Source organism: Ranitomeya imitator, chromosome 4 (assembly GCF_032444005.1).
Source record: "Ranitomeya imitator isolate aRanImi1 chromosome 4, aRanImi1.pri, whole genome shotgun sequence".
Classification (NCBI taxonomy): Eukaryota; Metazoa; Chordata; class Amphibia; order Anura; family Dendrobatidae; genus Ranitomeya; species Ranitomeya imitator.
In genome coordinates this window covers 589,462,232-589,534,320 of record NC_091285.1, presented here as the reverse complement: position 1 = coordinate 589,534,320, position 72,089 = coordinate 589,462,232, and the positions used below count along the sequence as shown (strand labels likewise).

General features: G+C 45.7%; 1 protein-coding gene across 3 annotated transcripts; it reads left to right on the top strand.

The window, feature by feature from the left end:
• The first annotated feature begins 19,402 nt into the window (after positions 1-19,402).
• Positions 19,403-71,050, top strand: ERLIN2 (ER lipid raft associated 2). 3 transcript variants are annotated; one of them, XR_011320830.1, is made up of 13 exons: positions 19,403-19,542; positions 26,016-26,133; positions 35,905-35,986; positions 36,563-36,609; positions 37,847-37,908; positions 40,033-40,158; positions 41,169-41,242; positions 43,450-43,508; positions 43,766-43,857; positions 45,440-45,529; positions 47,245-47,324; positions 66,795-68,193; positions 68,237-71,050. XR_011320830.1 is itself a non-coding variant. In XM_069766498.1 (12 exons), exons 2-12 carry the CDS (start codon positions 26,027-26,029, stop codon positions 66,993-66,995), a joined length of 1,020 nt encoding a protein of 339 aa, XP_069622599.1. In that variant the 5' UTR covers positions 19,403-19,542; positions 26,016-26,026; the 3' UTR covers positions 66,996-71,050. The 3 variants fall into 3 exon arrangements, 2 of the variants coding, with proteins under 2 accessions (XP_069622599.1, XP_069622600.1); XM_069766498.1 differs by having other exon boundaries at positions 66,795-71,050; XM_069766499.1 differs by having other exon boundaries at positions 19,457-19,533; positions 66,795-71,050.
• The last annotated feature ends 1,039 nt before the right edge of the window (positions 71,051-72,089 follow it).

The following is a 72,089-nucleotide window of genomic DNA, read 5'->3' as shown; positions in this document are numbered from 1 at the left end:
CGTTGCTCTGGAAATATATATATACATATGTATGCACAGCCCATTGGTCATGATATGTTTGCACTTTATTTAGAGCACGCTTTATATACCTCAGAGACTTTGCTCATTACTGGGGGGTGGGTGGCGCTTGTGATCTTGCACATCATCCTTTTTCTCTTTTACCTTTTGTATTGTATGTATGTCACCTGACTAGTTTATAATAAAGTACCCATTTTTAACCCTATATACTCAATTTTCCTCCAATTTTTCTATGTATATTTATGGAGTGGGTTAACATTTTTCTTCTCTTTAAAGTTTTGTTTAGCGCAATTTTACACATGGCATAAGTCACAATGTGGTTGTCTGGTATTCTGATTATACATATAAAAGCCTGCATAGAGTTTGCTAAAAAAAAACACATGAAGGAATCCCAGACTATGAGAAATAAGATTCTCTGGTCTGATGAGACGAAGATAGACCTTTTTGGTGATAATTCTAAGCGGTATGTGTGGAGAACACCAGGCACTGCTCATCACCTGCCTAATACAATCCCAACAGTGAAACATGGTGGTGGCAGCATCATGCTATGGGGGTGTTTTTCAGCTGTAGGGACAGGATGACTGGTTGTCAGGAGACATGAATGCGGCCAAGTTCAGAAATATCCTGGATGAAAACCTCTTCCAGAGTGCTCTGGACCTGAGACTTGGCCGAACGTTCACCTTCCAACAAGACAATGACCCTAAGCACACAGCTAAAATAACAAAAGGAGTGGTTTCAGAACAACTCTGTGACCATTCTTGACTGGCCCAGCCACAGCCTTGACCTAAACCCAATTAAGCATCTCTGGAGAGACCTAAAAATGTCTGTCCACCAACGTTCACCATCCAACCTGACGGAACTGGAAAGGATCTGCAAGGAAGAATGGCAGAGGATCCCCAAATCCAGGTGTGAAAAATTTGTTGCATCATTCCCAAGAAGACTCATAGCTGTACTAGCTCAATACTGAGCAAAGGGTCTGTATAGTTACGATCATGTGATATTTCAGTTTCTCTTTTTTAAATAAATTTGCAAAAATTTCTACATTTCTGTTTTTTTTTCAATCAAGATGGGGTGTAGAGTGTACATTAATGACAAAAAATTAACTTTTTTGAATTTACCAAATGGCTGCAATGAAACAGAGTGAAAAATTTAAAGGGGTCTGAATATTTTCCGTACCCAGTGTATAATACATAGGTTAGGTTTTAGGATATAAGGAAGTGACCACACGATAAGATAGACTTTGGTAAGCATTATAAGTGTAATGTGTGAAATGTATGCAAATCCTAATGTTTGTAAAAGTATATCTGTCATCTACAGACATAGGGACAAAGTTTGGGACTAGCCCGTACTTGGGGATGGGGAAATCCCAGTAAAAAGTGACTGTTTCCTGATAGATAGGGAAGTAATGTACAGTAACCAAGGTCAAGTTCAAGTGCAGTGGACTGCTAGAGTCTATCATTCGGGGCAGTGGGAGGCCTTACTGGAATCCCTTGCGGATATTCCTGCAACGTCCAGAGCTTAAGGCAGCGCGATACAGGTTTTATGAAGATAGTCTTATCCTTTTGCGTACAGGGGACGATGGATGTGGAACCGTGTGAAGGGAAGGAAACTAATCCTGGGTCCACTGCAGAACTGGATAGAACATCCCTGGGGCAAAGAAAGCCATTAAACATAGGGATAGTCCAGGAGGAAGGAGTAGTAATGCTGAAAATGTGCTGTATTAAGGAAACAAGGAATAAGAAGTGTTGTGCCCTATACGCCTATACTGCATGTTACAATCTGATGAGCTTTAACTGTCCAGTAAACTTATGTGTGTTTTTTTCCTCCTCACCTTCCAACAGCCATAATTGTATTTATGCTTCTGTTTACATAGATGTATGAGGGTTTTGTTTTTTGCAGGACAAGTTGTACCATAAATTTTACCATAATGTTCTGTAAGCAGAAAACAAACAAGAGGCAATGAAGCGGAAAAATAACAGCAATTCTGACATATTTTGGCAGTTTTGTCTCTACAAACATATTTTTTCGTAAAAATGTTGGTACGATGTTATTTTTGTTCTACAGTTCAGTACGGTTATGGTGAAATCAAATATACGGTATATACCGTAGATTTTTTTAAGCTTTACAATAAGTGTTAGTTTTTTTGCAGGACTAGCAGCAGTTTTTTGGGCACAAAAGGCATTCTAATTTATTTTTATTCCATCTTTTGGGAGGTCAAGTGACCCAAAAAACTGTGAACTTGCCATTTTGATTTTTCTTTTTTCCTTGAAGTGTTTCCAGTATGAGATAAAGGTTATATTTTATTAGTTTGGATAAATACACTACAACAATACCAAATAAGTACAGTAGTTGTTTTTAATTTTTAGGTTTTGTAGCTCACTCCAACCATGCAGTGCCACAACCACTATAAATGAACAATGGATGTCGCAAGGGAGTTCAATGTTTATGTGGAATTATACAAAACTGACCTTAAAACAGAGAAGGTTATAAAATAAAATACAAATAATAATTTACTTACCTGCTCAATGACCCACCATCCAGCACTGCCACTCTAGTGGTCTCCGCCGGTACCGGGAGTGATGATATCCTGTCCATAGGTCATGCAAGACTCAAGTGGTAAGTATTTGTTAACAAAACTAAGAATTACAAAAATTGAAAAATCCATGCATGAAATAATATGCATATTTTATTAACATTTCTTAGAAGAAAGTGTATAAAAAGTTACAATCTAAATGAATGCATTCTTTTAAAATCCAACCTGACTTTGGATATGTTATTTCCTTTGTTTATTACGAATTGTCCCTCTGACACGTGACAAATATAGCTCCAGGTACAAGCTGCTACAACCAGTTCTACGGCAAATAAAGACTTTAATAAACCAATAAGTTAATTGTAATATCTCCTAAAGGCAAAATTCTTGTAAAAAATAAATATTGATAACAGAGCTTTATAAGAATAGCACATCTATATCTATAATGGCCAATCATGGTAATAATAATAATAATCTTTATTTTTATATAGCGCTAACATATTCCGCAGCGCTTTACAGTTTTGCACACATTATCATCACTGTCCCCGATGGGGCTCACAATCTAAATTCCCTATCAGTATGTCTTTGGAATGTGGGAGGAAACCGGAGTACCCGGAGGAAACCCACGGAAACACGGAGAGAACATACTCTTTGCAGATGTTGTCCTGGGTGGGATTCGAACCCAGGACCCCAGCGCTGCAAGGCTACAGTGCTATCCACTGAGCCACCGTGCTGCCCCACGGGAGCACGGTGGTCAAGGGAGATATATATGCTGCATGTTGTGTGGCCCTCGTGGTTGGTCTATCGCCATGATTATACCATACTGGAGTGTGCTCTCTATGTATACACTGTGTGCAAAATTATTAGGCAAGTTGTATTTTAGAGGATTATTTTTATTATTAATCAACAACTATGTTCTCAATCAACCCAAAAGACTCATAAATACCAAAGCTTAATATTTTTGGAAGTTGGTGGGGTTTTTTTTAGATTTGGCTATCTTAGGAGGATAGAAACAAAAACTCAGGTCCGGAGACCATACTCATAGATTGGTCTTATCACAAATTGACAAAACTAAATGGAATGTTACTAAGAGATACTTCCCATTATATAGAGAACCACAAGAAAAACAAAGTACATTATCTCAAATAATCCGTAAAATTGTCAGTTTATTTCAAAAATTAAAAATCAACAAAGTATAATATAACAGAAACACCGTATTAATACAGAGATATTTGAATAATAGGAAACGGGTGCACCACAACACCCACTATCACATAACAGGAGGGGAGAAGGACATGAGTTGTCAAAGGAGTAGTAATGCGTCCCTGTACACATTTATTGAGACCTCAAGTGCCAGTACTCAGTATTTTAGCAGGGCATTAGAAACATCTCATGACGCTGCGGGAACATGTCAGGGAAAATATCCCAAGATCTAGTGACCCATAGTCCTATCTACTGCAGCAAGATCTATGTACCTCATGCAATGGTCTTACCCTTCTCCATCTCCACTAGAACACGCCCCAACGTTTCGCCCTCGGCTTCCTTGGTGGGCCCCCGAGGAAGCCGAGGGCGAAACGCGCGTTGGGGCGTGTTCTAGTGGAGATGGAGAAGGGTAAGACCATTGCATGAGGTACATAGATCTTGCTGCAGTAGATAGGACTATGGGTCACTAGATCTTGGGATATTTTCCCTGACATGTTCCCGCAGCGTCAGGAGATGTTTCTAATGCCCTGCTAAAATACTGAGTACTGGCACTTGAGGTCTCAATAAATGTGTACAGGGACGCATTACTACTCCTTTGACAACTCATGTCCTTCTCCCCTCCTGTTATGTGATAGTGGGTGTTGTGGTGCACCCGTTCCCTATTATTCAAATATCTCTGTATTAATACGGTGTTTCTGTTATATTATACTTTGTTCATTTTTAATTTTTGAAATAAACTGACAATTTTACGGATTATTTGAGATAATGTACTTCGTTTTTCTTGTGGTTCTCTATCTTAGGAGGATATCTGTTTGTGCAGGTAACTATTACTGTGCAGAATTATTAGGCAACTTAATAAAAATCAAATATATTCCCATCGCACGTGTTTATTTTCACCAGGTAAACCAATATCACTGCACAAAATTTAGAAGTAAACATTTCTGACATGCAAAAACAAAACCCCTAAAAATTAGTGACCAATATAGCCACCTTTCTTTATGATGACACTCAACAGCCTTCCATCCATAGATTCTGTCTGTTGCTTGATCTTTTTACGATCAACATTGCGTGCAGCAGCCACCACAGCCTCCCAGACACTGTTCCGAGAGGTGGACTGTTTTCCCTCCCTGTAGATCTCACATTTTATGAGGGACCACAGGTTCTCTATGGGGTTCAGATCAGGTGAACAAGGGGGCCATCTTTGAGACCTTTACTGGCCAGCCACGCTGTGGAATAGTTGGAGGCATGTGATGGAGCATTTTCCTGCATGAAAATTATGTTTTTCTTGAACGATACCGACTTGTTCCTGTACCACTGCTTGAAGAAGTTGTCTTCCAGAAACTGGCAGTAGGTCTGGGAGTTGAGCTTCACTCCCTGATGATACCAGCCCATACCAGTACCCAACCTCCACCTTGCTGGCGTCTGAGTCAGAGTGGAGCTCTCTACCCTTTACTGATCCAGCCTCTGGCCCATCCATCTGGCCCATCAAGAGTCACTCTCATTTCATCACTCCATAAAACCTTTGAAAAGTCAGTCTTAAGATATTTCTTGGCCCAGTCTTGACGTTTTATCTTATGTTTCTTGTTCAAAGGTGGTCGTTTTTCAGCCTTCCTTACCTTGGCCATGTCCCTGAGTATCGCACACCTTGTGCTTTTTGTTACTCCAGTAACGTTGCAGCTCTGAAATATGGCAAAACTTGTGGCAAATGGCATCTTGGCAGCTTCACGCTTGATTTTCCTCAATTCATGGTCAGTTATTTTGCGCCTTTTTTGCCCAACACGCTTCTTGCGACCCTGTTGGCTATTTGCCATGAAACGCTTGATTGTTCAGTGATCACGCTTCAAAAGTTTGGCAATTTCAAGACTGCTGCATCCCTCTACAAGACTTCTCACAATTTTGGTCTTTTCAGAGCCCGTCAAATCTCTCTTCTGACCCATTTTGCCAAGGGAAAGGAAGTTGCCTAATAATGAAGCACACCTTACATAGGGTTTTGATGTCATTAGACAACACCCCTCCTCATTATAGAGATGCACATCACCTGATTTACTTAATTGGTAGTTGGCTCTCAAGCCTGAACAGCTTGGAGTAGGACAACATGTATAAAAAGTATCATGTGATCAAAATACAACTTGCCTAATAATTCTGCACACAGTGTAGCATTTTGATAACTGACAAATCATCTCTGTAGATTACAAATTTGCACTTTCAAAGTTTTCCCAATTTTTCGGACTGACTGACCTTCATTTATTAAAGTAATGATGGCCACTCGTTTTTCTTTACTTAGCTGCTTTTTTCTTGCCATAATACAAATTCTAACAGTCTATTCAGTAGGACTATCAGCTGTGTATCCACCAGACTTCTGGTCAACACAACTGATGGTCCCAACCCCATTTATAAGGCAAGAAATCCCACTTATTAAACCTGACAGGGCAGACTTGTGAAGTGAAAACCATTTCCAGTGACTACCTCTTGAAGCTCATCAAGAGAATGCCAAGAGTGTGCAAAGCAGTCATCAAAGCAAAAGGTGGCTACTTTGAAGAATCTAGAATATAAGACATATTTTCAGTTGTTTCACACTTTTTTGTTAAGTATATAATTCCACATGTGTTAATTCATAGTTTTGATGCCTTCAGTGTGAATTTACAATTTTCATAGTCATGAAAATACAGAAAAATCTTTAAATGAGAAGGTGAGTCCAAATTTTTGGTCTGTACTGTAGGTCTTTATTCAACCTATGTAACTATGTAACAAATATCATGCTTAAATAAATTTAGGAAGGCGAGCAAAAACATGGAGAATATAACATCTGTTACACATTATTATACAGTTAATCTAGCAAGTTTCCCTTCCCATAATATTGGGCTGATGAGAACGCACATGGCATTGTCATGTAGCCACACGGGGTTCATATTTGTCCCCGTTACAGGCCACCACATGTGCATCCATGGGGAATTATATTCACACCATTTGTCTCTGGGAGACTAAGTCCCCATTTTTATAAGTAGGCTCACTGGGGTACAACTGAGACCAGTCGAGATTATGAGAGCTATATGCAACATGGAGCCGTAATGCAGGGAAGGCAATGAGCCAGAGCTCTGAGGCCAGGTGCACACAATCCAGAACTAGCAGCGCTTTGGACACAGCGCATGTTCACTGTATCCAAAGCGACGTCTTCTACTGAACAGGTGAATCCACATGTGGTTCACTGTACCATGCAGAATGTTCAATACATTCTATGGGTGAAATTTCTCTTGCGGAGATGCTAGTCACTCGGACAACGCATGTCCGTCTCCACGGGTGAGCCGTAATCATCTATGGACACATAGCGGACATGAGATTTCTTGAAATCCCATCCACGATGCTGTAACAGCTGGCCACTGCGGGTTTGACGCTACATAAGTGCCTGACGTCAAACCCGCAACAATCAAACCCTGAGGAGTTCTAGTAAATATAAAGCAGAGGTCTATGCAGGCCTTCTGGAATATTAGAGGTGGTGAGTTCTCCATCAATGGAAGTCTTCAAAAAGAGGCTGGACAGACATCTGTCTCAGATGGATTAATGAATCCCACATTGAGCAGGTGGTTGGACACGACCCTGGAGGTCTCTTCCAACCCTAAGGGTATATTTCCACGTTCTCTATATGCAGCGTTTTGGATGCAGCTCCGCCCAATGCACTGACGGCTTTTGTATGGGGGTGATTCCGCATGTGTTCATCGAACACATGCGGAATTACAGCATCCTATAGACTGTGTAATTTCGCTTGCGGAGACTAAGCGTCTCCGCAAGATAAATAAACATGCTGCAGTCTATAAAGACGCGTCGCATGTGCGTATATGCACTTTTGCCACCTGCCTCTTTGAACACATAGTGGAGATGGGATTTCATAAAATGCCATCCACTATGCTGTAACATCTGCAGTGTTTCCTGACTGTGGAAACATACCCTTACATCCTATTAATACCTATTAAATATTATCTTAAAGGGGTTCTCCACCTTATCTCTGCCTTGTATCTAATAATGAGTCATCCTTGAGCTGATGGCCAAAATATCATGAAACAGAACCAATGATGTGTCCGCTCCTGGTCCACAGGTTTACAGAGCTGCAGATTATGAAGCCACTATCTGGCATGGGTTGTTGATGGCACGGGCACCACATTTTAAAAAAAGACATTGAAAAACTGGTTCAGAGAAGAGCAACCAGGATGGTGAGCGGACTACAAAGTGTGTCCTACACCGAACGGTTAAAGGATATGGGAATATTTAGTTTGCAAAAAAGAAGGCCAAGAGGAGATTTAATAGCTGTCTACAAATATCTCATGGGCTGTCACACTGTAGAGGGATCATCCTTATCCTCATTTGCACATGGAAACACGAGAAGCAATGGGATGAAACTGAAAGGGAGAAGATACAGATTAGACATTAGAAACAACTTTTTGACAGTGAGGGTGATCAATGAGTGGAACAGGCCGCCATGAGAGGTGGTGAGTTCCCCTTCAATGGAAGTCTTCAAACAGAAGCTGGACACACATTTGTCTGTGATGGTTTAGTGAATCCTGCATTGAGCAGGGGGTTGGACAATATGACCCTTGAGGTCCCTTCCAACTCTACTATTCTATGATTCTTCTTCTACTATGAATTGTTATAGTTTGCTGATATGTGTAGTAGTTCTTCTATACTGTATTGTTGACCTCCCAGGTTTGTATTTGGCAGTGTATCCTTTAGTCCTTCATGTTGCGATGATAAAGATGATAATTATAGCTATTTGGCCAAGTGAAACAGTTGATTCTCCCACGATGAGTGATGACAATTCTGCTGAAAGCCAAAATCTGCAACGAGGTGTTGCATTTCTGTCACATACACTTGAATTATGGTTGAACTGTAATATCAGACACATGTGGGAAAGTTTAGATAAAACAAATCTAGATTTGCAGGATGCTGACAGCAGAGAGAGGTAAAAACCTGGCAGCAGCCACACAATGGTATTGACCATCTTGGTTTGCTTTATTAATTACATTTTTAGGAGGAAAACCACTTTGAAGTCATTCTGTATATGATTGTGTGACAAATTACTTGGGAGTTTGCCGAATGTGAGTAATTCTGGGTATTGAAATAGAAAATCTGATTCCAGAGCTGATATCTTCCCTTGTATAGTTGGATGCAGAAACAGATATTTACTGGTGATGCTAAACGGCACCGAGCGCTGGAGCTTAGTAGCCCTGCTAACACAACATCACACAGGGGATGTAAGTGATAGTGTTTGTCTATATTCATATACTCTTATCTATGCCGTATCCAACAACAGAGCAGACCCAACATGCCTTTGCTTGTGTTAATGATCTCTATCACTCCGAATGTGTCACATTAGTTCAGCGCCTTCAGTCACCTCACATTACTAATTGCTCCTGCCGGTTTGGGTGGCTGCGCTGAGAGACAGTTTGTAAGTGCAGAATGACATTTTATTTTAAATTAGACTGGTCTTTCAACATGACTTCTAATCTATTTTTTGAGAAGACTATTAGTCTCTGTCTGTACGTTATAAATTCCCTCTAAATTTAGGAGAACAGCTATGATAAATGGACCAAAGATGAAAAAAAAGGGTCTAGAAACTAATACAAAGCTATAAAGCTAACCATGCCTCTATAAATATAGGAAAATGGAAGAGGGATGGTGGTAAGGTTCTTATTACCCATTTCTGATAAAAGGTTATCCTCATCTTTAGATTGAACCCCCACTAATCCCGAGAATGGGCCTCTAGCCATACTTCATTCAGATAGAAAATTTCAGATACCAACGCCATTTTCTATGGGACTGCTGGTCAACGCTGAGTTCTGCATTCGGCCATATCCAGTAGTCCTATGGCGGATGATTGGATCAGTCATGCACGTTCTTCATTTATACAGAACATATCAAAACACTGTTGTCGGGTGTCCTGGGACCAGGGGCTCCTTCCCCGTCCCTAACGCTAGGGGGGTGCTAGCTCGTCCTGTTCCCCCCCGGATTAGTTCTGATGGTGAAGACGCTAGGGCCACGTACCTTGCCTTAGCTCCTGAATCTTCCCTCAGTCTGAGGAGGATGGGAGTAGTAGTGTACCGTAATACACCAACCAGACTAATAAGGTAATACAAACAGGGATACAGGAAAGGGAATTATCACACACTCAAAACCTAGCAAGAGTCATAGATAAATCCACCAAACGCCTTCTGCAATACCAACAACCTCCAGCCATGCAGCATAAGCTAGCTCTGACAATGAGTGCTAGCCAGGAGTCAGCTTATACAGGAGATGGGAGTGGCTAACAGTGCAGAGCTGAGAGCCTTAAGGCAGGAAAGCTTCCAGGAGCTCTCAACTGAGCAGATAAACCCACGCACTGCTAAAAGAACTTTACACTATTTAATAATATTATTATTATTTTTTATTTATATAGCGCCATTAATTCCATGGTGATGTACATGTGAAAAGGGGTTACATACAGGGTTATAGATATAATAGATATATAGATATAATATATAGATAAAGTTATAGATATAATATGAAGGTGAAGCGATTCTAATCAGCACAGGAGAAGGAAAAATCAGACGCTGCAGTCTTCTGGCTCCTCTCTGTTGCGGTAAACTCGTAACAGAGCATTTCAGAGCCCTTTTCTCGAAGTTCGTGGGGATCTCAGCTGTCAAACCACCACCGATCGATAAATTTAGAATTTATCCTATGAATAGTTGATAACTTCTAAACATGGGATAAACCCTTTAAGTTGTCATATAGGGTATATTTTCCGATGGCCAATGGGGAAATGTACTACTCCATGTCATCCATGGAAACAGATGCGTCCGGTCACTGAAGCGAGAAAAGGGCCCACTCTTTATAATATCTATATATTCTATGATGGGGTTATCATTCTGAAAAGAAAAAAAATCCTTTAAAATTTTAGAGGTCCCACATATTTGACAAAAGTTGAATGAAATTAGACAGAAGGGACAACTGTCTATTTTGTATGGGGCGTCCCATTTTGAGGAAACATAGATCAGACAAGTTGAATTTCAACATGCCAGATCTTTTGATCCTACAGGAGAGCAGCAGCTTACTCCTCTCTCAAGCTCCTGAATGTGCATTTATATGTGGGAGATAGGAGGAACAGATGTCGCCCAAGAGCTATCTAAAGAATGACGGCTGCATAAAGCAGATCAATATGCCATGCCACTGGTACATCTGTCGTGAATATATTGATCTGGAAGTAATGCTGTGATCACCACCGATTTTCCCACCTTTATCAATAACCAGAGATCGAAAGCCGTACTGATATTAAAGCAAAGTACGATAAGGTTGCTTTCAATTTTTTTTTTTACTTTTTCCTTTTTGTTTTTGTGATTTTTCGCCAACATTAGCAAACATTTCTTATACAAGTAGGTGCAGCACACAAGCATTTAAGGGGTCTTTTTCCACTAGAAAAGATCCATCATGTGGAGGTGAACACAGTTTAGCAATTGAGCCGTACACTTTCATAGGTAGTTTATAAGAGGGTTGAAAAACTGTCCATATTGACTAATCCACTTACAAGCAGAGACTGTCTACCTTGAATGGTGGGTATGAACTTCATCTTTGTAGTTTGTTATGCACTTATTAGCACTGTACACTTTCTGTAAAATTGCTTGTTGGGCGTCATGTCCGAATGCTTTCTCTGTCAATGTTTTAATGTATTATTTGACTGAAAATGGAGTGATGTGTTGTTGTGGCATGACTGGGAGAGAAGGAGAGAAAGCGCAGGGATTAGAGGAAAAACTGAGTCATTAGTTTAGGTGATATAGGCTCCAGACTTCTGCTGTTCAGGGTTAGTCGCAGAGGGATTGTGAACAGGTCAAAGTTAGCCACTCTTTAGGCCGTGTGCCCACGTTGCATTTTTTATGTGTCTCTGCCACGTTTTTTGCGTCAGCGGAAACGCTTAAAAAACGCATTCCAATGCAATCCTATGGGATTTCGCAGTTGCTGTGCCCATGCTGCGGATGATCCCGCTGCGGAATCGCATAGCGGTAAAATCCACAGCATGTTCATTAGTTCTGCGGAATCGCGGCAATTACACAGCCATAGGATTGCATTACACGCTCAATTTACGCACGTGGCTATGCCCACCATGTGTAAAATGAGCGCTTCATGTGCGGATGGCACCCGGGTCTGGAGGAGAGGAGACTCTCCTTCAGGCCCTGGGATCCATATTCATGTGAAAAAAAAGAATTAAAATAAAAAAAATAGGGATATACTTGCCTTCTGATGGCTCCCAGAGTCCTCCCGCCTCTCAGCGGTGCACGTGGCGGCTTCTGTTCCCAGGAATGAATTGCGCAAAGGACCTGGGATGACGTTGCGGTCACGCCACCGTGACGTCATAAAGGTCCTTTGCGCAAAGCATCCCTGGGAACGGAACGTATCGGGAGCGCCACTGAGGAGATCGGGGGCCGTCGGAAGGTGAGAATTACCATATTTTTTTATTATTATTTTTAACATTCTATATTTTACTATTGATGCTGCATAGGCAGCATCAATAGTAAAAAGTTGGTCACACTTGTCAAGCCCTATGCTTGACAAGTCTGACCAACCTGTTAATCAGTTTTCCAAGCGATGCTTCAAATCGCTTGGAAAACGCAAGCATTCTGCAAGCTAAAAACGCTTGTGCGAATTCTGCATGCATTTTACCCGCGGTAGGGAGTTGCGGAAAAGCTACGGACATTTCCGCAGCATTTCTGCCACGTGGGCACATAGCCTTAGCCCCTACGCCAGAGAAAGTGGGTGATGGGTGCAATCGAAAATGTTATACCACCTCATGTTATATTAAGTGTTTTGCCTCCATGATTGGTCCAGGGTGAAGGAATAGGAGAATGTGAAGAGAGGCTCTTCAGCTGAGGAGCTGCCTTCACAGCGACCCATAACACCATATCTTGGGAGGAAATAGAGGTTTGCCATGACGTTGGTTACAACTGGAAGATGGCAGAGACTTGTGTTGTGCCATCTGAGGGAGCAAAGGGAACAGAGGATGAAGCCTGATGATTAGCGCCAGAGTAGCTGTGGAGAACAGCAATCAAGCTCCGCCAACCAAGAAAGCTCAAGCAGATTCCACATAGTGAGGAGATTGTCACCGTACATTGGAGGACCGGATATTGCGTATGTAAAATCTTGGTGAACATAGTGAGAGAGTGAGAGAGAGCTTAACCCCCAGCAGACGAACCAACCGCGAGTGGGAGGTCTGAAGGATTAGACCATCCCCGTGTGCATGCAAGTCCTGCTACTGTAGAGTAACCAGGCGAGGACATTTTGAAATAAGTGTTTGACAAAAGACAATGGACAAAGTTGTTTTACCTGTAACATTCAGGCAAATGTTTCATCTGAGCAAAGACTTTTGTTGCCATGCAGTGGCACACTCATTCTTGTGTGACAAGCCAAGAGGAGATCAGGGCCGGCTCTGCAACAAATAAGGTTGTGGCCTACACCAGTCTTGTACCTTACTGTTATGGCTGGCAATCAGGCAACACAGCGTGCAGTAATCAGCGCACATACAGAGATCTGGCAATAACCAAAAACAATAGGACGAGCTCTGAGACGTGGAATCTCTGTAGACTGCAGTACCTGATCTATCCTCACACAACTATAAGCAGCAGTGGATTGCGCCTAACAACTACCTATGCAACTCGGCACTGCCTGAGGAGCTGACTAGCCTGAAGATAGAAATACAAGCCTGACTTACCTCAGAGAAATACCCCAAAGGAATAGGCAGCCCCCCACATATAATGACTGTTAGCAAGATGAAAAGACAAACGTAGGAATGAAATAGATTCAGCAAAGTGAGGCCCGATATTCTAGACAGAGCGAGGATAGCAAAGAGAACTATGCAGTCTACAAAAAACCCTAAAACGAAAACCACGCAAAGGGGCAAAAAGACCCACCGTGCCGAACTAACAGCACGGCGGTGCACCCCTCTGCTTCTCAGAGCTTCCAGCAAAAGACAATAGCAAGCTGGACAGAAAAAACAGAAAACAAACTAGAAGCACTTATCTAGCAGAGCAGCAGGCCCAAGGAAAGATGCAGTAGCTCAGATCCAACACTGGAACATTGACAAGGAGCAAGGAAGACAGACTCAGGTGGAGCTAAATAGCAAGGCAGCCAACGAGCTCACCAAAACACCTGAGGGAGGAAGCCCAGAGACTGCAATACCACTTGTGACCACAGAAGTGAACTCAGCCACAGAATTCACAACAGTACCCCCCCCTTGAGGAGGGGTCACCGAACCCTCACCAGAACCCCCAGGCCGACCAGGATGAGCCACATGAAAGGCACGAACAAGATCTGGGGCATGGACATCAGAGGCAAAAACCCAGGAATTATCTTCCTGAGCATAACCCTTCCATTTGACCAGATACTGGAGTTTCCGTCTAGAGACACGAGAATCCAAAATCTTCTCCACAATATACTCCAATTCCCCCTCCACCAAAACAGGGGCAGGAGGCTCCACAGATGGAACCATAGGTGCCACGTATCTCCTCAACAACGACCTATGGAATACATTATGTATGGAAAAGGAGTCTGGGAGGGTCAGACGAAAAGACACCGCATTGAGAATCTCAGAAATCCTATACGGACCAATAAAACGAGGTTTAAATTTAGGAGAGGAAACCTTCATAGGAATATGACGAGAAGATAACCAAACCAAATCCCCAACACGAAGTCGGGCACAAAACTCCTAGACAGAGCATCCGCCTTCACATCTTTAGAGCCCGGAAGGTATGAAATCACAAAATCAAAACGAGCAAAAAATAACGACCAACGGGCCTGTCTAGGATTCAAGCGCTTGGCAGACTCGAGATAAGTCAAGTTCTTATGATCAGTCAATACCACCACGCGATGCTTAGCACCCTCAAGCCAATGACGCCACTCCTCGAATGCCCACTTCATGGCCAGCAACTCTCGGTTGCCCACATCATAATTACGCTCAGCAGCAGAAAATTTCCTGGAAAAGAAAGCACATGGTTTGAACACTGAGCAACCAGAACCTCTCTGTGACAAAACCGCCCCTGCACCAATCTCAGAAGCATCAACCTCGACCTGGAACGGAAGAGAAACATCAGGTTGACACAACACAGGGGCACAGCAAAAGCGACGCTTCAACTCCTGAAAAGCTTCCACGGCAGCAGAAGATTGCGCCTAACAACTACCTATGCAACTCGGCACTGCCTGAGGAGCTGACTAGCCTGAAGATAGAAATACAAGCCTGACTTACCTCAGAGAAATACCCCAAAGGAATAGGCAGCCCCCCACATATAATGACTGTTAGCAAGATGAAAAGACAAACGTAGGAATGAAATAGATTCAGCAAAGTGAGGCCCGATATTCTAGACAGAGCGAGGATAGCAAAGAGAACTATGCAGTCTACAAAAACCCTAAAACGAAAACCACGCAAAGGGGCAAAAAGACCCACCGTGCCGAACTAACAGCACGGCGGTGCACCCCTCTGCTTCTCAGAGCTTCCAGCAAAAGACAATAGCAAGCTGGACAGAAAAAACAGAAAACAAACTAGAAGCACTTATCTAGCAGAGCAGCAGGCCCAAGGAAAGATGCAGTAGCTCAGATCCAACACTGGAACATTGACAAGGAGCAAGGAAGACAGACTCAGGTGGAGCTAAATAGCAAGGCAGCCAACGAGCTCACCAAAACACCTGAGGGAGGAAGCCCAGAGACTGCAATACCACTTGTGACCACAGAAGTGAACTCAGCCACAGAATTCACAACAGTAGTCCATCAGATTCAGGGCAGCGCCTGAATCCACAAACGCCATGACAGAATACGATGACAAAGAGCACATTAAGGTAATGGACAAAAGGAATTTGGATTGTACAGTACCAATAACGGCAGAGCTATCGAACCGCCTAGTGCGTTTAGGACAATTAGAAATAGCATGAGTAGAATCACCACAATAGAAACACAGTCTGTTCAGACGTCTGTGTTCTTGCCGTTCTACTTTAGTCATAGTCCTGTCGCACTGCATAGGCTCAGGTTTACTCTCAGGCAGTACCGCCAGATGGTGCACAGATTTACGCTCGCGCAAGCGACGACCGATCTGAATGGCCAAGGACATAGACTCATTCAAACCAGCAGGCATAGGAAATCCCACCATTACATCCTTAAGAGCTTCAGAGAGACCCTTTCTGAACAAAGCCGCTAGTGCAGATTCATTCCACAGAGTGAGTACTGACCATTTCCTAAATTTCTGACAATATACTTCTACATCATCCTGACCCTGGCATAAAGCCAGCAGATTTTTCTCAGCCTGATCCACTGAATTAGGCTCATCGTAAAGCAATCCGAGCGCCAGGAAAAATGCATCAACATTACTCAATGCAGAATCTCCTGGTGCAAGAGAAAACGCCCAGTCCTGTGGGTCGCCGCGCAAAAAAGAAATAATAATCAAAACCTGTTGAATAGGATTACCAGAAGAATGAGGTTTCAAGGCCAAAAATAGCTTACAATTATTTCTGAAGCTCAGGAACTTAGTTCTGTCACCAAAAAACAAATCAGGAATCGGAATTCTTGGTTCTAGCATCGATTTCTGATCAATAGTATCTTGAATCTTTTGTACATTTACAACGAGATTATCCATTGAGGAGCACAGAGCCTGAATATCCATGTCCACAGCTGTGTCCTGAAGCACTCTAATGTCTAGGGGAAAAAAAAGACTGAAGACAGAGCTAAGAAAAAAAAATGATGTCAGGATTTCTTTTTTCCCTCTATTGGGAATCATTGGTGTGGCTCCTTGTACTGTTATGGCTGGCAATCAGGCAACACAGCGTGCAGTAATCAGCGCACATACAGAGATCTGGCAATAACCAAAAACAATAGGACGAGCTCTGAGACGTGGAATCTCTGTAGACTGCAGTACCTGATCTATCCTCACACAACTATAAGCAGCAGTGGATTGCGCCTAACAACTACCTATGCAACTCGGCACTGCCTGAGGAGCTGACTAGCCTGAAGATAAAAATACAAGCCTGACTTACCTCAGAGAAATACCCCAAAGGAATAGGCAGCCCCCCACATATAATGACTGTTAGCAAGATGAAAAGACAAACGTAGGAATGAAATAGATTCAGCAAAGTGAGGCCCGATATTCTAGACAGAGCGAGGATAGCAAAGAGAACTATGCAGTCTACAAAAACCCTAAAACGAAAACCACGCAAAGGGGCAAAAAGACCCACCGTGCCGAACTAACAGCACGGCGGTGCACCCCTCTGCTTCTCAGAGCTTCCAGCAAAAGACAATAGCAAGCTGGACAGAAAAAACAGAAAACAAACTAGAAGCACTTATCTAGCAGAGCAGCAGGCCCAAGGAAAGATGCAGTAGCTCAGATCCAACACTGGAACATTGACAAGGAGCAAGGAAGACAGACTCAGGTGGAGCTAAATAGCAAGGCAGCCAACGAGCTCACCAAAACACCTGAGGGAGGAAGCCCAGAGACTGCAATACCACTTGTGACCACAGAAGTGAACTCAGCCACAGAATTCACAACACCTTACACCACCATTCTGGTACCCTTAGACCACCATTCTTGTAACTTTAAGGCTTTGTGCAGATGGAGGGCTATTTTCAGGCACTTAAAAACATGTTTTCTAGTGGAAACTGCTGCAGTTTCTTCCTTGTTGGAGGGCTTTTGGTTTCCTGAAGCAGTTTTTCCAGAAGTGTTATTTGCATCCTTTTGATTGCTGTATTTGGAGCAGATTTCATCAGAAGATGCTTCAAAGAAGTCAAATACATTTTACATTTCCCACCAGGCATTTCTCAAAACCGGAAGTGGAAGAAAAACACTCAGAAGACTGAACACAAAGTGGTTCTAGCAATAGTAATGAACATAAAGAGTCTTTCAAGTGGTTTGTGAGCAATTTTTCAGGTGTGGACCACCTCTAAAAGACTAAAAAAAACTCAGTGCGCCCATAGTCATACAAACATGTCATCCTGAGTAAACATACCCTCCTTCCTTTTAGATTAAAATTGGAAAAGCCTGTGGATTTGGGAGGCACGAACCAACCATCGAATGAAGTGTTTCCCATACTCCAGTCTTCAGGGTCCCTAAAAGATCACATTTTCAGGATTTCATTAGTATTGCACAGATGATGGCATTATCATCAAGGTATCAGAAATTGCCACAGGTTCTCACATGTGCAATATTAAGGAAATCCTGAAAACATGATCTGTTTGGGGCCCTGAGGACTGGAGTTAGGGAAACATTGATGTAATGTGTGGGGGTTCAGGCAGGTTTTCTGGCAGAGTGTTTGAAAACACATGAACCCTAAGCCGAATGTCTGTGTGTATGGGGGTGGTGGTCAAGGAGAGATATATCTACAGTGCACGGAAAAAGACTTCTACTGCATCCAATGTTAAAAATATAAAAATAAAAACCATTAAAAACTACGATTTTCACCATTTAAAGTATTTAAAACCATTTTATTCTGCACCAGCCATGGTGCATGGACGACCGGTGGTGCACCGAATTTATTAAGGGGGTTCAAAAATAAGCAACTTTGCAATTTACCTTTTCTAAAAAGTCCTCTGCTTTATCCTGAACAAATGGATTTTTAATTATATAGTTTACTGCTCGTTGCCTAGGTGACCAGCCAACTCTGGAGCGTATCAGTGTTTCCCAGTCTGGCAGGCAAGGCGTGCAGCACTTACAAGCTGTTGGGTTGCTAGCTTGCTCTGAAGCCGGGTATATCTCTGGACCCAGCCAGGTTCAGTCCGCCAGCGCTCCTCTGATGCTGCGGAGGCAGGATGTGAGAGCGCACAGTTCGGGCTTCTGGCGTGATGACACCGCTGGCCCAGACTATCATCAGGGGAGTACCCCCCCAAATAAGATGGGAGGTAGAGAAAGCCACTTTAAGGGGGGTGCCGCTGAGGTGTATGTTACTTAACTGGGGATTTAAGAGAATAAATAGGCAATTTTATCACTTCCCAAAGTTAAATAAAAGCAGCGCATCCCTCGATTGTAAGTGGCCGCCTATGATTCATTCTTATTTGCCCCCACTAGGCTTGCAGATGTAAAAAATGACAAACATACCAATACTCACCCTCCCTGCCGGCGTGGCCACAACTACAGCACACGGTGACCGCTGCAGACAGTCACTGAGCACACGCCGCCTCCCGCAGCATGCTGGGGAAAAGGGGTCAGGAAACTCCAAATGATGGATTTACTCTCCGAGTCACAAAGCGTCCTCTAATATTCCCTATGGGGAAAAAGCTGCAAATTTACCACCAAGTACAAATTTCTGGAAAAGCTTTTAATGATACAAAAGACTATTATATTATTATACTTTATTAATCATTATTACTATACATTCATATTATTATCCCAGCATTTTATCAGTTTCCAAACCAAGTGACACATTTTTGGCTTCTTCCAGGCTTACCTCCCATGACCTGCTCCATCGGCCGCCTGCAGTCACAGCCTGCATATATTAGGCATTTCAGTCACCTGTGACCTTATCTCATAAGAACAGATCACTCCGCCGCCGCGCCGCTCAATTTTGTGGAGGAGTCTTCAAACATATCCATTCTAATATGCAGCCAACGGCACCACCTGCTGGTGACGGGCCGGTACTGCAATCACCACACGGCTATCCATGCCCGGAACAAAGATGGCGGCTCTGTCGCAGAGACACAGGGTGATGACGTTCAGGAGAGCGACTCCAGGAAGAAGTTAAAGCAGGTGGAGGAGAAAGAAGCTTTGAGATTACACAGATAAGCAGTGTCCTGGCTGTGCGGTGAGAAAGGTCAGGCCCAAGGTTACTTAAGGGGCAACATTCTGGAGGGCGGAGGGATATTTCTGTTGTGTTTGGTGCGCCCCGCATCCTAGGGGTAAATATAGCTCCATATGGATGAGGTGTTGTGGGCACAGGACAGGGGTTTATGCTGCTCATGGCAGGTGGGCAGTCCTGTGGCTGCTTGTTCCCTGAGCTTCATGTTATGTGGGGAATTGTCTGCCTTAATATGTTTATTTCTTCATTGTTGAGGTCAATAAACGTCACATGACTTCTGTGGTTTTGTGCAAAATGGTAATTTGCATCTGGAATGTGGGTAAAAGTTTGTGACCCATATGGCCATGGTGAGACCATGGCAGATATGTGCAGGTGCTGACCCCATAGTGACCGCAGCATCGGTGTTCTCTTCTACCTCACAGATCAGGACCCCACTGTGACCCATGTGGCCATGGTGAGACCCGGGCAGGTGCTGACCCCTTAGTGACCACAGCACCGGTGTTCTCCTCTACCTCACAGATCAGGATCCCACTGTGACCCATATGGCCAGGATGAGACCCGGTCAGGTATGTGCAGGTGCTGACCCCTTAGTGACCGCAGCACCGGTGTTCTCCTCTACCTCACAGATCAGGACCCCACTGTGACCCATGGCCGTGGTGGGATCAGTGCAGGTGCTGACCCCATAGTGACCGCAGCGCCAGTGTTCTCCTCTACCTCATAGATCAGGACTCCACTGTGACCCATGGCCGTGGTGGGACCTGTGCAGGTGCTGACCCCATAGTGACCACAGCGCCTGTGTTCTCCTCTACCTCACAGATCAGGACCCCACTGTGACCCATGGCCGTGGTGGGACCTGTGCAGGTGCTGACCCCATAGTGACCACAGCACCGGTGTTCGCCACCTCACAGATCAGGACCCCACTGTGACCCAAGGCCGTGGTGGGATCAGTGCAAGTGCTGACCCCATAGTGACCGCAGCGCCAGTGTTCTCCTCTACCTCATAGATCAGGACCCCACTGTGACACATGTGGCCATGGTGGGACCTGTGCAGGTGCTGACCCCATAGTGACCACAGCACCGGTGTTCGCTACCTCACAGATCAGGACCCCACTGTGACCCAAGGCCATGGTGGGACCTGTGCAGGTGCTGACCCCATAGTGACCACAGCGCCTGTGTTCTCCTCTACCTCACAGATCAGGACCCCACTGTGACCCATGGCCGTGGTGGGACCTGTGCAGGTGCTGACCCCATAGTGACCACAGCACCGGTGTTCGCTACCTCACAGATCAGGACCCCACTGTGACCCAAGGCCGTGGTGGGATCAGTGCAAGTGCTGACCCCATAGTGACCGCAGCGCCGGTGTTCTCCTCTACCTCATAGATCAGGACCCCACTGTGACACATGTGGCCATGGTGGGACCTGTGCAGGTGCTGACCCCATAGTGACCACAGCACCGGTGTTCTCCTCTACCTCACAGATCAGGATCCCACTGTGACCCATATGGCCAGGATGAGACCCGGTCAGGTATGTGCAGGTGCTGACCCCATAGTGACCACAGCACCAGTGTTCTCTTCTACCTCACAGATCAGGACCCCACTGTGACCCATGGCCGTGGTGGGATCAGTGCAGGTGCTGACCCCATAGTGACCGCAGCGCCAGTGTTCTCCTCTACCTCATAGATCAGGACCCCACTGTGACACATGTGGCCATGGTGGGACCTGTGCGGGTGCTGACCCCATAGTGACCACAGCACCGGTGTTCGCCACCTCACAGATCAGGACCCCACTGTGACCCAAGGCCGTGGTGGGATCAGTGCAAGTGCTGACCCCATAGTGACCGCAGCGCCAGTGTTCTCCTCTACCTCATAGATCAGGACCCCACTGTGACACATGTGGCCATGGTGGGACCTGTGCGGGTGCTGACCCCATAGTGACCGCAGCGCCGGTGTTCTCCTCTACCTCATAGATCAGGACCCCACTGTGACACATGTGGCCATGGTGGGACCTGTGCAGGTGCTGACCCCATAGTGACCACAGCACCGGTGTTCTCCTCTACCTCACAGATCAGGATCCCACTGTGACCCATATGGCCAGGATGAGACCCGGTCAGGTATGTGCAGGTGCTGACCCCTTAGTGACCGCAGCACCGGTGTTCTCCTCTACCTCACAGATCAGGATCCCACTGTGACACATATGGCCAGGATGAGACCCGGTCAGGTATGTGCAGGTGCTGACCCCATAGTGACCACAGCACCGGTGTTCTCCTCTACCTCACAGATCAGGACCCCACTGTGACCCATGGCCGTGGTGGGATCAGTGCAGGTGCTGACCCCATAGTGACCGCAGCGCCAGTGTTCTCCTCTACCTCACAGATCAGGACCCCACTGTGACCCATGGCCGTGGTGGGACCTGTGCAGGTGCTGACCCCATAGTGACCACAGCACCGGTGTTTGCTACCTCACAGATCAGGACCCCACTGTGACCCAAGGCCGTGGTGGGATCAGTGCAGGTGCTGACCCCATAGTGACCGCAGCGCCGGTGTTCTCCTCTACCTCACAGATCAGGACCCCACTGTGACCCATGGCCGTGGTGGGACCTGTGCAGGTGCTGACCCCATAGTGACCACAGCACCGGTGTTCGCTACCTCACAGATCAGGACCCCACTGTGACCCAAGGCCGTGGTGGGATCAGTGCAAGTGCTGACCCCATAGTGACCGCAGCGCCGGTGTTCTCCTCTACCTCATAGATCAGGACCCCACTGTGACACATGTGGCCATGGTGGGACCTGTGCAGGTGCTGACCCCATAGTGACCACAGCACCGGTGTTCTCCTCTACCTCACAGATCAGGATCCCACTGTGACCCATATGGCCAGGATGAGACCCGGTCAGGTATGTGCAGGTGCTGACCCCATAGTGACCACAGCACCAGTGTTCTCTTCTACCTCACAGATCAGGACCCCACTGTGACCCATGGCCGTGGTGGGATCAGTGCAGGTGCTGACCCCATAGTGACCGCAGCGCCAGTGTTCTCCTCTACCTCACAGATCAGGACCCCACTGTGACCCATGGCCGTGGTGGGACCTGTGCAGGTGCTGACTCCATAGTGACCACAGCACCGGTGTTCGCCACCTCACAGATCAGGACCCCACTGTGACCCAAGGCCGTGGTGGGATAAGTGCAAGTGCTGACCCCATAGTGACCGCAGCGCCAGTGTTCTCCTCTACCTCATAGATCAGGACCCCACTGTGACACATGTGGCCATGGTGGGACCTGTGCAGGTGCTGACCCCATAGTGACCGCAGCGCCAGTGTTCTCCTCTACCTCATAGATCAGGACCCCACTGTGACACATGTGGCCATGGTGGGACCTGTGCAGGTGCTGACCCCATAGTGACCACAGCACCGGTGTTCTCCTCTACCTCACAGATCAGGATCCCACTGTGACCCATATGGCCAGGATGAGACCCGGTCAGGTATGTGCAGGTGCTGACCCCATAGTGACCACAGCACCAGTGTTCTCTTCTACCTCACAGATCAGGACCCCACGGTGACCCATGGCCGTGGTGGGACCTGTGCAGGTGCTGACCCCATAGTGACCACAGCGCCTGTGTTCTCTTCTACCTCACAGATCAGGACCCCACTGTGACCCATGGCCGTGGTGGGACCTGTGCAGGTGCTGACCCCATAGTGACCACAGCGCCTGTGTTCTCCTCTACCTCAGATCAGGACCCCACTGTGACACATGTGGCCATGGTAGGACCTGTGCAGGTGCTGACCCCATAGTGACCACAGCATCGGTGTTCTCCTCTACCTCACAGATTAGGACCCCACTGTGACCCATGGCCGTGGTGGGACCTGTGCAGGTGCTGACCCCATAGTGACCACAGCACCGGTGTTCTCCTCTACCTCACAGATCAGGACCCCACTGTGACCGATATGGCCATGGTGGCACCCGTGCAGGTGCTGACCCCATAGTGACTGCAGCTCCTGCGTTCTCTTCTACCTCACAGATCAGGATCCCACTGTAACCCATGTAGCCTTTGTGGGACCCATGCAGATATGTGCAGGTGCTGACCCTGTAGTGACCACAGCTCCCGTGTTCTCCTCTGCTTCATAGATCAAGACCACACTGTCACCCATGTGGCCATGATAGGACCTGTTTTGACCCCATAGTGACCGCACAGATCAGGTTCACACTGTGACCCCGGTTGCTTCTCATGATCCACACATGCCCTTGCACCCTCCCATATAGCTGTCGCTGAACATAGGATCCAGCTGCAAACAAACTTCAAAAAGTCACTGTGCAGCCTTACTAAGGGGTGAAAAAAGTCGCCTGACGTATTACAGGGGTTACCCCCTAATTTTACAGTAAAATTTAGTCAACGTGTCACCAGGTGAAAAGTGAGCCGATTTTACTCTTTTATTCTTCCTCCTACTGGGTATTCAGATGGAAAAAAAAATCTCCGCACGGTTCCAGAGATCTGAGCCTTTTTATTTAGTGCTAATTTTTATGATAACTCCCAAAGAGGCGGAGTTAATAGTAATTATGCAAATCAGATTGAATACGAGCCGCCAGAGTCCTGCAAGCACCACCCTATTCTGACTCCTTATTGGGCTGTGAGTGTTGGGCGCTTAAGATACCGTCTCTATGTACCAGTACTCACACACAGATAGTTTATCAGATAGCTCTACTCGACTGCAGAGACATGTATGAAGATTCCTGAAAGAGGTTTATGTTCAAGCTGAATTCTTGTAGTTCTGCCCAATTACAGAAGTATCAGCTGCAGTAGGTAAAAGACTTTTCTGAAGCAGAGATGCAAGATATGTGGATTCTTACTATGGCTGATACACGGACAATGAGGAAGGAGAAGGGAGGGCTTACTGACATCAGGGCTCCGGAGGTGGGAGAGCGGGAGGACAAACTTCTAAAAGGCAAACCTTATTGCACAACAATACAATACTGTATGATTCCCGAGGTGTAGGACATGACAGCTGCCCTGGACAAAGATCGGTGACAAATAAAAAGGCTCCAATCTATGGAATATTGTGATGGATTGTAAAAAAACAACTTGAATACTCAGTGGAGCAGGAGGAATAAAAGGAGACCAATCTACTGCCTTCTGAACTGGGGACAGAGCCTGTATAATGGGCCCAGGGTGGTATAAGGAATATATGGGAGCAACCCTCTGCTGGCCTCCCAGCCCTGCTCCTCTACCTGTGGGAGCTTGGTGAGACCATTGCACCCTCCCGTTTCGTCTGACCCGGATGAGACGTTTCGGATTGTCTGCAGCAGTCGCCCCTGCCAGATCCAGATGCCAAGAGACCTGCAAACTGTACAGCATAAAGCTGCACCTATCTGGGAATTTTATTTATTTATTTTTTTATAGTAGGCAACAATACCTTTAAGAAAAAAATACATTTTCTTAATAAAGTCGCACAGCCTTGTGTGGTATAATTCTGCGACGTGTTGATATGATGATGTAGGACTTCCCACTTTCTCCTCCTGCCATCGGGGGTGTAGATAACCAGTGCCCTCTGGGTGGCGCTCTGCCACAAGGCTGGACAGGCTCAGTGTGCCCCATGGTATCTCCGCAGCTGATGGCAGATCAGAGTTGGATGGGCTCTGTTCACACTCGTCCACATTGTTACAGTAGCAATGACAGATCGGGGGAATCTGTTCTGTAACCAGTCTGGAGGGATCTTGTCGCCCTATAGGACTAGGTGGACTGGGAAAAATATTTGTGGCGGATCTTCAGCCAAAATTGAACCGCTGACGATCTAGAAATCCAAGTTTAGATCAGTTTGTGCTGAAGTCGCATCCACACGCTCTGTAATCTGCTGTGGATTATCGGAGAACAAATCTGCATTAATAATCCCCAGCATTAGTTACTTGTAGATCCGAAATCTCTTAATCTTTTCCCGGACAGATAATGTCTCCGACTATTCCGCAGACAATGGTAATCTGGTGTAAGAGAACGGTGATGACCAGGACCAGACCTCCTATCTGATAATCCAGACTATGCCGGATAATCTGGTGCCGTTCCCATCCTTTATCTGGTCTCTATTATTAAATAAAGGAAGTGTTGATGGTGGCGCCCGTCCCCTCATTCATTCTCTGCGCGATCAATAGGGCCTGACGCCTTTCGCTATTGATTTCTGGGCTTTTTCTCGGCATGTGGGTGTAATAAAGTGAATCCGGCTGAGCGGGGACACGTGTGCTCGGTCCATGTGCTGCTGCCTCATATCTAATTATACCCTTTTATTTGAAGGCGTTTTCCTATTCCAAGAAGAGGTCATCAATATCTTATCTGCGGGGGTCCGCAGCCGGCGTCCCCACCAATCAGCTGTTTTCAGCTCCGGCAGTGGCTGGATGTGAGCCGAGCAGGGCTAGGGCATCAATATCCTAAACATGGAGAATCCCTTTACTGGTGTTTTCCAGGGCTGTAATGGGTCATTCTGTAGGGCAATGATCACTCCTTGTGTCTTCCAGATCTCAGGAGGATGTCCCACATCGGAGCTGTAGCCGCCATCACGGTGGCATTCACTGCGGCCGCCCTGCTGTCTGCCGTACACAAGATCGAGGAAGGACACATTGGGGTCTACTATAGGTACGTGCATCTGGGAGTCCATTTTTATATTTGTCATGTGTTGACGAGGAAGACTACAGTATTGGGGTTCATTTATCAATGCGACAGAATTCGGGGCAAATTTACAGCATTTTTTTTTGCTCCTTAGGAACGTGCCTGTGCTCTCCAGATGATTTGTGCCCTCTACTATCCTGCAAACAGAGGTAGATTTGCCTCTCCGCATCTGAGGAGCACAGGGGGGACTCAAGCTGCCCAGGCCTAATGATTTGTCAGCTTCAGCGCAGCACTTACAAGCTCCATGGCTGAGAGGTTGTAAGCGCTGCAGTTGGTAATCTCGTGGGGGGGGGGGGGAACCGATAACGAATGACATGAAAATTCGCTCCGATCTTGTTAATGGAGAGGATTTTTAATAAGAGGATGATGATTAAAATTACAAAGTGCCTATAAAACAAATGAAGACTCCTCAGTACACACAGGTCCAAAGCAAAGCTGTTGTGGATTTACCTCTCCTCTCCCTCTGTGCCTCCCCCACGCCCGGTGTGCGCCCACACGTGGCAATGACTCCCTGGTGTAATCATTACAGACGCTCCAGGCCGCACAGTGTAACCCGGATTACCTAGGACTTTGTAACACTGAATTCCTCCTAATTTGGACTGAGGCAAGAATGTCCAGTTTGTCAGATGATCTCCATGGGTCGCTGCGTGGTCAGCTGGAATTACTAGGGTAATCATTTCCCCCCTATAAATTATTGGTGGTCCATTTAATAAATGGACGGTCCGCCCCCACCAAGGCAAGAGCCGCTGATGCTATCTCCTACAGCGGAGCCCTGAGCAGGGGATTGCCTCTGCTTCTAGTAGGACATGACCATGATGCCGGACTGTGTAACTTCTGTTATATTAATGGGCCTACATCTGCATACACTTAAAGGGGTGGACCGCTCACTGTCAGGATTACCGGTGAGGGTGGGCGGTCATGTGACCATCAGCCACAATCTGATATCATGTTCTTGACCTCGCTCAATACAAGTGTATTGAGGGGCATCTATAGGGGTGTGATATAGGGACAATTAGGGCGTCTCTCTTGGGCATAGGGCATTATTGATCACTATCTTTGTCCCTGTGCCCCTTAAACATCCTTTTACCCCTCGCCACGACAGCACCCTACAGGAGAGGGGACTGTATTACATTCTATGGGGGGCTGTATTACATTCTATGGGGGCTACATTATATTCTATGGGGAGCTGCATTATACTATATGAGGAGGGCTGCATTGTATTCTATGGAGAGGCTACATTATATTCTATGGGGGGGGCTGCATTATGCTCTATGAGGGGGCTACCATATATTATATATGCAGGGGCCGCATTAAACTATAAGAGGGGGCTGCATTATATTCTCGGGGGGGTTACACTATACTCAGGGGGCTACAATATATACTCTGGGGTGGCATCATTATACTATATGTGGTCTGCATTATACTGTATTGAGGACTATGGGGAATACATTATACTATATGAAGAACTATGGGGTTCATTATACTATGGGAAGTGAATTGTACTACATGGATGACAATGGCGGGGCATTATACCAGGGGTGTCGGGCTGCATTCCTCGAGGGCCGCAGTCAGGTCGTGTTTTCCGGATTTCCTTGTATTGCACAGGTGATAATTTAATCACCTGCACAGAGAATGATTCGAGCACCTTGTGCAGTGCTAGGGAAATCTTGGGGACATGCACGGTTTGCGGCCCTCGAGGAATGCAGTTTGACACCCCTGCATTATACTATATGAAACACTGAGGCATGTATTATACTATATGAAACACTATGAGGCATGTATTATACTATTTGGAGGACTGAGGAGTGTATTATACTATATGGAGGACTGAGGAGTGTGTTATACTACATGAAGGACTATGAGGAGTATATTATACTATATGGAGGAGTGTATTATACTATATGGAGGACTGAGGTGCACATTATAATATATGGAGGACTATGAGGTGTATTATACTAAACAAGCAAAATGCTGCCTATTCATCGAGTGATTGGATTGTTTATGTGGGAACAGAAATCCTTGTTTTCAGCAGCACAACTGTTATGATCAGGCGGCCTTGGAACAACATGAAAAAACCCTCGCTGGAGTAGTGGTAACTATACAGACCGCTAACCCTGAACTTATCACAGACACTAGAAGTAGCCGTGGGGTGTGCCTATCCAGACCTAGACACCTCGACACAGCCGGAGGACTAATTATCCCTAAAGATAGAAAATAGGAAAACTGACTTGCCTCAGAGTAGACCCCAAAGGATAGGCAGCCCCCCACAAATAATAACGGTGAGCAGGAGAGGAAAAGACACACGCAGGCGGAAAACAGATTTAGCAAAGGAGGCCACTTCTACCTGGATAGGAAAGTATAGTACAGGATACTCAGCGGTCAGCACAAAATCTACAAAATATCCACAGCAGAAAAATACAAAAACTCCACCACCTAACTAAAGGTGTGGAGAGTACAATTATTAGGTTCTGTAGAAGGACGTAGATCTGGGTATTTATTATGATGGAATATAGGCTGAACTGGATGGACAAATGTCTTTTTTCGGCCTTACTAACTATGTTACTATGTTACTATGAGAGAGGGATCCGCCCCACAGGAACAGGAAACCTACAGAAAGATAAAAGGGGGCGGTCCGCCTTTCCTCCTCAGTTTAGGTTTCCTGTTCCTGCGGGAACGACAGGACTCTAAGAAGCTACGGAAGTACCTGGGCAAGCACGCCGCCTGTGCAGTCTCTTCGGAACGGCAGGGGCTGCAGCCTGGAAGCAGCGTCGGGGGAGTTCCGCTAGACGGCTCCCTCCTCGTCTGGGAGGCATACAGATGCCCGGGTCCGGAGAAAGCCGCCCGGCATCTGCGTTATGCGGCGGCTTCAGCCTGGGAGTTCCTCGCCCGGCAGAGGGGGTGAGTGAGAGGAGCTTCCTGCATGGAGGTCCGGGGACTAGAGGCCGCTCCACGCTCCTTTGCTCCTCCTTTCGCTCTCTTTCTCCTCCTCTCGCTATGTCTTATCTGGATCAGGCCAAAAAACGACAGAAAACCAAACATAAAGAATGCGCCTTATGTAGCCAGCCCCTACCAGACTCATACCCCAAAAAACTCTGCAAAGATTGTATAGCAGAAACCACACAAGGAGCGGCAGTGTCTATTACGGACTTACGCGCCATTATAAGAGAGGAGTTAAAGGCTGTCACAGGATAAACCACAAAAAAGTAAATCCAAAAAGCCAACACCTTTATCAGATTCTGATAGTGAGCAAGCCGTACTCTCAGATATCTCTATAGCCTCTTCATCATCATCATCATCATCATCATCATCTTCAGAAATTGAGGGACGTTCATGTTTCCCCTTAGATAGTGTGGATAATCTAGTGAAATCAATAAGAGACACTATGGGGTGTGAGGAAACAAAGGGCGCACAAACCACCTAAAATATAATGTTTGCGGGTTTGGCGGAGAGGAAAAGGAAATGCTTTCCAGTCATTCCAGCAGTGAAGGCATTAATAAAAAGAGAATGGGAGAAACAAGATCAGAGAAGTTTTTTGCCCTCAGCGTCAAAACGGAAATACCCGTTTAGTGATGATGAGTTACTTACGTGGACCAAAATCCCTAAGGTTGACGCAGCTGTTGCCTCTACCTCTAAACCGTCCACATTGCCTGTTGAAGACGCGGGGTTACTCTCAGACCCTCTAGATCGCAAAGCCGAGTCGTCCCTTAAAAGATCCTGGGAGGCAACTACAGGCATATTTAAGCCAGCAATAGCGAGCACTTGTACCGCCAGGTCAATGCTCATCTGCATTGACCAGCTAGCCCAAATCATTGAGAATAAAATGTCACGAGAAAAACTACGAGCTGCTATTCCCTTAATACGAGGTGCAGCAGCCTTTATGGCGGACGCGTCTGCAGATTCTCTCCACCTAGCAGCTAGATCCGCAGGTTTGGTAAACAATGCAAGACGGGCATTATGGATGAAAAGCTGGAGAGGGGACGCACAATCAAAATCTAAGATATGCGCAATCCCATGTGAGGGTGAGTTCCTCTTTGGAAAAACCTTAGACGACATACTCAAGAAGGCAAAAGACAGGAAAAAGGATTTTCCTGATACCTCTATTCCCTTTTATAGGAGAGCCTTTAAGAGAAGGCCATTCGGCAAGAGAAGGCAGACGGACAGGTCGTCAACATGGTTCCCTAAGGAAGATAAACAAAGAGGTACCATGTTCAGAAGATCCAACCCCCCAAAAGACAACAAATTCTGAGGATATAACCATTCCAGTAGGGGGCAGATTAAAATTTTTCACTCCCCAGTGGGAAAATATTACAACTAGTTCGTGGATTTTAAATATAATCAGAGATGGAATAAAATTACAATTCTCTCGCTTTCCCCACGAATCATACATTATAACATCTCTCAGCTCGCCTATACAACAGGAGGCCCTGGAGAGTGAAATCCAAACCCTATTATCAAAACGGGTTTTAGTCCAAGTTCCGGAAGGACAGGAGACTAGAGAATTCTATTCTCCTCTATTCTTAATTTCCAAACCCGATGGTTCATTCAGAACAATCCTAAACCTCAAAAAGCTTAATTCATTTATTAAAAATGATACATTTAAAATGGAGTCTATAAAATCCACCATAAAGTTACTTTTTCCAAACTGTATGATGGGGGGCATTGATCTAAAAGATGCTTATTACCATCTTCCTATTCATGACAGATACCAGAAGTTTTTCAGGGTAGCGGTGGCAATCAAAGGGAAGATTTGTCATTTCCAGTATGCAGCCATGCCCTTCGGCCTTTCTACAGCGCCAAGGATTTTCACCAAAGTGATTCTAGAGGTGATGGCTTATCTTCGCCAAAAAGAGACATTAATTGTGCCCTACTTAGATGACTTTTTAGTCATCGGAAATTCAGTTTCTCAGTGTGCTGACCGTTTAGCTCATGCAGTTTCATCTCTACAGGATCTAGGTTGGATAATCAATATTGACAAATCCAGACTGACTCCACTGTCACTTCAAGCGTTTCTGGGGTTCCATCTAGACTCCATAACTCAAAAATGTCTGCTCCCTCAGGTAAAAATCTCACTCATCAGACATAAAGTCACAACAGCAATAAATAATCCTCACATGACCCTAAGAAAAGCCATGTCATTACTGGGATCTCTTATTTCCTGTATACCTGCAGTCCAGTGTTCACAATACCATACCCGGACACTGCAGCACCAAATCCTCCAAGAGGAAAGACGACTACTTAGCTTAAATGCAAAGATAACGTTGTCCCAGGAAGTTTTATGTTCTTTAACGTGGTGGCTGGATTCTAACCATTTGATGAGTGGTGTTCCATGGGTAATAACACCATCTCATATTATAACCACTGACGCCAGTCCTCATGGATGGGGCGCTCATATGGGAAATGATTTTTGCCAAGGGTTATGGGACACTGAAGAAGGCCACAACTCATCTAATCAGAAAGAACTAAATGCAGTAAGATACGCCTTATGTCATTTTCTCCCACAGCTCTGGGGAAAAGACGTTCAAATCCTTTCAGACAACACCACCACAGTGGCTTATATAAACAGACAAGGAGGTACTCAATCAGAGACTCTGATGTCTTCCGCTGGGAAAATTCTGGATTTGGCAGAAGAACATCTATTATCCCTCACTGCAGTTCACATAAGGGGGAAAAACAACCAGCAGGCAGACTTCTTAAGTCGACATACCCTAAGGCAGGGAGAGTGGTGCCTAAACCATCATATCTTCCAACGGATAGTATCCCTATGGGGTTGTCCGCAAATAGACCTCTTTGCCACGAGAAAGAACAGGCAAGTCCAGAAATTTGCATCCCTATCGTTAGCAGATCATCCAGACATTCTAGACGCTTTCCAAACCCCTTGGCAATACAGTCTAGCGTACGCCTTCCCTCCCATAATATTGTTACCACAGGTTATTCGGAAGATCAGGGAGGATGGAGCGAGAGTTGTACTAATAGCACCATTCTGGCCCAAAAGGCCATGGTTCTCATGCCTACAAGCCATGTCGGTTTCGGACCCTTGGGTCCTCCCCTCGACACCCAACCTTCTCTTCCAGGGTCCGTTTCTCCACCCCCAGGTGGACAATCTCCATCTGACGGCCTGGAATTTGAGAGGCAGATGCTAAAATTAAGGGGATTTTCCGAGGGACTAATTGACACACTCCTCCAAAGTAGAAAACGCTCTACCACAAAAATGTATACAAAAATCTGGAAAAAATTCCTACAGTTCCATAAATCTCCCAACACATCAGAAATTCCGGTACAATCTATATTGGAATTCCTTCAAAAAGGGAGGGAACTAGGTTTAGCTGTAAATACGTTAAAAGTTCACGTATCAGCACTGGGAGCCCTCTATGGCCATAATATTGCAGGAAATAGATGGGTATCCCGATTTATCACGGCTTGTGAAAGGATAAATCCTGTTAATATACCTAGAATTCCACCCTGGGATCTAAATTTAGTTCTACAAGCCCTAACAGACTCTCCATTTGAACCAATAGATTCAGTATCCATTAAATATTTATCACTTAAAACTGTCCTCTTGGTAGCACTGACTTCAGCTAGGAGAATCAGTGACATCCAAGCTCTTTCTATAGATCCACCTTTCCTGCTAACTTTTCAGGATAAGTTGATTCTTAAATTAGACCCTTCCTATCTCCCCAAGGTAGCGAAGAAATTCCATAGGTCACAAGAAATAGTCCTACCCACCTTTTTCAGTAACCCTTCCACTCCTGAGGAATGTAAATATCACACTCTAGATGTTAAAAGAGTAGTTTTAAAATACATCGAAAGGACCAGTAGCTGGCGACAGTGTAGGGCTCTGTTTATATCCTTTCAGGGTCACAAGAAGGGTCATGCAGTCACAAAAAGCACCTTATCCCGGTGGATCAGGGAGTCTATCACACTGGCTTACTCCGCGAGGAAAGAAAACCCTCCGGAAGGCATAACGGCACACTCTACCAGAGCTATGGCATCCTCCTGGGCCGAAAGAGGAGACGTCCCAATAGAAACCATATGTAAGGCGGCAACTTGGTCAGATCCTTCTACTTTTTATAACCACTATAGGCTTGACCTATCGTCAACTTCTGACCTAGACTTTGGCAGGACTGTCCTCAGCACGGTGGTCCCCCCCCCCTAGGTGATGGTCTCTGAAAGATCTCCTGTAGGGTGCTGTCGTGGCGAGGGGTAAAAAGCCGGATTACTCACCGGTAATACTCTTTTAGTGAGTCCACGACAGCACCCTATTACATCCCTCCCTAGGTTAATATAGTACTTACTATTGAGTAAAATTCTTTTAATCATACATGAGCAAATAAGTTTGAAAATGAAATAAATTATATTTGCCTAATACTGGCGGTCCTCCGGGAACTCTGAAATCAAAACTGAGGAGGAAAGGCGGACCGCCCCCTTTTATCTTTCTGTAGGTTTCCTGTTCCTGTGGGGCGGATCCCTCTCTCCTGTAGGGTGCTGTCGTGGACTCACTAAAAGAGTATTACCGGTGAGTAATCCGGCTTTTTGTCACTGTCCCCATTGGGGCTTACAATCTACATTCCCTATCAGTATGTCTTTGGAGTGTGGGAGGAAACCCATACAAACTCCTTGGAGATGTTATTAGTGGGATTTGAGCCCAGCACCCTGCGGACACTGAGCCACCGTGCTGCCCACACCTCCTTTTTTTGGCCTTTTTCTGTATAATTATTTATTTTGTTTTGCCTATATCTGTGTGTTTTTAATGAATATATGCCGTAATAAATGATGTATTTTTAGGTATATTACTGTGAGCTGAGTTTAGAAAAGAGTGTGGACTTTTATCAGAAGACCGGAGAACCCCTCTAAGACAATTGGAGACCCCCCTCTTAAAATATCATTGGTTTCCTTCTTTTCCTGAAAGGGTTACCGATGTTGGCGCTAGCAGTCAGGTGTCATTAGCAGTGACTGGATGATTTACGGCTTAGATCCGGCAGGATATTGGCCGGAGTCCTGTACTTTCTGGCATGACATGTAACACATCCAAGAAGATGCTGTAATTATTTGCCTTCATTTGCATGTCCTCAAACAAAGCTAAACTCCGAGCGGAGTAATAAGAAATCTGCAGAAAGGCTATAAATCATGGCGGCCCTGCATCACTGCCGAAAACACATAAAGGCCTCCTTTATGGAGTGACGACCGCAAGCCGGGAATTACCTGGAACTTCAGAGTTTGTTTTTCATTGGAAGCGTTAGTTCCTGATACATTAGGGAACAACATGCGGAGTAACTCCCTGGCATCGCCATATTGTCGGGAACACTTCCTTTACCCGACAGCAACCACATAACGTAGATTGTGGTCATAGTGGGTTTATGGAGTAGGCTCAGGACTTGAGCCCACACCATATCTGGTGGATGACGGCTGTGTTATACAGCGAGCATGTGCCAGTAACATCAGTAGTCGGAGTTTGCCCCAATCACTGCTATTTAACCGTTTAAATGCTCCTGTCACTGACAGCAATATTTACACTTTGTCATTGTCTGTGTGCGCCCATTGTCCCTCCGCGATGAGATTGCGGGGAACCGATGGTTTTACCATTGCAGCTGGGAGCCTGCCGAAGGCTCCTATAACTACCATCATGGCCACTTCCTGAGCTTCATGGGAGACCTCAATTTCTCGATATCCTGTAACCCTGTGGTATTGCTGCACGAAGTATAGGTGAGTGGACGATCGCAGGTGCAAGTCCCCCATGGGACAGAAAAATAAAGTAAGTTTCAATCAGCCCCTTTTTCCCCATATAAAATAAATTAATATATTAGGTATTGCCATGGTCATTAAAATCTGATCTATATAAAGATATAAAATCATTATACCTGTACGTTAAATGCTGAACGCAAGAATAGTCATTGTGGGGGTTTTGTTTTGTTTTTGGTTTTTTTTTTGGGGGGGGGGTTGTCTGCTGCACTTCCTACAAAATACGTCATAAAAAGCGATTTCAAAATGTTGTATCTAAACCAAAATGGTATCAAAATGTAAAAAAAGGTTATGGGTGTCCGAAAATATAACAAATCCTTATACGACTATTTAGATGGGGAAAATAAAAAAAGGTACGGATGGGGAAGAAAAAAATGTGAACAATGACCGAGTCACGGTGGGGTTATATATTCATATCTTCTAGTGTTATGTCTTCTCACCTGGATATGCCATAATTCTGGCAATGATGAGGAAGGGGGTATCTTCACCTTATTCCTTGCACATCCGCTGTCCCTGGACAGGAGCACAGCTCTGCCATCATTTGGTTGGTTCGGTAATACACATGTAGGCCTGGGAGAACTTCACATTCCTATTGTGCCCTGCAGCTCCATCAGCAGAATGCAGGTTACTGATTACGGCAGCCTATATTATGTGTATGGTGCTGTGTCTTCAGGTCTCGGTGCTGTGTCTTCAGGTCTCGGTGCTGTCTGTACATTATCAGAATGCTTCATTTTCCAGTATAGGAATATATTGGGGAATTGCTATTCATCCATCTCCCTATATACTGGCAGAGGAGCATGAAGTAGCCTTATCCGACCACTTTTACAGTCCTAATAATGAAGCTGTCTAATGTGACACCAGGTAAAATGACCTGCAGCCTTTACTGTGTGATCAGTGTAAACCATCGGCAGCATTTATACTCCGTGTTTGGGGCGACTTCCTCTTCATCCATGATTTGCATGTGCTGTAAGACAAATGGACACCTCTTCCTTCCTCTTGCAGGGGCGGAGCGCTGCTCACTTCGACAAGTGGCCCTGGTTTCCATTTAATGCTGCCGTTCATAACCTCCTTCAAGTCTGTGCAGGTGCGTGTAGCTGCGCAGGTGCGTATAGGTGCGTGTAGCCGCGCAGGTGCGTATAGGTGCGTGTAGCCGCATAGGTGCGTGTAGCCGCGCAGGTGCGTATAGGTGCGCGTAGCCGCATAGGTGCGTGTAGCCGCGCAGGTGTGTATAGGTGCGCGTAGCCGCGCAGGTGCGTATAGGTGCGTGTAGCCGGGCAGGTGCGTGTAGCCGCGCAGGTGCGTATAGGTGCACGTAGCTAGGCAGGTGCGTGTAGCCGCGCAGGTGCATATAGGTGCGTGTAGCCGTATAGGTGCGTGTAGCCGCGCAGGTGCATATAGGTGCGTGTAGCCGCGCAGGTGCATATAGGTACGTGTAGCCGTGCAGGTGCGTGTAGCTTCGCTGTCTGCAGATGGAGCTTTCCAGACTTTCATGGGAATTGTAATGAAGCAAAGGTGCTCTGAGGCTTTTGCACGATGCTGCCTGCACGGGATAAAGCGACATAATGTTATTTCGAGAGCTCTTTCGTGGTGATTGTGTTACCATAGATTAGTGCGCACTCCTGTGTGATTGGATTACGCTAATGTCCCATTTATTCTTTAGAGCACGTTACAGACTGACGAAGTGAAGAACGTCCCATGCGGCACGAGGTAAGCTCAGCTTCATTAAACTTAAAGGGACACTGTCACCTGGATTTGGAGGGAACAATCTTCAGCCATGGAGGCGGGGTTTTGTGGTTTTTGATTCACCCTTTCCTTACCCGCTGGCTGCATGCTGGCTGCAATATTGGATTGAAGTTCATTCTCTGTCCTCCATAGTACACGCCTGCGCAAGGCAAGATTGATAACTGTGCAGGCATGTACTACGGAGGACAGAGAATGAACTTCAATCCAATATTGCAGCCAGCAGGTAAGGAAAGGGTGAATCAAAAACCCCCAAACCCCGCCTCCATGGCTGAAGATTGTTCCCTCCAAATTCAGGTGACAGTGTCCCTTTAAAGGGGTTTCAGATAAACCCTCTCCCCCAGCAACAACGTCTCCTACTCGTCCTGCGCCTAGTCTCCCCCACTGCCCCTACTGGCCCTCCCCAGGTCCTGCGCCGAGTCTCCCCCACTGCCCCTACTGGCCCTCCCCAGGTCCTGCGCCGAGTCTCCCCCACTGCCCCTACTGGCCCTCCCCAGGTCCTGCGCCGAGTCTCCCCCACTGCCCCTACTAGGCCCTCCCCAGGTCCTGCGCCTAGTCTCCCCCTACTTCTCCTACTCGGCCTCCCCAGGTCCTGCGCCTAGTCTCCCCCACTTCTCCTACTCGCCCTCCCCAGGTCCTGTGCCTAGTCTCCCCCATTGCTCCTAGTCGCCCTCCCCAGGGGGTTTTCAAAAGCTGGAAACCGGTTTTAATCTTTAATTTTTCATTTTATGGGCAACAGAAGGCGCCACAGCACGCCGGATTAATATTACTTGTCTCACCGCATCACTTATAATTACAAGGCCCTTTTTTAATGGAGGTTATCCAGGATTAGGGAAACATTTTTTTTTTTTTTTTGTTTTGTTTGTTTTTTAAGAGCAGTAATCCGCTGCCCAGGTTGTGTATGGGATTCGGTTTTGTCCCATGCGATTCATTGGGACTGAGCTCAGATAAAAGAGACAACAGTCGAGTACGGTGCTGATTCTGGAAATCAGTGAGCCAGGTCTTATGTCTCTCTGGGGTCATTGGTTAGTTGCTCTCCGTTATTCTGAGTGATGTTGAATATGCTGATCAGTGCACAATCCTGGGGCGCAGATGAGGTGCAGGACCCGCTCCAGCCTCCATGTTGTCCAGGCTTTGCTTTTTGTTGTGATCTTGTCCGTACTGTTTTGTATGAGTTCATCGTTCCCCATGTTTTATCTTTCAGTGGTGGCGTCATGATATACTTTGATCGAATAGAAGTGGTGAATTTCCTCATCTCTAGTGCCGGTGAGTAGCCTTCAGGTAGAGCTGACACTTTCTTTCCCTTCCTTAGTCTTATGGAGATTGACACATGTCATATTATGACTAGACTAAGGCAGGATTGGAAGGTTGTTTAAAGGGCTATTCCCATCTGATAAAGCAATTGCATATTTCTGACATGTACCATCCTGAAAAGATGATCTTTGCAGCCCCCACCGATCATGAGTGGAGCACCTCCTGTGCTGATGTGGAGCCATGTCTGATTATAGTAGTTTGCTTCTAAGCACGAGAAGATTAGAAAATAACAAATGAACCCTACAGTAAACTCACCGGTCTAATCGCCCATCGCTCCGTGTGCCTTTTTCAGTGCTGTCTGCCTGCACCAGAATTCCTGATGTCCCATTCTTCATTCACCTGTTGTCAGCAATTGATGACTGATGATCCTGAAGGCAGGGGTCCGACAACTGTTATATGGTTATATAAACTCCCTATATACGAGATAACCGTACACTGTAGCATCTGGCGTGTCCAGCAGCCACCCATGCGTACACTGTAGCATCTGGCGTGTCCAGCAGCCCCCATGCGTACACTGTGGCATGTGCAGCTCCCCATGCGTACACTGTGGCATGTGCAGCTCCCCATGCGTACACTGTGGCGTGTGCAGCTCCCCATGCGTACACTGTGGCGTGTGCAGCCCCCCATGCGTACACTGTGGCGTGTGCAGCTCCCCCTGCGTACACTGTGTCGTGTGCAGCCCCCCCTGCGTACACTGTGGCGTGTGCAGCCCCCCCATGCGTACTCTGTGGCGTGTGCAGCCCCCCATGCGTACACTGTGGCGTGTGCAGCCCCCCCTGCGTACACTGTGGCGTGTGCAGCCCCCCCTGCGTACACTGTGGCGTGTGCAGCCCCCCTGCGTACACTGTGGCGTGTGCAGCCCCCCCTGCGTACACTGTGGCGTGTGCAGCCCCCCCTGCGTACACTGTGGCGTGTGCAGCCCCCCCTGCGTACACTGTGGCGTGTGCAGCCCCCCCTGCGTACACTGTGGCGTGTGCAGCCCCCCCTGCGTACACTGTGGCGTGTGCAGCCCCCCCATGCGTACACTGTGGCGTGTGCAGCCCCCCATGCGTACACTGTGGCGTGTGCAGCCCCATCCCCCCCCCCATGCGTACACTGTGGCGTGTCCGGGACACCCCTGCGTACACTGTGGCTGGCGTGTCAGGCCGCCCCCCATATGCGTACACTGTGGCGTGTGCAGCCCCCCATGCGTACACTGTGGCGTGTGCAGCCCCATCCCCCCCCCCCCATGCATACACTGTGGCGTGTCCGGGACACCCCTGCGTACACTGTGGCTGGCGTGTCAGGCCGCCCCCCATATGCGTACACTGTGGCGTGTGCAGTTCCCCCCATGCGTACACTGTGGCGTGTCCGCCACACCCCTGCGTACACTGTGGCGTGTCCGGCACACCCCTGCGTACACTGTGGCATGTCCGGCACACCCCTGCGTACACTGTAGCGTACTGCGTGAAGGGGTTTGTGTGACGGTTGCCACTCCGATTGTCACCTAATTGGCTGCATAGGTCAGGTGATTCCCACCACCAATCGTGTGACGGCTGATTGGCTGTAGGGTCAGGTGACTGGTAATCAGGGCGTCGTCACTTCCAGTCTGGAGGTCAGAACCGCAGGGAATTCAAGTGGTAAATTTTGCTGCTTTTTCTCTTCATAATTATCCATAACAGTGAAAGGGAAATCCATTTAACCAGTTTTTTTCAAAAGTTGCATTTACATTGCACGATTATATCTGGAAGGGAGATTCTTGATAATAATCCAGTGGAAACCAGCTGCCGATCACCTGAAGAATGGGCAATGCTTTTTCTCCTAATGGTTTGCTTAAAAGATCATCCTTCCTGACAGCATACCATTATATGTAAGCAGGACCTGTGCTGCCGAGTAAATTGGCGACCTGCACGCACTGAACGGCCGATTACTGATTGCACATGGGAGCTGCGGTCGGCCCATGTAATCCGGCTATTAAATCATCTCTGATCATCTGATGTCACCAATCGGTGGTCGTTATACACAAGTCTGCCTGTGTACCCCCAAGTTAAGTGTTCACATTGCTTCCCCTGTATTAATCTCCCCTTCTTCCTGTAGTGTATGACATAGTGAAGAACTATACTGCAGATTATGATAAAGCGCTAATCTTCAACAAGATCCACCATGAGCTCAACCAGTTCTGCAGCGTCCACAACCTTCAGGAGGTCTACATAGAACTGTTTGGTAAGTAACCCCCATCTCATCCCTCTGCTATAACCCCTGGCAGATCTGTATTTAGTTGTATTTAATAAAATTAATTGCTTGTCTCTCCATTTTTTTTTTTTTTTTTTTTTTTTTTTTTTTTTTTTTAGAACACCTATTTTAAACTTGTTCCCCCTCCTTTTTAAGAATTTATTTTTATTTATCGTTCTGTTTTTTATTTTTCTATGGTCCAGGGCTAGTAACAGCAATATGGATTGACAATTTGTTTTTCCTTATAATGGGGCTGGTATATTGGCCCCAACTACTTGATAATTTCGGTTGCCTTCATAGCAGAGCTGATTGGATCTCTTAGGACCCAGTAGCTCCTCCTCCCTCCTGGCAGCTGGTGATCACATAAATGCTGGGTCCGGAGAAGGAAGCACTATCAGTGCTTTCTATAATGTAAACACCAAGCTATGCATACAGCAATTGGAAAAGCATAGACAAACCCTCTTCGTCTTCTCTATGGGGAGGCCATCTTCCCCACTCTGATATCATACACCTGCTCTCCTATGTAGTGATGTTTCATAACGTCACTGCAGAGTAAGACTTATCTTGGATGTTTATAGTCTATGGGTGGCCTGAAAATAAAGCTGTAGCTTTTGGCTCTAGATTTAAATTGAACCTATCCCCTTATCCCTGCTACTAAAACCAAAGGCAGCATGAATCGGACTCTGTCTGAACGGTTGTAGCCATGTATATCTTATATAAAGCTCCAGTGTTTCAAAGAAAATAAACTTTAAAGATCGTTCCAGCGCTTCAAGAGACCTGTCAATCACCTGCTGCAGCACTGTGGTCTTTAAAGTATAGTTCCTTTGAAACATCAGGGGGTTTCATAAGATATTCCTGTCCGCAATATCGCAACCAGACGCTGATCCACCGCTAATGGAAACGGATGACCAGTTCCCTTTAATGATATGTACTGCTTACAAATGAGGAATGAACATCTTACTCAATGAGGGAAGTGTGATCTCTTTCTGACCTCTCCACAGATCAAATAGATGAGAACCTCAAGCTGGCGCTCCAGCAGGACCTCAATGAGATGGCTCCAGGGTTAATTATCCAGGTATGGTCCGCTAGTGACTCGTGAGAACTGATCCCCAGGGTTTGTCCCACTCTGGTGTATTCTAGGAAGATGACCTAGCTTCAATGTGTGCTGACATATAGGTCATCAGTGTAATGTCACCATGTGGAACAGTCCCAGGTTTTATGATCGGCAGACTGGCGCCCATAAAGAAGCGCTGTAAATGAAGAACAATCAGGGTTTGTTGTTGGTGTGACTGTCCGATGAGGCTTCTGCGATTATTCCATATGAACCATGTGAAAGCTGTGTGTTTTATGCCACTCTGGTTCTATTATATAGGGAAACCTCGTATGTATTAAGCCTGGTAAAAAGTTTCACACCACCACAATATAGCTGTGCCTTTATTTCTGCCCTAGGTTTTTCAAGATTTATAAAACTTTTTTCCAAGAGCAAAGAATGGGTTAATGTGGTCTTACATTTCTCCAGTGCTCCATACTGATTTTACTTGCTTTTTGCAGCGGTCATGTGATGATGCTAACAAACAGCTAGTGATTGGCTGCAGTGGTCACATTACTCATGAACTGCACATGATCGCTGCAGAAATTAAATAAAACCAGTGTGGACCGCCGGACCGATGGTTATTAAGGAGTATGTGGGATTTTCTTTTGCCTTTTTTGTTTTTATTCAAAGGGGCTGTCAAGTGAAAATATGTTATCAGCTATTCACCGAAGTGATCGGTGGGGGTCCGACTGTCGGGATCCGCACAGATGGGCAGATTGAGGATTTTTTTAATTTCTGTTTTGAAATGGCGTGGCTGGGAAGCCTGAGCACCACTCCACTGATTCCCTGAGACTGCTGGAAAGCCTCTGCGCCCTGTAGGGCTGAGCAGGTGCGCGGACTTCCCCTATGAATGGGGTAAAAGTTCCCTGTTCTGATGATCATTTCGCGTCCCACCAGTCAGCCCCCCACCAATCAACAAATTATCACCTATCACGTGGATAGTTTTCATCAGACATACCCTGTAACTACTAAACCAAACTTGGAATACTACATATCCTGAACGTTTTAAAAGGTTGCGAATGCCAGAAAAACTCCACTTCACCAATAGAGCCTTCGCCCTTGTACACATTTGCATTTGCTGTGTTAACCTTGGGGATAGACTGTGGAGATGTCCATGTCATCTGAATATAATGGATCCATCCTGGATGACTGCTGCTGGCCTTCTTTTTGTCTGTGACCTGCACATTACATTCTGACAGTAGATGAGACATTATGGCTAGAAATGATCTCTAACAACCTAAATATCTGGATTGGAGCAGAGGAGAACATCATGACCATGACAGCTGTGCCAGATACAACATGCCCTGTAGCAGTGGCACTCGCCTGTGTCAGAGCCTAGGCGTAAAGACTTCTAGTCTCCATGGTTGAGGGGCTGACATAACCTGTATAGCTACTGTGCACATTATTTATAGTGGGCTTTTTATTAGTAAGTGTCATTATTCCCTTTAAAGTGAAGTTTCAGATTTGGCCAACAATTTCACTTAAAGGAGCACTCCTCCCATCAAAGGCTTTATCCTGTTAGTGCTGTATAATATGATGATTGCAATATACTATGTACTTACAATTGCTCATTTTGCCTTTCTACCCAGCAAATTTTTCTCTGCTCAATGTAGAACAGAAAGCCTCTTGTCCCTGCATGAATCATCCCCCCTCTTCATCTCCTGACCCAGCAGCTCTGGTTCTCACTTTGACAGGGAGTTTTGCAGGGACTTTATACAGGAAAAATTGACCTGCTGTTTCTACATGGAGCTTAGAAAGATTCAGCTTGTTGTTTTTAATCATGTGATGTCATAGACATAATGGAAAAGAGACTAATTACCTGGGTAGAAGGGCAAATGAGCAGTTGTGTGTACACAGTGCTACATAATATGATGACTGCAATATATTAAGAGGGTAAAAATGTTGAGTGGTGGAGGACGAGGTGCTTCTTTAAAAAAGGCCTTTTTAGTTCTGTCTGCATGTGTGTTGTGGCTGCTGACTAGTCCTCCTACCAGCCAACTAGAAGTGACTTTCCACACCACTCCTTGTGCCTGCTTGGTAGACTAAACGGCACAGGGCATACGTAATTCACGTCACAAGCCATCGTGACCTGACAAATGTAGGATGCCCATTTACTTGGTCACGTGGCAGGGCTTGTTTCAGAATGGATCTGACTATCGATCTTCTGCTTTTGTCTCCTCTCTGTCCAGGCTGTCCGAGTCACAAAGCCAAATATCCCTGAAAGTATACGCAGGAACTATGAGCTCATGTAAGTGCTGGCCACATTACCCACATGCCAAGTTATTACCTGTACGAATACCGGTCATGGGCAGCGGGTATTCTAGTGACCGTAGTGCAGCGTAGAGGGCAATGTGAGGTGATGGCAGTTTATTAAAAATATAAGAGTATTTGCAAAAGTGCATGTGACGTCCAAGTATGAAGCGGGGTGATGTTGGCAATGGAGAGCTTTCATATCCGTGGGTTATAAATGTCTCTCCTTTTTTTTTTTTTTTTTTTTTTTTTAAGGGAAAGTGAAAAAACCAAGCTCCTCATTGCTGCACAGAAGCAGAAGGTGGTGGAGAAGGAGGCTGAAACGGAGAGGAAAAAGGCCCTGATTGGTAGGCCCCCTAAATCCCATGGACGCGCAGACCGCAGTCCTATTCTGTGTGCTTGAGATAAAACCGAACGTTGCTGGGGTTTTCTTCTATTTGACACTTTATGTGTATTTTTTGGCTAAATTAACATATTTGCATTTTGGGTTCAATTAAAAATCTTTGTTTTCCTTCTACAGACGCCGTGTCAGGCCACGTTCACACGTTCAGTATTTGGTGAGTTTTTTTACCTCAGTATGTGTAAGCCAAAAGCAGGAGTGGGTGATGAATACAGAGGTGGTGACGTGTTTCTATACTTATTATACTTCTCTGATTGCTCCACTCCGGGTTTTGGCTTAAAAATACTGAGGTAAAAAACTCCCCAAATACTGAGCGTGTGACCGTGGTCTTATACTGTCTGTTGCTGGGTGATGAATGAGTTGGAGAATCTGTCCGTGAGCTCGCTATGTCGGTAGTGTTTGTAATTCTTAGGTCGAGTTCACACAACAAAATCTTCGGTTGGAGTGTTTTCCATGAAACAGACAGCAATCAGACCAGTGTTATTCAGTTGGGCGGTGCAGATGAGTGCAGTTTTTTTTTCACTGATATCTGTATATTAAAAAAATCGCAGCGTGCACGAGTTTCTTCCGTGTGTCGGATGAGACTCGCCCATTGAAGTCTACAGGTGCACAAAAAGAAGGATCCGATGCCGTACGGAGCCATAACATCCGATCTTCACAGATACATTGCAGTTTATTAACATCCAAAACTGTAACTGGTCTTATAAATGATTAATGGCTGCTGTAAAAAGACAGATTTTGTATGTCTGGCACATGGATCACAAGCAAAGAAAAAAAATTTGTCCCAGGATTTAGGATAAAACAGACAATTTTTTTTCACCGCTGTTGTGAACTTGGCCTCAGGGTGAGGGCAGTAGGGCAGGGTGGCCAAAACTGCGCCCTCCAATATGGCTGCATAACATTATTTCACAGTTTTGGACCTTTTGGCAGCATAGGAAAGATACAGTGTCACCACTGAGAAGTTAAATCACACAGGCGTTTTTTGTTTTTGTTTGTTTTTTAATCAGATCCTATTTTAAAATCCTCCTCAAAAGACTCCGCGTGACCCTCTTGTCTCCCTTCTTCTCGGCTCTTCTCATTATCTATGATCACATGAATGTCAAGCTGTCACTAACTTGCGCTCCATTGATCCTAAACTGTTCTCCATTTTGCTGAATTGAATGACTTTTTCCCCTTCTGTGCGCGCTCCGCAGGTCGAGATTTTAATTTTTTTTTTCTTATTTTATTTGGACACAATAATAGAAAACCTTTTAGAGAATGGTACAATATGAATATGCATGTATCACAGACCCCTTGGGGTAAATGGCCTCCAGAAGACATATATACATACTCACGTGGTAACAATTCACTTATTACAGTAATGACGATATGATCCAAATTACAAGAAGGAAAAAGGAACCAGCAACCACAGGATTCTTTCATTTCCTACCATAATGACCTGTACTTATGTAGTAATCTGCCTAGAAATGGTTGCAGTGTGTTCACACATCATTAATCTTGGCGCTTTTTTTTTTCTCTTTGCCAAACAGAGGCAGAGAAAGTGGCCCAAGTTGCGGAGATCAAATTTGGACAGAAGGTTATGGAGAAGGAAACGGAGAAGAAGATTTCTGAGATTGAAGGTAATTGTTAGATGAGATCGCGCTTGGTGTCGCCGTGTAATATGGTCCGTGTCCAGGGCCTTGTTTACTAGATCCATGACTTTGTTTAATCCAGACGCCCCTTCTAATAACATCCTGAGAAGGTCTGCTTATTCTCCCCTACAAACATGGCTATTGTGAGAGGAGAAAACATGCCTCATGGAGGCGGCCTACAGACTGCAGTGTAACAGAATACAAGAGATTTCATTGTGAGTCCTCTACATGTGTACGCCGCCAAATTATGCAGATTGGATTTAGGTGCCATACAGATGTCATTTTTTGTTTTTCACATAACCTCATGGATGGTATTGTGTGTCAGGTCTCTTTGGATCACTGAAATCAATCTCAAACACCTGTGATAATTAGTTTTCCCAATTAAAGGAAAACTACTTAAGAAGGACAGGTTTCAAGCAATATGGGAAAGAAAAAAGGATCTCTGCTGCCTAAAAGCATCAAATGGTGAAAAGCCTTGGACAAGGTATGGAAACATCAGATATTTCACGAAAACTGATACGTGATCTTTGTACTGTGAAGAGATTTGTGGCTGATGGAAGAAAAGAGGTTTGTGCAGATAAAGGCATAATGAGGAAGGTTTCTGATAGACCACTTCATCGGAATAAGAGAGCAGCTGTTAAAATACCATTACAAAGCAGCCAACAGATATTTGCAGCTGTCGGTGCCTCTTCAGGCCATGAACTTCAAGCTTCAGGACCCACCAGATACTTTTAGTTAGGCTACTACTCTGCCGAACTTAAACAGTGCTCACAAGCCCAAACTGCTGCAGTCCAGACATGCATGAAGAATTGTTTCAAAACAGAATTGTTCACCGATGAGTGCCGTGCAATTTTTGATGGTCTAGAATTAGATGGATGGAGAAGTAGATGGCCACCATGTCCCAACAAGGCTGTGGAGTCAACCATCTTTTGTACCGGAATCATGGGGAAGGAGCTGGTAGGCTCTCCTGGGGTCCCAGAAGATATGAAAATGACCTTAACAAATTATATAAAGATTCTGACAGACCACTTTCTTCCATGTTATAAAAAAGAACCGTGCCATCCATGGAAGAATCCTCTTCATGCTTCAATGTGCATCATCTCCTGCTGCAAAGAAAACATGCTGCTATGGGCATAAAATGAGAGAAACCCATGGTGTGTCCACCATCCTCCCCTGACCTCAACCCTATTGAGAACTTTTGGTGACCACGGTTTTTACTGATCATTTACTTATAACACTGACAACTAGCTGTCATTGTAGGGGTGGCTATCCTATATGCACCACGTGACTATGCACTTCTGTGTGAATGGCTGAATACAAGGTTTGCCAGAAACACGCGACACAGTAATGACTGTAACGAGTTACTGAAACTGAGAAAGGAAAGTAGAAGTTCCTTGAAAATAAACCAGTCCCTTGTAAAGCTTTTCAGCCTGTGGTACAACATAGGCACAGTGGCTCAGTGATTAGCACGTTGCTTTGCAGCACTGGGATCCTGAGTGCAAATGTGACCTAGAACAACATCTGCAAGGAGTTTGTATGTTCTCCTCCGTGTTTGCGTGGGTTTCCTCCTGGTTTTCTGGTTTCCTCCCACACTACAAAGGCATACTGATAGGGAATGTACATAGTGTCCGTAATGCACTGCCAGATATCGTGGCGCAATAGAAGCAAAAATAAATTGGTTTCTTAATGCTTTTACTCTGCAGATTCTGCCTTTCTAGCTAGAGAGAAGGCGAGGGCCGATGCCGAATTTTATACAGCTAAGAAATTAGCAGACTCCAATAAGGTAAAGTTACAAATTTATTTTTCTAGACTCAATTCTGGACACTGTTTAACCCCTTTCTACCATTGGACGTACTATTCCGTCCATGTTGGGTGGGCCCTACTTCCCAAGGATGGAATAGTACGTCCTGGGCGATAAGCCACGCTCACTGGGGGAGCGCGGCCGGGTGTCAGCTGACTATCGCAGCTGACATCCGACACTATGTGCCAGGAGCGGTCACGGACCGCCCCAGTCACATTAACCCCCAGCACACTGCGATCAAACATGATCGCAGTGCTTAGGCGGTATAGGGAATGGCCGCGGGGCTGCATCCGGGGCCTGCAGGGAGGTGGTTTCCCAGCGCCTGCTTAGAGCAGGCGCCGGGAAGCCTCCCTGCTGTGCATGTCAGATCGCTGATCTGACACAGTGCACATCAAGGTGTCAGATCAGCAATCTGTCACTTTACTGTGATGTCCCCCCTCGGGGCAAAGCAAAAAAAAAAAAAAAAAAAATGCATGTGTGGGGGGGGGGAATTCCTAAATAAATAATAATAATAAAAATATATATATATTGTTCCAATAAATACATTCCTTTATCTAAATTAAAAAAAAAAAAAACAATAAAAGTATACATTTAGTATCGCCGCGTCCGTAAGGACCCGATCTATAAAACTGTCCCACTAGTTAACCCCTTCTGTGAACACCGTAAAAAAAAAAGGCAAAAAACAACGCTTTATTATCATACCGCCGAACAAAAAGTGGAATAACACGCGATCAAAAAGACAGATATAAATAACCATGGTACCGCTGAAAACGTCATCTTGTCCCGCAAAAAACGAGCCACCATACAGCATCATCTGCAAAAAAAATAAAAAAGTTATAGTCCTCAGAATAAAGCGGTGCAAAAATAATTATTCTTTCTATAAAATAGTTTTCATCGTATAAAAGCGCCAAAACATAAAAAAATGATATAAATGAGGTGTCGCTGTAATCGTACTGACCCGAAGAATAAAACTGCTTTATCCATTTTACCAAACGCAGAACGGTATAAAGGCCCCCCCAAAAAAAAGAAATGAATGAATAGCTTGTTTTTGGTCATTCTGCCTCACAAAAATCGGATTAAAAAGCGATCAAAAAATGTCATGTGCCCAAAAATGTTACCAATAAAAGCGTCAATTCGTCCCGCAAAAAACAAGACCTCACATAACTCTGTGGACCAAAATATGGAAAAATTATAGCTCTCAAAATGTGGTAACTCAAAAAATATTTTTTGCAATAAAAAGCATCTTTTAGTGTATGACGGCGACGGCTGCCAATCATAAAAGTCCGCTAAAAATAGTAAATCAAACCCCCCTTCATCACCCCCTTAGTTAGGAAAAAATTAAAAAAAATGTATTTATTTCCATTTTCCCTTTAGGTTTGGGGCTACAGTTAAAGGGACTATGTCACCTGAATTTGGATTGCCTTGTGCAGGCATGTACTACGGAGGACAGAGAATGAACTTCAATCCAATATTGCAGCCAGCGGGTAAGGAAAGGGTGAATCAAACACCCGAAAACCCCGTCCCTATGGCTGAAAAGTGTTCCCTCCAAATTCAGGTGACTGAGTCCCTTTAAGGTTAGGGTTGGGGCTAAAGTTAGGATTAGGGTTTAGATTACATTTACAGTTGGGAATAGGGTTGGGATTAGGGTTAGGGGTGTGTCTGGGTTAGAGGTGTGGTTAGGGTTACCGTTGGGATTAGGGTTAGGGGTGTGTTTTGGATTAGGGTTTCCGTTATAATTGGGGGGTTTCCACGGTTTAGACACATCAGGGGCTCTCAAAATGCGACATGGCGTCCGATCTCAATTCCAGCCAATTCTGCGTTGAAAAAGTAAAACCGTGCTCCTTCCCTTCCGAGCTCTCCCATGTGCCCAAACAGTGGTTTACCCCCACATATGGGGCATCCGCGTACTCAGGACAAATTGGACAACAACTTTTGGGGTCCAATTTCTCCTGTTACCCTTGGGAAAATACAAAACTGAGGGCTAAAAAATAATTTTTGTGGGAAAAAAAAAAGGATTTTTCTCTATCGCCTCATTGGGGGACACAGGAACCATGGGTGTATGCTGCTGCCACTAGGAGGCTGACACTATGCAAATAAAAAAAGTTAGCTCCTCCTCTGCAGTGTACACCCCACCGACAGGAAGTAGGATATTCAGTTTAGCTTAGTGTCAGTAGGAGGTGGACATGGGTCTTTCATTAGACCCTTATCTACCTGAGTGTGCGTCGTTCCTTTTCAGGTACCACGGAGGGATACAGGGTGGTCAGTCACACCTGTAGTCCCACAAAGAGACTATGAGTACGGCGTGTACTGCCACCCCATATCCTCATACGTCTAGTCGGCAGGACCCCAGCCCCTAACACTGAAGCGTGTTGAGGTGATTCAGACCCGGGCCTGCCTCCGTCTCCCATCCACTCGCCCACCAGAGCCTGCGGTTTGAGGAGACACGGACGTCCCACTATGCTGGATTATCGGACGTCCGATCTTGGATGGGGAGGTACTCGCTCTCTCCCCCCAGGTACAGAGATAAGAAGATCACAGAAGAAAGAAGATCGGGAAGGAAAGAAAAGAAAAAAAAAAAAAATTCCTTTATTTTAATAGTGTGCCCCTTAATTCAGGTTACCTTTGCAGCAGTTTTAGGGCTTTCCTCAACACTTCCCCCGTGCTCCGGTGGTCATGTGATGTAATCTAGGTCCCGGCCTCTTCCAGGCCTAGCTGCAGAGTGGGGCATCGGGGGTCTTTTCCCCTTTAATTTTGCGGGTATTTGGGGCTGCAGGCATTGTTTTGCAGCATTTTTCAATCATCTGCGCTGCTCCCCCATACTCCGGCGGTCACCAGCTCTAATTTAGGTCCCGGCTTCACTCTCAGGCCTAGCTGCAGGGCTGGCTCCGCCCCTCTTCCTGCTTTTCGGGCGGGCTTTTTTCCCACCTAGCTCTTAGTCAGCTCCTTCCTGCCGGGACTTAGCTCCGCCCCCGGCACTTTGCTCCGCCCCCTGATCCGCGGTTTAGCTCCGCCCCCTTTTCCTGTCTTAGCGCAGGCTTTTCAGCATGTGTCCCTGCAGTGTGCGCTTTTTCACTCCTGGACCTGGACACCTCTTGTGACTGCCATTTTTCCTATTGATCCAGATTGTACTTGTTTCCTGTGGAGCCTTCTCTTCCTGGCACAGCAGCCCTGCAGTCTGGAGCTGAATACAGGATGACTGCACCTACTGTGAGTAGCAGCTCTGCAGCCCGACACTCTCCTCGGCTCTCCTATCCCCTAATGTTTTGGCATCAGTTAATGGGTCTGCTCATCATGAACCCACCGCCCAGGAGTTCCTACCCCGGGTGAGACCGAGGCCCCTATCCCTGGGTGGGCTTTCCTTCTGTCTCGGTCTGTGGTGGACCTCACCAGGATGTCACGTCCCTGGTGTCCGTGCTTGACAGATTGTCCCTCCCAGCCCCCTGCAGTTGCCAGTGGGTCACAGGGTCACAAGAGATCCAGACAGGATCTTTTCCCGATCCATCTCGCCCTCCGGTCTGGCACTGTGAGATCCCTCTTCCAGATCCTCCTCTCCCGAGTCAGACGGGCGTCCTTGGTCATGTTTTCAGAGGAAGATTCAGACTTTGTCTCACTACAGGCCTCTAGCATGAGTGATAGGGTGCAAAGCCTTATTGTTGCAGTCAACCAGACCTTAGGCATCATGGATACCTCTACGGAAACCGCACAAAGGGCGGTTTCGTTTAGACGGTCAAAACCAACTTCCAAGGTCTTTGCTCCACACACTGAATTTGTTGTGGTACTTGCCAGGGGAAAGGTGAACCATTACCAGATGCTTTCAGACAGGGAAGCGTCTCGGCATCCTATATCCGTTCTCCCCTGAGCTCATCGCTAACTGGACTGATTCCTCGGCAGCGGACTCGTCAGTCCCCAGACTGTCCGCCAACATGGTCCTTCCGCTTTCTAATGCAGCATCCCTCATGGATTCCAAGGATACAATTATAGAATCGCTGGAAAAATCAGCCTTTTGAAGTGGCTGCTTCTGCTTTGTGCCTCGGTCATTGCCTCTACCAGGGTCTCAAGGACCACAGCTAGATGGACCAAACAGCCTTGTAAGGGTACCACGGCTGGACCTCTTCCGGGGGTGCTGGCCGACCTGACGGACCAGATTTCCTATGCAGGGAAATATTTGGTAGCTGTCTCCCTAGATGCGCGTCTTGTGCAGCTCAGGTATCCAGCAATATGGTGACCATCTGGCGGAATATTTGGCTCAAGACATGGCAGGTGGACTTGTTTTCAAAGAAGTCCCTTACCAGCCTCCCTTTCCAGGGGGCCCGTCTTTGACTACATGCTGGAACAAATTATTAGGGACGCCACGGGAGGCACGAGCGTCGCTGGCCTCCCCTGATATGGCAGTTCAGCTCCCTTTTTGTCCTTTCGCTGGTTCGCGGCGTCAGAATATTCCTCTGGCTAGCACAGACCGCGGTCTCGCCTGGCTAGAGAAAAGGCTTCCTTCAAGCCTACCCCTTCCTGGCGTTCCCTCAATTCCCATGGTAGGTCCACCAGGCCCAGACCTGGCAGATCTTCCTTGGCATAACTCGTGCTAAGGGCCCAGCGTTCCTCCCAGTTTGGGCGGGCGTCTGTCTTGTTTTTTTTCTTTCTCTTTTTTGCAGGGACGTTTGGCTTGCCTCGGTCGAGGTCAGGGAGGTGGTATCCTCTGGATACAAGATGGGGTTCGCTTCGCGGCCCCGGAATCGCTTCTTCGAATCCCACCCTCTAAAAGATCCTAATCTGATCCCAGGTTTCTTTGCGTCCATTGCCTTTCTTCTTTGTTCGGAGGTTATCGTTTCCATCTCGGAGTAGGAACGCTTCACAGGTTTCTATTCAAACCTGCTTGTAGTGCCGAAGAACGGCGCAGTTCAACCCATCTGGTTCCTAAGTTAGTGAACAAAAGGTTCCGCCTGCGGCATTTCAGGATGGAGTCCCTCTGTTCAGTATTGGCTTGCATGGAACCACAGGAATTCCTGTGCTCCATAGATATCCAAGAAGCCTATCTCGATGTTCTGATTTTCCCAGCACACCTGTGTCTCCTGCGTTTCGTGGCGCAGAAGAGTCATTTCCAGTTCATCGCCCTGCCACTCGGTCTTGCGACCGCACCCAGTGTCTTCGTAAAGATCATGGCTACATTTATGGCCATTTTGAGGATCAGGGGCCTAGTGCTCATTCCGTACCTCGAAGTCATCAAGGCTCCGCCCCCCTCTCAGGCCCAGGAGAGTGACAATTGTCCTCGACTCCCTGTCCCGTTTCTGGTGGCTGGTCAGCAGAACAAAGTCTTGTCTTGTTCTGAGTCAGTGCCTCGTCTTCTAAGGCATGCTGTTCGACACCTGTCAGTCAAGGGTTTTTTGTTATTTTTTTCTTCTCAAGGAGAAACGGGCAATTCTCCAGGACGGAGTTCTCTGCAAGGCCCTCGGCTGCCTTCCTTCCGTTCAGCAATGAAGGTCCTGGGACGAATGGTGGCAGCATCGGAAGCGTTCCCTTTTGCGCTGTTCCACTTCAGCAGGCCATCCTTTCTCAGTGGGACAGGTCTGTGCTGTCTCTGGATTGTCCGATTCGGCCTTCCGTCCGATTCTAATGGTCTCTCAGGTGGTGGCTGTCATCCCCTCTCATTCCCCAGGTCCGGTCCTTCCTTGTCGCCCATGGCAGGTGGTGACGACGGTCGCCAGCCTTCCCGGCTGGGGCGCGGTTTCCCGCAATCCGTCAGTTAAAGGGGCGTTGGTCGGAGCAAGATTCTCCTCTGCCGATCGACATCCTTGAGATAGCTGCCATTCTTCTGTCCCTGAGTCACTGGGAAAAGGTTCTCAGAGGTCTGCCAGTCAGAACCCAGACGTCCAATGCCACGGCTGTGGCATATGTCAAACACCAGGGAGGGAATCAGTCTCTTGGAAATGGCGGAGGTATCCAAGATCCTCTTCTGGGCAGAGGCGACGGTTCGGCACTATCCGCAGTGCATATTCCAGGCATTGGCAACTAGGCCGCGGTGTTTTTCTCTGCCACGAGGGCCTTTCGGCAGGAGAGTGGTTCCTGCATCGGGGGGTCTTCCTTCAAATTTGCCTTTGATGGGGATCTCCGGACGCGGATCTCTTGGCGTCGCGACTGCTTAGGAAGGTTCCACCGTTTGTTTCCAGGTCAGTGATCCTCTTGTAGTGGAGACCGATGCTTTGGCCATTCCTGGGTCGCATTTTGTATTTCCCTATCTGTGTCCTCCCCTTCCCTTCTTCCCAGGCTGTTGAAGATCATTGCGGAGGGGGTGCCGGTCTTTCTGATCGCACCAGATTGGCCCAGAAGGTTCTGGTTCGCTGAGATCGTCAATCTCCTCGCGGACTTCCACTGAAGGCCCCAGACAGGCCAGATCTTCTGTCCCAAGGACCGATCTGCCACCAGAGTTCTTGGTTGCTCAATTTAACATTTTGGCTGTTAAATCCTTCCATTTGGCCTTTTCTCAAGGCGGGACTTGATGCTGGCCTTTCCCTTAGTCCTCTAAAGGGTCAGGTAGCAACGCTTTCCATTCTCTTTCTGAAGTCCCATTTCAGAAGTCCTTGACTTCCCGTTCTCAGGTCAGATATTTAGATCTGAGAGACCTCGGTGGTTGATACCTCTTAATGGCTAACTGAAAAGATGGTAGCAAATTGCAAACCTTCGAGACTTCTCAGGCCTCTTCATCAGGCACAGACAAATATTTGGAATTGAATTAGTCTATCTACTGGCTATCACGGTACAAGGATGTATATCCGTCCCGTTCTCAGGTCAGAACTTTTCTTCAAGGAGTGGTGCATGCAGCTCTCTTGTACCGGACTCTCATGGATCCCAAGGACCTTAATCTTGTTCTGGAGGCTCAGTGGGGTTCCCCCCCTTGAACCTCCCCATGAGGCCTCACTGTCTGTTCTGTCCTGCAAGGTGTCGTTTCTGGTGGCCATCACCTCCATTAGGCGCGTCTCGGAGTTGGTGGCACTCTCCTGTCGCCCCATTTCTTGGTTCTTCACCAAGATAAGGTAGTTTTACGGCCATCGTCGCCTTTTCTTCCCAGGGTGGTGTCCTCCTTGTTACTTCAATAAGATCGTCCTTCCCACCTTTTTGTTCTGCTTCGACCTATTCTCTGGAGCGTTCGCTGAACAGGCCAGACCTGGTCAGGGCGGTGAGGATCTATTTGTCTAGGACCACCTTCTTTAGGAAGACGGACCGTCTATTTGTCATTCCAGACGGTGCGCCAAGAGGCCTGCCAGCCTCCAAGGTTATGATTGTTCTCTGGATCAGACCTGCTATTCTGGAGGCTTACCGGGTCAGGAACAGAGTGACTCCTCCTGGGATTAAGACTCACTCTGCCCCGGGCAGTGGGCGCCTCCTGGGCGGTACACCATGGGGCATCCACCCTACAACTTTGCAAGGCAACCTGGTGTTCCATTCACTCATTTGCCAAATGTTATAAGCTCCATACCTACACTTTGGCAGTTGCCAGCCTAGGCGGAAGGATCTTGCAGGCGGCAGTGGTAAGTTCTCCGACCTGAATGGAGTTTTTTCCTGCTGTTCCTACCCCAGGGACTGCTTTGGGACGTCCCATGGTTCCTGTGTCCCCCAATGAGGCGATAGAGAAAATAGGATTTTTGGTTGCTTACCGTAAAATCTGTTTCTCGGAGCCTTCATTGGGGGACACAGCACCCTCCCAAGTTGAACAGCTCTGTTTTATTGTTATATTGTCACAGTTTGACTTTCTATCTTTAACATGTTGCTTCTCCTACTGCTTTCTCACTAACTGAATATCCTACTTCCTGTCGGTGGGGTGTACACTGCAGAGGAGGAGCTAACTTTTTTTTATTTGCATAGTGTCAGCCTCCTAGTGGCAGCAGCATACACCCATGGTTCCTGTGTCCCCCAATGAAGGCTTCGAGAAACAGATTTTACGGTAAGCAACCAAAAATCCTGTTTTTATTTTCACGGTTCTGCGTTATAAACTGTAAAGAAACACTTGTGGGCTCAAAGTTCTCACAACACATCTAGATAAGTTCCTTTGGGGGTCTAGTTTCCAATATGGGGTCACTTGTGGGGGGTTTCTACTGTTTAGTTACATGAGGGGCTCTGCAAATGCAACGTGACGCCTGCAGACCAATCCATCTAAGTCTGCATTCCAAATTGCGCTCCTTCCCTTCCGAGCTCTGCCATGCGCCCAAACGGTGGTTCTCCCCCACATATTGGGTATCAGTGTACTCAGGACAAATTGGACAACAACTTTTGGGTTTCAATTTCAACTGTTACTCTTGGAAAAATACAAAACTGGGGGCTAAAAAATAATTTTTGTGGAAAAAAAAAAAAAAAGATTTTTTATTTTCACGGCTCATGTTATAAACTGTAGTGAAACACCCGGGATTTAATTGCATAAAAATTCAAAGTTGGAAAATTGCGAAATTTTCAAAATTTTCGCCAAATTACCGTTTTTTTCACAAATAAACGCAGGTAATATCGAAGAAATTTTACCACTATCATGAAGTACAATATGTCTCGAGAAAACAATGTCAGAATCACCAGGATCCGTTGAAGCGTTCCAGAGTTATAACCTCATAAAGGGATGTGGCCAGAATTGTAAAAATTGGCCCCGTCATTAATGTGCAAACCACCCTTGGGGGTAAAGGCGTTAAGTGTACCCCTTAATTTATCCAAACTGCCCCATACCAGTGTATGAGGAGGACATTCTGATGTGTGCCTACACTGTGAGCACTGATTGGACAGTGCATGGACAACCCCACCAACTGGTAACACCCGCTTGTCAATTTATTCCTAAACTTCTACGAGGAATAACAGAGTAACAAAACAACTTACAGTTCTCCAGAACTGTTTATATGGAGGATACACGTACTTACTAACAGACTGCCCGGAGCGGTGATGAGCCATCTTTAACCCCTTCCCGACCTGTGACACAGCGTATTCGTCATGAAAGTCGGTGCCAATCCGACCTGTGACGCATATGCTGTGTCACAGAAAGATCGCGTCCCTGCAGGCCGGGTGAAAGGGTTAACTCCAATTTCACCCGGCCTGCAGGGACAGGGGGAGTGGTAGTTTAGCCCAGGGGGGGTGGCTTCACCCCCTCGTGGCTACGATCGCTCTGATTGGCTGTTGAAAGTGAAACTGCCAATCAGAGCGATTTGTAATATTTCACCTAAAAAACTGGTGAAATATTACAATCCAGCCATGGCCGATGCTGCAATATCATCGGCCATGGCTGGAAACACTTATGTGCACCCACCCCGCCCCCCGATCTGTGGTCCGCTCCCGTCCGGCCTGTGCTCCGCTCCCCCGTCCTCCTGTCCGCTCCCCCCGTGCTCCAATCAAACCCCCCCGCACTCCGATCACCCCCCCGCACAGCGATCCCCTCCCCCATGCTCCGATTCCCCCCCCCCGTGCTCCGATCCACCCCCCTGCACAGCGATCCCCCACCCCGTGCTCCAATCCACCCCCCCCCCCGTGTTCCGATCCACCTCCCCCCATGCTCCGATCCACACCCCACCCCCCCCCCCCCCCATGCTCCGATCCACACACCCCCCCCCCCCCCCGTGCTCCGACGCTCCCCCCGTGCCCTGATCTCCCCCCCTTATACTTACCTCCCGGGATCCGTCCGTCTTCTTTCCTGGGCGCCGCCATCTTCCAAAATGGCGGGCGCATGTGCAGTGCGCCCGCCGAATCTGCCGGCCGGCAGATTCGTTCCAAAGTGAGTTTTGATCACTGAGATAGGTTATATCTCAGTGATCAAAATAAAAAAAAATAGTAAATGACCCCCCCCCCCTTTGTTACCCCCATAGGTAGGGACAATAAAAAAATAAAGATTTTTTTTTTTTTTTTTTTTACACTAAGGTTAGAATAGGGGTAGGGTTAGGGCTAGGGTTAGGGTTAGGGTTTCGGTATGTGCACACGTATTCTGTTCCTCTGCGGATTTTTCCGCAGAGGATTTGATAAATCCGCAGTGCTAAACCGCTGCGGATTTATGGCGGATTTACCGCGGTTTTTCTGCGCATTTCACTGCGGTTTTACAACTGCGATTTTCTATTGGAGCAGTTGTAAAACCGCTGCGGAATCCGCAGAAAGAAGTGACATGCTGCGGAATGTAAACCGCTGCGTTTCCGTGCAGTTTTTCCGCAGCATGTGTACAGCGATTTTTGTTTCCCATAGGTTTACATTGAACTGTAAACTCATGGGAAACTGCTGCGGATCTGCAGCGTTTTCCGCAGCGTGTGCACATACCTTTAGAATTAGGCTATGTGCACACGGTGCGGATTTGGCTGCGGATCTGCAGCGGATTGGCCGCTGCGGATTCGCAGCAGTGTTCCATCAGGTTTACAGTACCATGTAAACCTATGGAAAACCAAATCCGCTGTGCCCATGGTGCGGAAAATACCACGCGGAAATGCTGCGTTGTATTTTCCGCAGCATGTCAATTCTTTGTGCGGATTCCGCAGCGTTTTACACCTGTTCCTCAATAGGAATCCACAGGTGAAATCCGCAGAAAAAACACTGGAAATCCACGGTAAATCCGCAGGTAAAACGCAGTGCCCTTTACCCGCGGATTTTTCAAAAATGATGCTGAAAAATCTCACACGAATCCGCAACGTGGGCACATAGCCTTAGGGTTGGAATTAGGGTTGTGGTTAGGGGTGTGATTAGGGTTATGGCTACAGTTGGGATTAGGGTTAGGGGTGTGTTGGGGTTAGTGTTGGAGTTAGAATTGAGGGGTTTCCACTGTTTAGGCACATCAGGGGTCTCCAAACGCAACATGGCGCCACCATTGATTCCAGCCAATCTTGTATTCATAAAGTCAAATGGTGCTCCCTCACTTCCGAGCCCCGACGTGTGCCCAAACAGTGGTTTGCCCCCACATATGGGGTACCAGCATACTCAGGACAAACTGCGCAACAATTACTGGGGTCCAATTTCTCCTGTTACCCTTGTGAAAATAAAAAAATGCTTGCTAAAACATAATTTTTGAGGAAAGAAAAATTTATTTTTTATTTTCACGGCTCTGCGTTGTAAACGTCTGTGAAACACTTGGGAGTTCAAAGTGCTCACCACATATCTAGATAAGTTCCTTGCGGGGTCTAGTTTCTAAAATGGGGTCACTTGTGGGGGGTTTCTACTGTTTAGGCACACCAGGGGCTCTGCAAACGCAACGTGACGTCCGCAGACCATTCCATCAAAGTCTGCATTTCAAAAGTCACTACTTCCCTTCGGAGCCCCGACGTGTGCCCAAACAGTGGTTTACCCCCACACATGGGGTATCAGCGTACTCAGGACAAACTGGACAACAACTTTTGTGGTCCAATTTCTCCTGTAACCCTTGGGAAAATAAAAAAATTCTGGGCTAAAAAATTATTTTTGAGGAAAGAAAACGTATTATTTTCACGGCTCTGTGTTATAAACTTCTGTAAAGCACTTGGGGGTTGAAAGTGCTCACCACATATCTAGATAAGTTCCTTTGGGGGTCTAGTTTCCAAAATGGGGTCATTTGTGGGGGGTTTCTACTGTTTAGGCACACCAGGGGCTCTGCAAACGCAACGTGACGCCCGCAGAGCATTCCATCAAAGTCTGCATTTCAAAACGTCACTACTTCACTTCCGAGCCCCAGCATGTGCCTAAACAGTGGTTTACCCCCACATATGGGGTATCAGCGTACTCAGGAGAAACTGGACAACAACTTTTGGGGTCAAATTTCTCCTGTTACCCTTGGGAAAATAAAAAATAGCGGGCTAAAAAATCATTTTTGAGAAAATAATTTTTTTTTTTAAATTTTCATGGCTCTGCGTTATAAACTTCTGTGAAGCACTTGAGGGTTCAAAGTGCTCACCACACATCTAGATTAGTTCCTTTGGGGGTCTAGTTTCCAAAATGGGGTCATTTGTGGGGGATCTCCAATGTTTAGGCACACAGGGGCTCTCCAAACGCGACATGGTGTTCGCTAATGATTGGAGCTAATTTTCCATTTAAAAAGCCAAATGGCGTGCCTTCCCTTCTGAGCCCTGCCGTGCGCCCAAACAGTGGTTTACCCCCACATATGGGGTATCTGCGTACTCAGGACAAACCGGACAACAACATTTGTGGTCCAATTTCTCCTATTACCATTGGCAAAATAGGAAATTCCAGGCTAAAAAATCATTTTTGAGAAAAGAAAAATTATTTTTTATTTTCATGGCTCTGCATTATAAACTTCTGTGAAGCACTTGAGGGTTCAAAGTGCTCACCACACATCTAGATTAGTTCCTTTGGGGGTCTAGTTTCCAAAATGGGGTCACTTGTGGGGGAGCTCCAATGCATAAGCACACAGGGGCTCTCCAAACGCGACATGGTGTCCGCTAACAATTGGAGCTAATTTTCCATTCAAAAAGTCAAAAGGCACGCCTTCCCTTCCGAGCCCTGCCGTGTGCCCAAACAGTGGTTTACCCCCACATATGAGGTATCGGCGTACTCGGGAGAAATTGCTCAACAAATTTTAGGATCCATTTTATCCTATTGCCCATGTGAAAATGAAAAAATTGAGGCGAAAATAAATTTTTTGTGAAAAAAAAATACTTTTTCATTTTTACGGATCAATTTGTGAAGCACCTGAGGGTTTAAAGTGCTCACTATGCATCTAGATAAGTTCCTTGGGGGGTCCAGTTTCCAAAATGGGGTCACTTGTGGGGGAGCTCCAATGTTTAGGCACACAGGGTCTCTCCAAATGCGACATGGTGTCCGCTAACGATGGAGATAATTTTTCATTCAAAAAGTCAAATGGCGCTCCTTCCCTTCCGAGCATTACCATGTGCCCAAACAGTGGTTTACCTCCACATGTGAGGTATCAATGTACTCAGGAGAAATTGCCCAACAAATTTTAGGATCCATTTTATCCTGTTGTCCATGTGAAAATGAAAAAATTGAGGGTAAAATAATTTTTTTGTGAAAACAAAAGTACTTTTTCATTTTTACGGATCAATTTGTGAAGCACCTGGGGGTTTAAAGGGCTCACTATGCATGTAGATAAGTTCCTTGGGGCGTCTAGTTTCCAAAATGGGGTCACTTGTGGGGGAGCTCCAATTTTTAGGCACACGGGGGCTCTCCAAACGTGACATGGTGTCCGCTAAAGAGTGCAGCCAATTTTTCATTCAAAAAGTCAAATGGCGTGCCTTCCCTTCCGAGCTCTCCCATGTGCCCAAACAGTGGTTTACCCCCACACATGGGGTATCAGCGTACTCAGGACAAACTGGACAACAACTTTTGTGGTCCAATTTCTCCTGTAACCCTTGGGAAAATAAAAAAATTCTGGGCTAAAAAATTATTTTTGAGGAAAGAAAACGTATTATTTTCACGGCTCTGTGTTATAAACTTCTGTAAAGCACTTGGGGGTTGAAAGTGCTCACCACATATCTAGATAAGTTCCTTTGGGGGTCTAGTTTCCAAAATGGGGTCATTTGTGGGGGGTTTCTACTGTTTAGGCACACCAGGGGCTCTGCAAACGCAACGTGACGCCCGCAGAGCATTCCATCAAAGTCTGCATTTCAAAACGTCACTACTTCACTTCCGAGCCCCAGCATGTGCCTAAACAGTGGTTTACCCCCACATATGGGGTATCAGCGTACTCAGGAGAAACTGGACAACAACTTTTGGGGTCAAATTTCTCCTGTTACCCTTGGGAAAATAAAAAATAGCGGGCTAAAAAATCATTTTTGAGAAAATAATTTTTTTTTTTAAATTTTCATGGCTCTGCGTTATAAACTTCTGTGAAGCACTTGAGGGTTCAAAGTGCTCACCACACATCTAGATTAGTTCCTTTGGGGGTCTAGTTTCCAAAATGGGGTCATTTGTGGGGGATCTCCAATGTTTAGGCACACAGGGGCTCTCCAAACGCGACATGGTGTTCGCTAATGATTGGAGCTAATTTTCCATTTAAAAAGCCAAATGGCGTGCCTTCCCTTCTGAGCCCTGCCGTGCGCCCAAACAGTGGTTTACCCCCACATATGGGGTATCTGCGTACTCAGGACAAACCGGACAACAACATTTGTGGTCCAATTTCTCCTATTACCATTGGCAAAATAGGAAATTCCAGGCTAAAAAATAATTTTTGAGAAAAGAAAAATTATTTTTTATTTTCATGGCTCTGCATTATAAACTTCTGTGAAGCACTTGAGGGTTCAAAGTGCTCACCACACATCTAGATTAGTTCCTTTGGGGGTCTAGTTTCCAAAATGGGGTCACTTGTGGGGGAGCTCCAATGCATAGGCACACAGGGGCTCTCCAAACGCGACATGGTGTCCGCTAACAATTGGAGCTAATTTTCCATTCAAAAAGTCAAAAGGCACGCCTTCCCTTCCGAGCCCTGCCGTGTGCCCAAACAGTGGTTTACCCCCACATGTGAGGTATCAATGTACTCAGGAGAAATTGCCCAACAAATTTTAGGATCCATTTTATCCTGTTGTCCATGTGAAAATGAAAAAATTGAGGGTAAAATAATTTTTTTTGTGAAAACAAAAGTACTTTTTCATTTTTACGGATCAATTTGTGAAGCACCTGGGGGTTTAAAGGGCTCACTATGCATGTAGATAAGTTCCTTGGGGCGTCTAGTTTCCAAAATGGGGTCACTTGTGGGGGAGCTCCAATTTTTAGGCACACGGGGGCTCTCCAAACGTGACATGGTGTCCGCTAAAGAGTGCAGCCAATTTTTCATTCAAAAAGTCAAATGGCGCTCCTTCCCTTCCAAGCCCTGCCGTGCGCCCAAACAGTGGTTTACCCCCAAATATGAGGTATCAGCGTACTCAGGACAAATTGGACAACAACTTTCGTGGTTCAGTTTCTCCTTTTACCATTGGGAAAATAAAAAAATTGTTGCTGAAAAATCATTTTTGTGACTAAAAAGTTAAATGTTCATTTTTTCCTTCCATTTTGCTTCTGCTGCTGTGAAGCACCTGAAGGGTTAATAAACTTCTTGAATGTGGTTTTGTGCACCTTGAGGGGTTGCAGTTTTTAGAATGGTGTCACTTTTGGGTATTTTCAGCCATATAGACCCCTCAAACTGACTTCAAATGTGAGGTGGTCCCTAAAAAAAATGGTTTTGTAAATTTTGTTGTAAAAATGAGAAATCGCTGGTCAAATTTTAACCCTTATAACTTCCTAGCAGAAAAAAAATTTGTTTCCAAAATTGTGCTGATGTAAAGTAGACATGTGGGAAATGTTATTTATTAACTATTTTGTGTCACATAACTCTCTGGTTTAACAGAATAAAAATTCAAAATGTGAAAATTGCGAAATTTTCAAAATTTTCGCCAAATTTCCGTTTTTATCACAAATAAACACAGAATTTATTGACCTAAATTTACCACTAACATGAAGCCCAATATGTCACGAAAAAACAGTCTCAGAACCGCTAGGATCCATTGAAGCGTTCCTGAGTTATTACCTCATAAAGGGACACTGGTCAGAATTGCAAAAAACGGCAAGGTCTTTAAGGTCAAAATAGGCTGGGTCATGAAGGAGTTAAAGGGGTTATCTAAGTCTTTTTGTCCCCTACTATTTGGCTGAGCACTTTTTGGGAGGCGATTGCTGACTACCTGACTGTTGTGCTGTGCGCCGATCTCTCCCAGCTCAGAGCAGTCACAGACCCACACATGGCGGTGACCTCACGTCTACAGAGCAGTTCCTTCCACTCTGCTCTGTTGATGGGCATCACTGCTGACATCATGTTGATTGACAACCAAATAAATAAGGCAGCACACTGTAGCGCCCAAACTTGCAAATATGAAAATTGAATTGCACTACTGTACTAGAAATATGAAAAATTTAGAAAGTTTATTGCATAAATTGGCCAATTCATGTGTACCTGGTAGCCACAATAAGGCATTTCTCGTTTACAAGGACCTATCAATGCCATCCTCTCTGAGAATAAAGTCTTCATCTGAATGGGAACCTAATGTGAGTCCTCTGTTAGACTAAAATCTCTGAATTGGTCAATTTATGCGCTAAACTTTCTAAATTTTTGACATTTCTAGTACAGTAATGCAGTTCAATTTTCATATTTCATGTTCCCAAGTTTTGGCGCTACAGTGTGCTGCCCTTTTATTTGATTGTATAGGAGTTGGTGACTCTAGGTTCAGCACCTGTCCACACTTAGTCTATGTTTGGATGTGACGATCAGTTTTTTTAAAAAAGTTGATTGACAACCGACTCCTAATCTACATGATTGCATTGACGCCCTGTCGTCAGCAGAAGAGAAGGAATTCCTCAGTCCATGTGACGTCGCAAAAAAGTGGGAGATCGGACGTGAGGAGCGGTTGTTTGCCCGCTGCGAGCCAGGAGAGAATGGTACACGGCATTACAAGCATGTAGTTGTCACTTATCGGCAGGTAAACGCTTAGCCCCACAGAAGAAGAGATACAAGTCCTGGATAACCCTTTAGATATCTTAGGACAAGCAGTTTAACTAATAAACTATATTCATTCTTCAGCAGGGTACCATTACCGGGTCTTGTTTAGGACTAGGGCACTTCCAATGATTGGCGGGGCAGTTGGCCAGAATAGTGCGCTCCCAAGATTGCGAGCAGAGGCAGCTTTGTGTCTTTAGCTTCAGGGTAGCACGAGACCTGCAACTGGATGAATCCAAATATTCCTGGCCCTATTCAGATCAGGGCTTACAAGCTCAATACCATCAGTATGTAATCACTGCACCCCTTGGCTAGGAGACCAGCCACCTCTGGTAGACTGCAGTGGTGGCCTGTTACCTAGGCAATGAACAGTAAACAAAACCTAAAATCCCATTATTAAGATTGACGTTGATGTTTAACCCCGTAGTGAAGGAGCCAATTTGCAGCCTAATGACCGGGCCAATTTTTACAATTCTGACCACTGTCACTTTGAGGTTATAACTCTGGAACGCTTTATCGGATCCCAGTGATTCTGAATTTTTTTTTTCCGTGATCAATTGTACTTCATGATAGTGGTAAAATTTCTTCAATATTACTTGTGGTTATTTATGAAAAAAAACGGAAATATGGCGAAAATTTGTAAAATTTTTACAATTTTCAAACTTTTAATTTTTATGCCCTTAAATCACAGAGTCATGTCACACAAAATAGTTAATAAATAACATTTCCCACATGTCTATTTTCAACAGCACAATTTTGGGAACAAATTTTTTTTTTTTGTTAGGAGGGTTAAAATTTGACCAGCGATTTCTTATTTTTACATCAAAATTTACAAAACCATTTTTTTAGGGACCAACTCACATTTAAAGTCACTTTGACATGACAGAAAATACCCAAAGTGACACCATTCTAAAAACTGCACCCCTCAAGGTGCTCAAAACCACATTCAAGAAGTTTATTAACCCTTTACGTGCTTCACAGGAACTGAAGCAATGCAGAAGGAAAAAATGAACGTTTAACTTTTTTTTTTTTTTTTTTTTTTACAAACATTTTACTTCAGAACCAATTTTTTTTTTTATTTTCACAAGTGTAAAAAGATAAAACATTTCTCCTTCCTGAATACGCCGATACCACATATGTGGGGGTAAACCACTGTTTGGGCGCACGGCAGAGCTTGGAACAGAACGAGTGCCGTTTGACTTTTCAATGCAGAATTGGCTGGAATTGAGATGAGACGCCATGTCGCATTTGGAGAGCCCCTGATGTGCCTAAACAGTGGAATCTCCCCACAAGTGACACCATTTTGGAAACTAAACCCCCCATGGAACTTATCTAGATGTGTGGTGAGTAGTGATGAGCGAGTGTACTCGTTGCTCGGGTTTTCCTGAGCACGCTCGGGTGACCTACGAGTATTTATTGCTCGGAGATAGTTTTCATTGCCTCAGCTGCATGATTTACGGCTTCCAGATACACTGAATACATGTGAGGAATGCCTGTTTGTTAGGGAATTCCCACATGTATTCAGCTTATCTGGAAGCCGTAAATCATGCAGCTGAGGCAATGAAAACTTATCTCCGAGCAATAACAAATACTCGGAGGTCACCCGAGCATGCTCAGGAATACCCGAGCAACGAGTATACTTGCTCATCACTAGTGGTGAGCACTTTGAACCCCTAAGTGTTTCACAGAAGTTTATAACGCAATGCTGTGAAAATAAAAAAATCCTTTTTTCCCTCAAATTATTTTTTAGCCCCCAGTTTTGTATTTTCCCAAGGGCAACAGGAGAAATTGGACCCCAAAAGTTGTTGTCCAGTTGTCCTCAGTACGTCGATACCTCATATGTGGGGGGAAACCACTGTTTGGGCGAATGGCAGAGCTCGCAAGGGAGAGAGCGCCATTTGACTTTTTGAACGCAAAATTGGCTGGAATCAATGGTGGCACCATATCGCGTTTGGAGACCCTCTTATGTACCTAAGTGGAAACCCCCAATTCTAGCTCCAACTCTAACCCCAACACACCCCTAATCCCAACCATAACCCTAATCCCAACACCCTCCTAACCCGAACTACAAACCTAACCTTAATCCCAACCCTAACCGTAACTTTAACCCAACTCACTCTAGCCCAATTGTAACCCTAATGGGAAAATGGAAATAAATACATTTTCTTTATTTTATTATTTTTCCCTTACTAAGGGGGTGATAACGGAGGGGGGTTCATTTACTATTTTTTTTATTTTGATCGCTGTGATAGACCCAATCACAGTATAAGACAATAAAGATGGAAGAGCGCAGCATGAGAAGATAAAAGGTTTGTTTACAACTAATCTCTTGTAGTGTGCTCTGTAGCCATAGCGCTCCTTAAATTGACCATTTTTTCCAAAAAATAAAAGGGTTTATTACAGTGACCAAAATGAACCAATAGGAAAAATCTTCCTATAGTTGCCGGGTGCCGGCCAGCAGATATCGGCGGGCGCACTGCACATGCGCCCGCCATTTTCTTACCGGAAGAAGACTCCAGCGGCCGTGGGGGGAAGCAGGAGGACCCAGGGACACCTGGAGACACTGGTAAGTATCGGGAACCCTATTTTTCTCTTCTCTTATGTGCGATCACATCGGAGGACAGAGAAATTAAATGGCAAATCGCACTTTTTTTTTTTTTTTTTTTTTCCCAGTCGCCTTTATACTGTTTAATAAAGGCGATCACAACCCGGGGGTCATTTAAAAACCGACCCGAATCATGTTCTCTGGGGTCTCGGCAGCCGAGACCCCAGAGAAAATCCAACTCTGGGGGGCGCTATACACATTTTCCATCGCGCCGCTAATTAACGGAGCTGTGATTTAAGTACCCTTAACTACCGCCGTGAAAAGGCGTATCGGCGGTCGTCAAGGGGTTAATAAGTAAATTGCACGGTTGTCTGTTTTTTTTACAAGCCCCCTTCAATTTTCCCCATTAAGATGATGTGAGGAGCACTGCAATTCCCCTAGTTTTCTTTGTGCCATCTGTTACCTTTCTTACAGTCTAACCTGGTTGCTTTTTGTCTTCCTCTTGCAGCTAAAATTAACCCCTGAGTACCTGCAACTTATGAAATACCAAGCCATCGCTGCCAACAGTAAGATCTATTTTGGGAATGACATCCCAAACATGTTTATGGACAGCACCACAAGCGCCAGCGCCCCTCTGGGCGACCAACCTCCGGGAGACGCCTTTTCCTTCAAAGACTCCACTTTACCTTCTGATGAATCAAATTCCTGAGGATAAAAGGGGGAAAATCCACTGGTTTTACAAGAAAAGGAAAATAATGAAAAATATATAAAAATTGCAAAACCAAATGATATTTTTTTTTCTAGAGATTTGCAGCCTCAGAAAGAAGTATTGGCCCTCTGTAGATTAATTTTTTTTATTTTATATGTTCACAAAATGAATGTTTGTTTGTGTTGTAACGGAAGTATTTGGATTCTCAGGACGCTCTGGTGGTTTTTCTACTGCGGCGGCTATAAAACACTGACACATGCATCCTATGGCAGCTCGGGAAGGCTTTTTACAGCGTTTTGATATCTTTTTGCAGAATGCTGTATGTTACTAGGGACCAATATTTGTCTTTTTTTTTCTATGTGGAGTCCAAATGTGCTACTGAGAACGCTAAGATGTGAGTACAATGTCTGTCATGGTACTCACAAGGACCAAGATGTCTTACAAGATCTGCAAGTATAATACATCCACATATTAAAGCAGATCTTGTCACCACTTTTCAATTGCATTTGCAATTTGCATTGCATCCACTTTATTAAATAGATTTAAGACCTGGTGAGGCTAGTGTACTCACTTTATACATCCATACTGACATGGATTTTCAATCTGATTAGAATGTTTCCCCGCCTGATGATGATAAAATGAGCATTTTTATAAAGGGTACAGTATCAGTATTTGTACACCGTATATATGGTGCAAGTTTGCATAGAGCAGTTATCTGGGCCTATGTGTATGTGGCTTTGGTCAGATGACCTGTAATTTAGTTGGGGATGCGGTAACCATACCCTACACTACATAGACTGAGGCCTCATACAGAATTCTGTGTTGTTTTTTTTTTGCATATGAGAGACAGATCAGTTTTTCTGTGGTGGCATATTTTTGTTTTGTTTTTTTATATGCAATTTTTTTTTTCATCAATTTTTAGTCGGTGTATCAGCTTTTACCATCACTAAAGTTCTATAGGGGACTTGGCTGTAAAAAAAATTACCTATAGTATACTTTTTAGTTTTAAAAGAAAAAAGTTTTATTACATATTTAAATGTGCCCCCTTGGCATGCCCAAGGGCTGCGTGCACCATTCCGCCCCTCAATTAGTATTCTCCACCCTTCCCCTTAGCTTGATTGGCAGTCCTCGCTTGTCCAGAGTGAGCACCGCCTAAGGCTACTTTCACATTTCCATCTTTTGCAGACCGTCACAATGCGTCGTTCTGTGAAAAAAAACGCATCCTGCAAAGTTGCCTGCAGGATGCGTTTTTTTCACATAGACTTGTATTACCGACGCATCGCGACGTATGAACACACGTTCTATACGTCATTCACTGGATGCGTCGGTATTTGGCGGGCTGTCATATCGAAAAAAACGTTCAAGGGAACGGTTTTTCGTACGTTGTCCTGCATTTTTTTACTGCGCATGCACGGCCGGAACTCCACCCCCTCCTCCCTGGGACTTTACAATGGGCAGCGGACGCGTTGAAACACTGCGTCCGCTGCTCACGTCACTCAAAATTTCACACACTTCCGTCAGTACGTCGCATCGACGCTTCTTGACGGCCCCGTACCGACGGAAGTGTGAAAGAAGCCTTAGCGGAATTCCTGGCCTTGCCCATCCCTCTGTCCTATCTGCATTGGCCACACTGTGTTTCCCCCCTCTTTCCATGGACTTTGATCTTCTGCCTATTTTCCTAGAGAGATTGCTGTAAAACAAGTTAAAATATTCATTGTGAGATCTTTTTGGCCTTCGAGCCTTGTGCTTTAAAGGGAACCTGGCACTTTTCCATGCTGACTGAACTATGAGCAGCAAGAATCTGTGCCTGGATGCAAAATCTCAGCCAGGAATGTTGTCCCTGAAATGCTATGTAATATGGAGTGTATGGGAGAAGTGAGAGGAGGCCAATGCTGTGACCCACCCGGTGGTGGACAAGTCTTTCCTTATATACACATATGGCGACACTTGTCAATCACCGGGACCAGAACGAGAAGACGTTCTGGACTCCTCGCGTCTCCTGTCCGTACCTGCGCCCTACTGATGCCAAGCTCTGGTTTCTGCGCCCTACTGACGCCAGGCTCTGGTTTCTGCGCCCTACTGACGCCAGGCTCTGGTTTCTCCTGGCCCTGGTGTGGCCACTGAGTCCATGAACATGTCCCCTGTGAGTCGCACATACATCATTTTATTTTCTCCTATATAATCATGGTGAGTGTGTGGACCCTCCAAAAAATATTTGTAATCTGAATCCTGAAACTGACTGGCTCATTAATCACTCAAAAAAATGCCCATAATCAGACTTTTAGACTGACTTGCGTTTTCGCTGCCTTTCTTGTTGTACCTTGTGCATTTTTTTTTCATGAAAACTATAGAAACGCAGTGGAAAGTTTCACATGTGAACATCGGGTAAAAGAACAGATCTGCAGTGATGGAAGCTCACTCTCCTGTACTTTCCCCACGCTGCGCCCGGTCACATTGACTAGCCCGTTTCTTTATAACACTACATTTATTCCTATAAGGTTTAGCTTCACTCCCATGACTATTACCTATACCAGTGCTCTCCAACTCTGGTCCTCAAGAGCCACCAACTGGTCATGTATTCTGGATTTCCTTATTATTGCAGCGGTGATGGAATTCTTGCCTTTCCAGGTAATGCAGTGGTCACCTGGGCAATACTAAGGAAATCCTGAAAACATGACCTGTTGGTAGCTCTTGAGGACTGGAGTTGGGGAACACTGACCTATACCATAGGGGTTTTTTTTTATTGTGTGATCTGCAGGACTACTCACAAGAATATGATTTTTTTTCAACTATGTACTTGGAGGTAGCAGATTTGTACTAACCCATCCCCATTACTCCTCGCCTGGGGCCGTCATCCCTTCCCTGTCAGCAGCACACACTGCGGTAGAGCTGACCTGTACGTTAAGAACAGAGTGGCACCCAACATGGAGAAATGAAGAACGGATGTCCTCACCCCCATGATGTTTGCCCCCAGTGCACATCACACTGCATTGGCAATATACACATAGCGTGTGAATTCTTGACATAGAAGGACCCCCAGGGGCCGTACAGGAATCCGTTTCCGTAATCTTGTATTTTTGAGACCTACACTGCCATATATTGTGTAAGGAGGATGGTTTCTGTATAATGTTTGGGGACAGAGCCAGTATTGGCAATGTCCATTTTTGCCATGTGCTTTTTAAAGGGGCAGTATACATGGCGCTCTTAATCTCTGCTACCTCTGCTGTCACGTGTCTCCTCCATTTTCTGTGGTAATACGAAGCACATACTGTGAAACCAAAGAGGAACCAATGGTGTTCTCTGCAGTCCTGTCTGACTGCTAATGGGTACTGAGGAACCGCAGATTGATTTATGGCGCAATCCCCCTAAGATGATGTACACGCGCTTGGGTTCTGCGCCTGGGTCCTTACAGAAGCTGCTGCCGTTAATAATGCGAGTGGTATCTTTCATCCCCAGCGCCATTGCGGCAGAACAAAACATGGAGTCCGCTGTGGTTACTAAATGGTATGTTTATCATTAGCAAGGATTAGCTCAATGGAATTGCGTTGTGGCTAATCTGTGTATGAAGTGACTTCTCCGTCTGTGGCATACATCCGAGTCAGATGCAGAATCCGGGTTCACTGTATATATGCCAAGTCGGTCTGGTGTGAACATGAGCTAAGGCGCTCCATGACAATACCGCTAGGGGAGCTTGTCTGTAGATGACTTTGGCACATTTTACTTTTGCTGAATCGATGATTTGATGTGTACCAATCACTTGACTTTTCAGAATCAGGCTGTGTTCACATTATGTAATAAACCAGGGCACCGTGGCAGAACTGTAGCACTATGGACACCAGCAGTACGTGATGCACCCTATTGACTTTTCATGAGATTCTGCCAAGGGGATTGTCGTTTTATCTGTGCCAGCCTGGAGTCACCATGTGCTGCTACGTTAGACTGATCCTCCCCTGTCCACAATGATGGTAAAGGCTCCACCGTCTGGACTGGAGTCATTCTCTGTAACCTAATGTGCCGAGACAATGATTGCAAATCAATAAAATGCCAAGATGTCACCATGTTGTAAATCCGACTGATTTTATAATGTGTCATTACTGTGGGTTGGTATGAAAGTCGTACACTGTGCCCGAAAACTGTACAAGGACGCCCTACTGAGCAGGAAAGTACCACTATTGTCAATGTGTAGAGTTCAGCTGGGTTCATAGGCAGCCATATTTCCTGCCATCCTCAATATTAGGGGTAGAGGTGACAGTTTATACTCACATCTGTTTCCTAGAGACCTACAGTTGTGCTCAAAAGTTTACATAACCCTGTAGAATTTTTGCTTTCTTGGCCTTTTTTCAGAGAATATGAATGAGAACGCCAAAACGTTTTCTCCACTCATGGTTAGTGGTTGGTTGAAGCCATTTATTGTCAATCTATTGTGTTTTCTCTTTTTAAATCCTAATGACAACCCAAAACATCCAAATGACTCTGATTAAAAGTTTACATACCCCATTTATTAATATCGTGTATTGCCCCCTCTAGCATCAATGACAGCTGGAAGGATTTTGTGGTAGTTGTGGATAAGGTTCTTTATTTTCTCAAATGATAAAGCTGCCTACTCTTGTTGGCAAAAAGCCTCCAGTTTCTGTAAATTCCTGGGCTGTCTAGCATGAACTGCGTGCCTGAGATCTCCCCAGAGTGGCTCTATGATATTGAGGTCAGGAGACTGAGATGGCCACTCCAGAACCTGCACTTTGTTCTGCTGAAGCCAATGACAGGTCAACTTGGCCTTGTGTTTTGGATCATTGTCATGTTGGAATGTCCAAGTATGTCCCATGTGCAGCTTCCGGGCTGATGAGTGCAAATTTGCCTCCAGTATTTGCAGATAACGTGCTGCACTCATCTTTCCTATGCCTTTGTAGCTCACACATCCCCAAAACATCAGTGATCCACCTCTGTGCTTTACAGTAGGAATGGTGTTCCTTTCATCATAGACCTTGTTGACCTCTCTCCAAATGTAACGTTTATGGTTGTGGCCAGAAAATTCAATTTCTCCTTCGCCTCATTGGGGTACACAGACCGTGGTGTATGCTGCTGACACTAAGCGAA

Bases quoted from the DNA above. Each gene is read 5' to 3' on its own strand.
- ERLIN2 (XM_069766498.1), top strand. From the start codon at position 26,027: ATGTCCCACATCGGAGCTGTAGCCGCCATCACGGTGGCATTCACTGCG. The intron at 37,909-40,032 runs GTGAGTAGCCTT...TTCTTCCTGTAG, and splicing joins TTTCCTCATCTCTAGTGCCG to TGTATGACATAGTGAAGAAC. The intron at 43,509-43,765 runs GTAAGTGCTGGC...TTTTTTTTTAAG, and splicing joins CGCAGGAACTATGAGCTCAT to GGAAAGTGAAAAAACCAAGC.